The following is a 72089-nucleotide window of genomic DNA, read 5'->3' on the forward strand; positions in this document are numbered from 1 at the left end:
GGAGGATTCCAGAAATCCAGGGCGAACATTCACTGATCATACCCAGAGTGAATGTGTGTAGTTTTTAAAAAGACCAATCCCACAAGGCTCCTGGTCCTGATGCTATTCCTGGCCGGGTTTTGAAAGTATGTGCAGACCAGCTGGCAGATGTCTTCTCAGACATATTCAATCTTATTCTAGCTCAGTCTATCATTCCTTCCTGCCTTAAGAAAACCACCATTGTCCCTGTTCCTAAGAAACCCAGAGTCAGTTGCCTGAATGACTACCACCCCTTTGCACTTATATTTGTTATCATGAAGTGCTTCGAGCAGTTGGTCAAAGCACACATCACCACCTCACTGACTGACACCCTACACCCAATGGAATTTGCATATAGCCAGAACAGGTCAACAGAGGATGCTATTGCCACTGCCCTCCCTATAGTCCTCTCACACCTGGATAAGAAAGGAACATATGTGAGAATCCTGTTTGTTGATTACAGCTCAACAATACCCATTCAATAGTGCCCTCAAAGCTTGTCATCAAGCTCCAGTACCTGGAATTGAACACCTTCCTTTGTAATTGGATCCTGGACTTCTTGACGGAACGTCCACAGGTGGTGTGGATGGGCACCAACATATCCTCTACCCTAACTTCTAAACACTGGAGCCCCCTAAGGCTGTGTGCTTAGCCCACTCCTCTACTCCTTATTTACCCGTGATTGTGTCGGCAGGCATAACTCAAACTTCATCATTAAGATTGGTGAAGAGTCTGCGTATAGGGAAGAGGTTGAAACCCTGACAGCATGGTGCCAGGAGAACAACCTCTTTCTGGAAATCAGTAAGACTAAGGAGATGATCGTGGATTATAGGAAACACCAGGGAGGAGCTTACATACCTATTTATATAAATGGGACTGCAGTACAAAGGGTCAGCAGCACGGCAGCACCTATTCTTTCTCCACAGGCTAAAGAAGTTCAGCATGCCGTCACATATCCAGGCCAGCTTCTACAGGTGCACTACTGAGAGTATCCTGACTGGTTGCATCACTGCCTGGTATGGGAACTGCTCTGCCCAGGTTTGAAAAGTACTGCAGAGGGTGGTGAAGTCAGAACAGCTCATTACTGGCGGTGAGCTACCAAACATCCAGGATATCTACTTAGCTAGATGTCTTAGGAAGGCCAGATCCATTATCAAGGACTCCAGTCATGTCAGTCATAAACTGTTTTCTCTCCTACCGTCTGGTAAATGGTATTGAAGCATTCAGTCAAGCTCCAACAGATTACAGAATAGCTTATACCTCCAGGCAATAAGACTGCTAAATAGCCGAGCTACAGTTCCTTCAGAAAATCACCCTAATAGCTACATGGACAAACAGTTTTCATTGTATTCGGAATACTGCACTACTTGGACATAATGTATTGCATACACCCCGGACACATAGCAGATCTATTTATATTGAGCTTTGTCTGAGTTTATCTTATTTAATTTCTATTGCACTACTATTATGTAACCTTAATTTTGTGATTTTTATCCCCACCCTCTCATAGAAAAGATATTTCATTGCCAGCAATTACTGCTGCATGCTGTAATGTTGTGCATTTGATAAATACAGTAAACTTTGATTGATTGATTGATTGACATCTGAAAACAAAATTATCCTGAAACTAGGATCACACTTTCCCCCTTCTCTCAATGACAGACTATTTCCTTCTAATCCTCTTTATTCATTTGCAGATTTAAACATCATACCTCTCTGCACCTCTCTCAACTTCACACCACCTGAATGTCCACTCTGCTCCTGTTCTGCTCCTGCCTTCTCTCCACTCCTGGCTTTTGTTTTCCCATTCTCTATCAGCTGTTGATTTCCCTCTCTTTCTCACATCTGAAAAAGGCTCCACAGCCAAAACATTATGTTTCTTTTCTTCTCTTTTGAGCATGGAATAAACCTTTACTTGTTCCATTACAGCCTATGCATGCTGACGCAGCTACAGTACCTACTTGAACTACAGTACATCTTATCAACTTATCCCATATGTACATCATTAAGTTGGTATCGACCAGCACTACTCCCTCTAAGCTGCGCAGCCACGCACCTTTTTTTAAACTACCGCGCAGCAGTTTTGGAGTGCCGCACAAATTTATTTGTGCTGAAAATATTTTGACTGTAACTGTGAATGTTAGCATTTTCCCGTTAATGTTGATCTTCATGTGTATCTACGGTTGTGGCTCTAGTCTTATTTATTTACTGTCTTTGACATAAGTTAGCGTACTATATTATGTTTTCATCATTTCCTGTTTATAATGTGTATCATCGTTGTGAGACGTTGCGTAGAGACACTTGTACAGATGCAGCCATTCAAAATGCATGGTTAAACCCTGTACTGTGTGAAATTATCTACCGTCTAGCACGTTATACCGCAGTACATGATTGGCTGACCTAAATGACCGACAGGCGGCACTCGTGGTGCATTGGTTGTTAGTGAAACCATCGGTCCATTTAATCTCTTTACTGTGCATGTTTAAATCCACTTAATATTGAAAATGTATATGGAATTTTACAATTAAAGGGAAATGTTAGTAGCTGAGCATAAAAAGAAGAGAAGCATAATGTGTCTGAAGGTCATAAACAATATTAATTTAGGAACTTAAACATGTTATGTAAACTGTATATGGCTGGTATTGGTAGTTTAAAGTCTTGCATTCGGTTCCATACTGTGGTTATTTAATAAAAGTTTTTACATGTTTCTTTTGACTATAAGTTTATATACTTCATAAAAAGTTATAATGTTTTAACCTTTTCTATGAATATTTGCGCTCGTTATCGCAGTAAAATATGCATACTTTTTAGAATTGGACTAATAGGGAATAAAATATGGAATTGGGTATCTAAAGATATTAATAAAGATATAATTATATTCATATAGCTCAAATTATTACAGTAGTACACTTTCTATGTAAACATCTGCATCAATTTGACTCATTCACCTGTGATTACTTGGAAACTTTTTGCCTGCCCTGTTCAGTTATAGCTTAAGTGGTTAAGTGGTGTGTTGGTGTAATGGCTTAGGTGTATGACTTGCATGCTGGAGGTTGGGGGTTTGAACCCAGTTCTCGAGTTTTCTTTTAACAAATAAACTTTTATTTGAAAAACTAAAATAATAGATATTATCGACACTATATTGAATGTGTTGGTATTTCTAAATATCACAACACGTTCAAAGTTAAGTAATTTATTAATAACTATTAATAATTTCAAACTGCTTGTATTTTAAAATTGTATTTTGTTTGGGGTGATTTGTCACTGTTTTCACAATCTTCAATTCATTAAAAGTCTATTTTTGAGACGAGGTGTTCCAGACGTCTGTTTAATTGCACTCATTATCGCAGTAAAAAACCTCATACTTTTTAGAATTAGCTACTGTAAATAGGAAATATAATATGGAATCGTTTATCTAAAGAAATTCATAATTATATTAATTTAAGGATCTAAATATATCTATTTATATAGCTGGTAGTATTACTGTAATCCACTTTCTTTGTAAACACGTTTTATTTTAATTTGACTCATTCATGCATGATTACTTTAGAAACATTTTTAAGCTGTTCGTCTCAGCTGTGTTTCCTAGCAGCCCCTTGGTGCAGCAGGATTGTCAACAGAGGTTCTGTCTAGATGATCAGGTTTCAATACCTGCTTACAGCACAAGTTTTTCTTCTAACAAATACTTTTAAAAAAGTAAATATTGTGTACACTATATTAACATGTTTTTTGTATATATATACAGTATATTATAACATATTCAATGTGACACAGATGACACAATGACACAGAGCCTACAACCTACATGTTTAAAGATTGCGATCTTATCTATATTATCTTTTATATATGCAGCTATGTAAGAAACAAAGTAATTCTCTGATCACTACATTACAGTGATCATTACCACTACAAGGACAATAGAAGTTTTTTTAAAAAGAAACGAATGTCAAAATGTTTCCAAAACGTCTACTTGTGATACTTTAGCTGCTTAGTAACAGCAAGTGGTGTTCTTATTACGTATTCTTAGAAAAGGATAAAACATTATAACTTTTTATGAAGTACACAACATAAGCTTAATAATGTTAGAACAAGCATGTTAAAACCAGAACTCACAAAATTACCAAGTTAAAGATTTTGATGCATAAAATATTTATGCATAATTAAATTATTAATGATGAAGGTGGAAGGTTGTGCACTTTTGTCCAACTGAGCAATCTTGCTTTTATAACATATACCGACTTTTTAATGTTTAATGATTAACATGCTGTAATACACAGTTTAAAATTATTAAAAGTTTAAAGAGCATACAACTTAAATTCTTAACTGGAAAAAGATTGTCACTCAGCAGTGACCGAGATTCGAAACCAGGCGTTTTCTGGCAACAGCTCAAATGCTGTACATGAAAGGTTAAGCTTTATTAGCTCCACCTGGCGGTTTTACAAGGTGCTTCCAGATACTATTATCATATTTCAATTAACATTCAGTACGAAGTATATTGAGCCACGCTCATCGTGTTTTAATGCAGAGTACTTTGCGACTTTTGAATGGCTAGATCTATATAATATTTGAACTGTATTGAACCAGCACCTTTCACCTCAAGCGCAGATTGTGAATGCAGATTCAGTCTAATGAACATTATAAAAACAAAAGTCTCAAAACTGTCTGGAAGAGTTTGAAATGCTCATGAGAATTAAATCGTACCAAAACAATGGACAGAATATTAATCTCGACAAGGTGTACACACGATGGTTGTTATTGAAATACAGATGCCAGAAATGATAACTGAACAATATGTTTTTTTACAGCACGATTTAAGCAGGTGGTAGGATAGAAGTGAAGTGAGGTGTAGACTTCTATAATTTTCAGTGACATACTGACTTGATATCATTTATAGTGATTAGTGAACTGTTGAACTTGACTTTAGAAGTTAAAGACTTGCATTATAGTTGTAATTTTGTGAATAAAAAAAGTCCATGGTAAAACTGTTTGCATTAGCATGCACAATACTAAGTACGTAATTAAGCAGTTTATTGCAATTCACATCAATCAACTGTTGAACAAACATCAAAAGAAATATCAGAAAATAAATATTTGCACATTTAAATGGAATCTTCAAGAACTTTATAAAAGTTTTTTTTAATCATTCGGGAGGTGCAGTTCATGCATAATTAATGACATTACTGAACAGCAAACAATCAATCAAAATTTCAGATAACATGGCCAAACAAATAGGAGTCGTTAAATAACACAATTTTGCTATAAATTATCAGTCAACTCAATTGGTTGTACTTGAAAATGTCTCTTTAAACTACATATTGTAGGTACTTTCTTCAGTTTAGCTGGCAAACAACTGCAAGCTTTCACAAAATCAGCAACAGGAATACATGTCATTATGCCCCTTGGGCCTTGCCTTTGGTCTTTTCAGTCAATCACTGAGTTCTCACATGGGACCGTTTGAAGCCCTGTGCATCCTGCACTTCAGCTTTTTTATAGCTCTCAGGTTATTAAGTCATACGCTCAGCAGGAAAAAAAAATTAGAGGGAACATAGTCAACCAGTATAGGAAACCTGACTGAAGCAGAAAGTGGCATTTACCATGTTAGTATGAATGTTATCGTATGATATCATACAGTGTGTTAGTGTGAAGCCACTGTAGTGTATCTTTGGTATTGTGCTTTGGGTCACTGTTTGCTTAGCTTACAGATGCAGCAATTCAAAATGGGTGGGGTATTTCGCGGTATACCCTGGTGGGTGTGTCGCATCAAAACGCAGTTTCACGCAGTATCACGTGGTATATCGCGTCATTTGACGTCATGCCAGAAAGTATCCGGAATCACCTTGTAAAACTGCCAGGAGGAGCCAATAAAGCTTAACCTCTCATGGACAGCATTTGAGCTTTTAAATTTAAACTGTGTATTACAGCATGTTAATCATCAGTCATTAAAAAGTTGGTATATTTTATGAAAGCAAGATTGCTCAGTTGGACAAAAGTACACAACCTACCTTTATCAGAAATATTTATGCATCAAAGCCTTTACCGAAGATATTACTAATAGTATTAATAATGAATGACTTTGGACAAGCTGTAAACTCAAAGTATTACGCTGGTCCACATTCTTTCTAACCGTCATTTTAAACGAAAATACTTTTAGTTTTTTCTTTGACAAACACCACAGCATTTCGTGGATCTAACTAACGAGGACAGGACATTAGCTAGCCAATACGATAAAGGAATGACTTTTTTTGCTAATTTCTTTAGCACATTTGTACAAGCACTTGGAATCTGTCCAAGCCCTACTTTGTCAGGCATTTTCTTTTACTGCAACGGACATTTTAACAGAGCGTTTCATAATTTCTAACTACGAAAATTATTTAAACTGCGACACTTATCATTCAACCAGAGCTCAAAATATCACAAGGGTCCTCAAGAGCACATCAGAGACTGTATTAAAAGATACTTGTATCAGATACATGAGAATCCAGGCTTTTTTATCAACGCTTTCTTTTCCGTATACCAGATATTATGGAACCACTTCAGAAGGGTGTCAGCCAGTCAGATTCCAGGAATCGGTACTTTAAAGAAAAAATACACACCGGTATTCCATTTCTCCCTAAACATTTTAAGCATCGAAGTCTTTAACTAACAAACATGTGAAATAGCGTGTAAAAAAGTGGTAGTTTTAAGCTTTTCTGCTAATATAATATGGAATCATGTATCTAAAGAAATTAATAACGATATGATTATATTCGTGTACTGCAACAGGGCTGTGTAGGGCTGTTTCGCCTCTCTCTTCATGTGACTTCCCTAGTAGCCCGCTGGTCTACGTGCGTGATTACTAACCTACATGTTGTGTGTTCAAATCCAGCCAGCGCCGCGACTTTTCTTTTAACAAACATTTCTTTGAAAAAATAGAATAGCAATATTATGGACAATTAATTGACTTTTATATTTCTAAATATCAAAACATGATCGAATTTAAGTCATTTTTGATAACAATGAATAGTCACCTTCTTCCCTTCTGACAACGGTCCCTGCTTCTGCTTCCTGCTTCTATTGTGTGTGTGTGGGGGGGGGATCCCTTTAGATCTCCCTTCAGATTTAAAAGGTTATTAATCATATCTTCCGTGTCGCATCTTCCCAGTGTAGCTGATCTTTTGCTGCCTGGGTAAACTATCACAAAGCTTTCGAGAACTTTCTATTATCTATTATCAACAAATTGTAAATACGACGTTTACATTGGCATTATTAATTTTTCACTTGAGTGTATGGAGGATTGTCAGATGTCACTGAGAGTAGACCCCACCTCCTAGGCTGCACAAACGATCTTTTACATTTTTATAGAGAAATGGAGGCTATACAGTATGCGTTACAATATAAACATTTATATTGATTTAAATCGCGTTTTGATTTAAATTGCAAACGCGTGTTTAATTATATGTGTTTTCTGAATCATAATCAGACAAATCCAACATAAATTGATACAGTATCTTTGTCTTCTAAGTATCTTAATAAACTTTCAGCATAGCTTTCTCCCCGTTTAGATTTATTTTTCTTGGGATTTTGGGATCAAACGTGGAAAGATTAGATTGTAATCGTTTTTATTTTTTAAATACGTTTTAGAAAAGTGTAATCTACACTAAAAAGCTGTACACCATCTGCTATATAGATACATATTGTAATACTTTTGGGTTTGGATAGGACAGACACAAGAACTCAGACTTGCGGAGTTAAAGGAAGTGAAAGCCTTTATTCTTCTTCTCCGTCACCACCTGCTAGCCCGGCTCTCCCGCACCCCCACCCGCCAACAGCGCAAGCCAACACACCGCCCGCGCACCCGAGAGAGAGAGAGAGAGAAAGAAAAGAGAGAGAGAGTATCTTTCTCTCTTTTAGTATCCTAAACAGACAATACACACTAGCTGAATATTTGACCAAGATAAGAAACAACAAACAGAAACAGACCCTGAAGTACAGGCTCAGTGACCACAGCCTAACCATAGAAACTGGGTGACACAGGCAGACCTGGCTGCCCAGAGAGGACAGGCTGTGCTCCCACTGCCAGCGGGGAGAAATATAGACAGAGGTGCACTTCCTACTGCACTGTGACAAATACTCTGGGATTAGAGAAACATTCTTCCCTAAATTCAGAAATCTAGTCCCAGAGTTCCCACACCTGCCAGAATCACAACGGGTCCCAATCCTACTGGGAGAGGGAGGAGGGAACTCAGTTGAACTGGCAGCCCAGTATGTGATCTCCTGTCACAGCCTGAGGAACAGTGAGTCTGTCTCCCAATAATGCTCCAGCCGCCTACAGTATATGTCAATATTTTATAATATGTCTTTGTTGTAAATGTCTGTAATATGTCTGTAGATTTTATTTTACTTTTATTTTTTTGTTTTGTTTAATGTAAATATCATTACTTTCATTTGCTTTGGCAACACTGATTGTACCCATCGGTCATGCTAATAAAGCACCTTGAATTGAATTGAATTGAGTAAGACCCAGGGATGCAGAAGCAGGGAACTATTTACAAGGAAACCGGATACCTCCCCAGACTGTACGCCCGCTTCACTGTGGGACAGCCGCACTGGTCAGTGGCCTTCCTAAACCGCGCCCTGACCACTTTCACTCCTGTCCTGCTCTTCCCCGCGCACCCCAGCTGGGCGCTTTTTCGGCCTCTGCCCGGTGCGTATGTATATTTTGATATTTAGATGAATGGAAAGGGGCACTTTAATGTTCTGTACGGCTTATATTAAAGCCAATACTTTAATATTCTTTTCTGTATGTTTAACAATAGTGGGTACTGGCCTAATTCGGCCCTGCACCCGTTGTTAGGTGTTAATGTATTGTTGTTAAGTGTGAATTTGTACCTGTTTCCCTGAGGTCTGGCTTTTTTTCTGGAAAACCATAACTCTGGTCTTGTCCAGATTGACTGTCAGCGCCCAGATCTGACAGTGCTGCTCCAGCAGTGCCAGGTTCTGCCTCAGCCTCTGTTCTGTGGGCGACAGCAGGACCAGGTCGTCTGCAAAGAGCAGGAACTCGATTTCTGTAATTAATGCAGATCAGTAAATCAAGGAACAAAACAATTATTGTGCCCAGCTCCTCAATGGGCTTTGACGTGCTAATGCGTTGGTTTCACAGTCCAGGTGTGGCAAGCCTCTAATGTCTCCCGACTTTGAAGAGAGAGGTGAAACAGCCCTACACAGCCCTGTCGCAGTACACGAATATAATTATATCTTATTAATTTCTTCAGCCTGGATTCTCATGTATCTGATACAAGTATCTTTTAATACAGTCTTTGCTGTGCTCTTGAGGACCCTTGTGATATTTTGAGCTCTGGTTGAATGATAAGTGTCGCAGTTTAAATCATTTTCGTAGTTAGAAATTATGAAACGCTCTGTTAAAAGCAAGGGAGTTTTTATGTCCGTTACAGTAAAAGAAAATGCCTGACAAAGTAGGGCTTGGACAGATTCCAAGTGCATTTTTGCAATTTACGTTGCATTGTGCATTGTGCTGCTGTAATACAGTATAAAATAATTAAAAGTCTAAACAGTATCAGCTTTATTTATGGGTTGCGATTTAAAAAAAGTCAAAAACCGCACTCAAAATGCAATTTAGAGCTTTCTGGCAAGAGGAGACAAATTAATAATGTAACATGCCACTGTTTGTGCATGAATAAGGTTATACTGCTATTTCCTTAGATACGCGATTCAAAAAAAATGTTTTTTTGAATCCCCGGCGGAACCGGGCATCCATAAGAATCAAGTAATAGGTTTATTCCATGCTGAAAAAAAGAAGAAAGAAAACACATTCCATAAGAATCAGCGCTTTTATATAGCTCCTTTAAAGGTGGCTTCTTAAAACGCTTTACAGGATAAAAACAACAATAACAACAACAATATTGTATTTCATTGCACTTTGACAGATCGTCCTTAAATCAATTGTTGACTCTTCTCTCTTTACTACTTGTATGGAGTGACTGAGCTCCGCTCTGTACCACACAATGATCCCCCCAGAGTCTCTGCCCCGAGTGATTTGGGGTTTTTTGACAGAGGTCAAAAAACTCTCTCTCTCGCTCGCCCACCCCCACCCCCCCTCTCTCGCTTGCCCTCCCCCCTGTGTATTGTCTGTTTAGGGCAAGCGAAGAGGTGGGGGGGGTGAGCGAGCGAGAGAGAGAGTTTTTTGCCCTCTGTCAAAAAACCCCAAATCACACCTTGCTAATACATTTGTGGTCTTTTCAAAGTACAAGGCTCGCCAGATAATGTGAATCGAAACCTGTTTTTCTAGCTTTTAAAGTCGTGCGATGTGTAAGCAGGAACACATCATTATATCTTACACATGAAAAACACATAATATGGCTCCCAAACAAACGCAAACGTGTTTTTAATAAAATGCTTTTATTCACTCATAATCTGACAATTTCAGGAAGACTAAGGAAGGACTAACGGAATTGTCATCTGTTGTTGAAGCTCTGTGAGCTCGGTGACTTTGAGACCACTTGTTATCCCAAGTTGTTTGAATCGCCACAATTCAAATAGAGAAAAAAGCTGACTGACAAGATTTAAGATGTGGCTGTCAATGTTGGATTAAAAAAAACACGCTGCCCGACGTTAGTTGCATTGCTTGAAAAATAATTTTATTTCGAGAGACTGGATAAGTAATTCAAGTGTTTTTTTAACTTCCTGAAAAACAAGTAATAATTTAACAATATGTGCAAAAGTTTTATGATATGTCGCTGTTGTGAATGTTTGTGGAGTGTATCTTATTTGCGTGTCCTGGCTGTGCTCTCTCGCTCACCCTCCCCCCCTCTCTCTCTCAATTCAATTCAATTCAAGGTGCTTTATTAGCATGACAGATGGGTGCAATCAGTGTTGGGTATTTACTTTGTACTCTGTGGTCCTTTTAACTGTTTTTACATCTACTGTATTGCTTTGAGATGCCACTTTTAAAGGTGATATATAAAATCAAGGCTTTAACTTGCTTTAACTCCGCAAGTCTGAGTTCTTGTGTCCGTCCTATCCGAACCCGAAAGTATTACAATATGTATCTTTATAGCAGGTGGTGTACAGCTTTTTAGTATAGATTACACTTTTCTAAAATGTATTTAAAAAATAAAAATGATTACAATCTAATCTTTCCACGTTTGATCCCAAGATCCCAAGAAAAATAAATCTAAACAGGGAGAAAGCTATGCTGAAAGTTTATTAAGATACTTAGAAGACAAAGATATCAATTTATGTTGCATTTGTCCGATTGTGAATCAAAAAACACATATATTTAAATCCGCGTTTGCGATTTAAATCAAAACAGGATTTAAATCAATATAAATGTTTATATTGTAATGCCTAGGTGACTATTCATTGTTATTAAAATGACTTAAATTCGATCATGTTGTGATATTTAGAAATATACATTTGTTTGGTGCGAGTGAGGTTTTATTTAATCTCTGACTCAGGGAAACGTTTCATTTTTTCAAAGAAATGTTTGTTAAAAAAAATTCATGGCTCCAGCGGGATTCAATCACAGACCGTGTGACATGGGAGTCAGGAACCTAACCCACAGCGCCACCGGCAAGGTCACATACAGAGTGCTGAAAAAGCACTACAGAAACATTATCAACAGACAATGTACAGCATGTAGTATTCTTGTGTTGCGGTACATGAATATTATTATATCGTTATGAATTTCTTTAGATACGTGATTCCATATTATATTCCCTTTTAATCAAATTCTAAAAGTATGCTTGTTGACTCCGGTATCACGTTAGTTAAAGACTTCAATGCTTAAAATGTTTTGGGAGAAATGGAATACTGGTGTGTATGTTTTCTTTATAGTACCGAGACCAGCCACATACTGTATGTTTAAGTTAATATCGTTTATGGCCTTTACACGTGTTACAGTATGCGCCTATTCTTTTTATGCTCAGGTACTAAGATTTCCCTTCAGTGGTAAAATTCCATATAAATATTTAATACTTAAACGGGCACAGTTAAGACATTACATATACATATACATACTGTATACAGTACAGTTTGCATACGGTAATATGTTTATGTTCATAATTCAATCTCTTTTATGAGCATGTGAAAGGCATGGTGAATCGATTCTCAAAAATTACTGTACTTTGCATGATTGGAAACAAATGCGTGATTGTGAAATGCTGTGCTGTTACTTTTACAAAGACAGTCAATGAAAAAAAGAATGTGGACCAGGGCCATACTTTGAGTTTACAGCTTGTCCAAGGTCATTCATTATTAATACTATTAGTAATATCTTCATTAAAGACTTTGATGGCGACAGCTCAAACATGAGAGGTTGAGCTTTATTAGCTCCACCTTGCGGAAATTCCGGATACTATTATTTTACTTGCGGTATTATAGGAGAATTTACGGTAACTCGCGGTAGACTGCGTAAAGCGCACTGCAAAATAATGCGGTTTTGCCCGCGCATTTTGAATGGCTGCATCTGTACTTGGATAATAGTTCAGGTCACAGTATCCTTCTGTAAGTGTAGGATGTCATTACACCTATTGTAAACAGACATCTATAATATTCTAGTAAAATAATTGCAGGTATATAAATGCCAGGCCTTTCTGGTCCTGCTTTGCTGTGCTATAATAGTTTAATATAGGAATAAACTATTAGGCCTAAAACCTGGCTAGTCCCCCTCCCATTTAATGGACTATTGAATGAGATAATGGGTAACAATGTACAGATCCTTCTTAAGACTAACTTTCAAATACAGTAATTGTCCTGCCTGGATATTATAAGAATTGAAGTAACATTCATATAGTACTGTTGTTCATACTTTAACAATGTGTTACTAAAGGACAAATTCATAAATCTGTTTAACCTTACAAGTTGTTTTTAAATGTGTTTATTTAAATTCATTCACACCCATTTAAAGAGCAGTTCTGTTCATAATGTGAAGTTCTGTGAAGAGTACTCCAGTTCTATCCCTCTCACAGTCTGCCTTATCAATTTTGCCTTCTTAGTAATACTATGGAACAAACTCCTGTTTATTGCTCTGCAGAAAGATCTTGTATCCAAGATGCCATGTGCTTCCTCTTAAAATTATACAAATACAGTTTAAACAACCATGCAACTGTGTTTCCTCAGTGGAGGTCCTTTTATAGTTTCTGTTCCCCAGCTTCTTCATGTAACAATTTTCAATCTTAAAGTTTTATTTTTTCCATCTTAATTTTTTTTTTCCATTTGCCCTTTGGGACGGTTCCCTCTAACTCTCATGTTCTGTCTCTCTGGATTAATAAGAGCTATAGATACAGCTTTGCACTCAGCAACCTCCTGGATTACTGTCAAGAGATGCCTATAAAAGCTCCTGAGCTAAGAAGAACATTTTCTTGTCCAGCAAGTGTTTGTGTTCAGTGCTGGAAGAGCAGAGAGAACAGGCTCCGACTCCTGTAATGAGGTAGGTAAAGAACTTGGGAAAATATCAATACATCTAAATAATTGTAATGCATCCCCTTAAGTTTTTATGTTTGGAGAAATTATTTTATAATACCACAAAAATTGTGGTTGATGAGTTTTGTAAATAAACCTTTCCTTTAGTTACTTAAAACACACAGAGCAGACTTGTTCAAACTCAGAGCGTACTGTACAGTAATGGGACAATGAAAACTTCATGTATCGTTCAAACAAATAAACATAAGTTGCTGAAATATAAGAATTACATTAAAAAGTCCCAAGCTTTGGCAGTCTGTATCTTAATTTCTGTTTGTCCTAGAGAGTCCTAAGGATAAACTGCATGTCATTTACAATTGCAGACATTTTATTGTTTTTCTTTATTTTCTCAGTGTGCTTAAGATCAGCATATCAGAATTATGTCAGATCATGCATAACCTTAAAAAACATTTCAGGAACAACATGAGTTAAAATGCTTTTGGAAATGTTGTACAGATTCAGTCATTCAAAATGAGTGAGGTACTCTGTGTTAAAACGTGGTGGACGTGGCTCAATATAACGCATCATACTGCGTGTTTTTTTAAATAGGATAAAAGTATCTGGAAGCATCTTGTAAAACCACCAGGTGGAGCTAATAAAGCTTAACATCTCATGTACAGCATTTAAGCTGTCACCAGAAAACACCCGGTTTCGAATCCTGGTCACTGATGAGGGACAACCTTTTTCAATTAAGAATTTAAATTGTATACTCTTTAGACTTTTGATAATTATATACTGTTTATTACAGCATGTTAATCATTAAACATTAAAAAGTCAGTATTGTCACACCCAGTACACCTAGAGGGCACCCTGTTCCTAGTTCCCTGTGATTATTCATGTCTTTCTGGTGTGTCTTGTTGTGTAGCCTATTTACTTCCTGCTTCTGCTCTGCTACTCGCTCAGCATTGAGGTTCGGATGTACTGAGACCCGCCTAGCACCAGGTCGCTCCTCACCATGGCCTGAGGGCGTAGATTTCTATACAGCATTTCCTGAACAGCTGACCCCGGGCTAACCCCCGTCTCGCCACTATGCATAGGGTCTTTATCGCTCTCCTGCCATTCCAGTTTGTCCTTTCCGACATCTGTGACAGGTAGATTTTATAAAAGCAAGATTGTTCAGTTGGACAAAAGTACAAAACCTTCCACCTTCATCATAAATATTTTAATTATGCAGAAATATTTTATGCATTAATATCTTTAACTTGGTAACTTACAGTGGTTTCTGGTTTTAACATGCTTGTTCTAACATTAAGCTTGTATTCTGTACTTCATAAAAAGTTATAACATTTTATTCTTTTATAAGAAAATGTAGTAAGAACACCACTTGCTGTTATTGTAAAAAGATAAACGTTGTAGTGATTTAACATCAGTTGAGTTATATTAATATGGAATTGTGTAGCTAAGCAACTTAAGTATCACAAGTGGATGTTTTGGAAACATTTTGACATTCGTTTCTTTTTTTTGTAAATGTCCTTGTAGTAGTAATGAGCACTGTAATGTAGCGAGCTGCATCCAAGCCATTCAAAACGCGATCAGAGCATTACTTTCGATTTGTTTCTCATATAGCCGAATGCTTAAAAATAATCCACTATTATAGCTTATTCTCTAAAATTCTATAATGATTCCCTGAGGCATATCGTTCAAATGTCAGAATTATAAAAAATAAACCTTTGTTGAGCTTGCATGAAAAACAAAAGGCACCTTTTGAGAAGTCGGGTATGGCTTGCAAAGTAGCTTATTTTGACAAACAGCTAATTTTGCTTGAAGAATTTAAAATCTGTCTGTACTGTAGCTTTATTTAATTGAGCAGAATGTCACCTCGCTCTTACAAGCAGCTCTGTTAAGCAGAGTTAGAGTTAACACACCACACCCTTTTGAATGAGTTTTAATCAACTTTGTCTGCCCAGGGGCAGAGTGATGGACAATGAAAAAAATGACCGTGAGCACTTTTCCTTCCCCCCTGGTGCGAGGTCATAATGCTGAAAACTTTTGTTGTGTGAACAATGTGTGAACATTGAGTGATCACTGAGGCATACAGTGAGACTAACATAGTGACATAACTGCGATGGATAGTTTTAGTAAATATGTTGACAAATATCTGAATTTTTGCTTTCACAAGGTAAGATAAAATTGTATCTAGCTGTGAATCAGATACATAACTTTGCCCCCGTGAAACTGTGGGAAAGAGGTTTAGTGGGCAACGTTACTCACAGTGTAGTGACCATAGTCATAATTTTAAATTATATTTTACATTCATTTTTTATTTTATACGTCTGTATTTTACTTATGTTTTTATAGTCAGATTTAATGTATGTCTGAACACAGTCTTGCAAATGAAAGTTTTTACAAGATGTGGAAGTGCAAATTGAATTACAGTGCGAATTGTAATACTTATTATTGATTACTAATTGTTTTTGCATCTGACTTTATTTAGATGTATATAAAATACTGAACTGTGACATAACATTCAGAAATACAATTGAAAATAGTCTGTGATATTTGTATAGATGAAACTTTTCTAAAATTTATTTTAAAAAAATGAAAAACGATTAAAGTGTATAATCTTTCCATGTGTAATGTTATTACAAAGTACAATAAGCCTCTGCTTTGTTTAACAATGGTTTCAAATATAAAACTAACTGGTGAGAAGGCTATGTTTAATGAGAATTAAAAGATTTAAAGTTAAAATAAATAATTTACATTCCATTATTAAGTTTTAAAGGCAGACACGCTCAGTGTCATAAACACTGCAAGCTGCAGAATGGTTTCCTTATGGTACTGCCTCTTCTCTGACTGAGCTCAGTGGGCGGTGCGCTGTTTTCTCAGCCACCTGCTAATTTGCTTCACACCAAGGAAAGACAGGAAAATGTGTCTGTCTGTGTCTGTGTATCTGTAAGAAATGTGTGCTGCATTTACAAAATTAAAGAGTTTAAAATGTTTAATTAAAAGCTAAAAAAAATCTTACAGCTTACACAAAGATTCAAAGCTGATCACATGGAAGAAAAATCACCCATTTTTCGCTGATTTCATGTTTTTAACTAAATGGATTTTAAAATCATGCAGTCTATTTTAGGCACACACGTTATTGTTTCTTATTTTTGATTTTCTTTAAAATCAAAAGAATCAGTTGCCCATTGTGCCACACAATATTATGTTTCATTTTTATGTTTTTGAGAGATTCAGAAGGCTTTAACTGATGCATAAAAAATATAGCATAATGCCTTCTTGCGTTATGAAGTCACTTGCACCTGGGATCAGCTTTATTCAAACTAAGATTTCTAAAAATGCAACCAGGTACTAAATATTGTGAAATTTTTCACAAATCGCGAACTTTAAATCTGTAGGCTTCAGGCTCTGTGTCATTCACCTTTTTATTTCATTATTAATATAACTTTACATTCAATATGTTACAATATATAAAAAACAAAAAAATATATATATAGTGTACATAATATTGACTCTTTTAATTTTTTAAAAGTCTTTGCTAGAAGAACAACTTGTGCCTGAAGTGGAAATTGAACTCAGATCACCTAGACCAGTGGTTCTCAAATTTTTTGGGCCATGTATCACCCCTGATCAAACCAAAGAATCCAAGTACCACCTAAAATCATCTTTTCATAGGAACTACACACTCTCACACACATATAATAAAAATAGCACAGAGCACTTAGTTAATTTGGATTGTACCGCCTTGTATCTGTTTTCCAATGCTTGCTAACACTAGCAGTGCTGTCTGTGTCAGGTTCAGCAGCAGAGCTAGTGTCGGTGGCCGATACAGTTATCATACGTCCTGATTTTCCCTACCATGTCCTCTAATTTGATCCTTATATCTCCATCGGGGAGGAATTTTCAAATAACCAAAAATGTCCGGGATTTCGACTCCATTATTTTCACCATGAAGAATAATTAACAAAGGTTTTAAAGATAGTTAGAATGGTGTATTAGCCTGATACCTTTGCCTCCTGGCAAATAAAGGTATACTTGACTTGAAAGCTCATGTTGACTCAGACAAACACAAAAAGGCAATTTGAGGAGAGTTCGTCAACCAAATTAACAGATTATTTTGTAAAATCTGGCAGCAAAACATAGGATACTGTTATTGCAGAGAAGGGGACACGTGCATTTCACACAGTTAAACCTCATCTCAGTTACTATACCAATGAACATAAAATGGGGGATATTTTGAAAACCTTCTCCATCCCGATCCCCTTCCCAGATAAGGCAATAGGAAAGTTCCTCAGGATGTCCTCTTTTTTATGTTTAAATATGGTAAAACCCTAGTGGCTGATGTACAGATGCAGCCATTCAAAGTGCGCGTTACAGACACGTACCGCAGGTGGCGTCGCGCATTGTGACGCAAGATGATGCGCGGCACCGCAGTACGTGATTGGTTGACCAACAGGGGCACTCGTGGTCCGTTGGTCTGTCGTAGAAAGACTTACAGTAAACGTCTTTGCTGTGCCCGTTGTAGATATTCAATTTTACCACTGAAGGGAAATCTTAGTAGCTGAGCATAAAAAGAATAGGAGCATACTGTAACGCGTGTGAAGGCCATAAACGATATTAATTTTGGAACATAAACATACAGAACTGTATATGGCTGGTCTTGGTACTTTAAAGAAAAAATACACAAAAGTATTCCATTTCTCCCTAAACATTTTAAGCATCGAAGTCTTTAACTAAAGAGATACCGGAGTCAACAAGCATACTTTTAGAATTTGATTAATAGGGAATATAATATGGAATCGTGTATCTAAAGAATTTAATAACGATATGATTATATTCGTGTACTGCGACAGGGCTGTGTAGGGCTGTTTCGCCTCCCTCTTCATGCGACTTCCCCTGTAGCCTACTGGTCTACGTGCCCGCTTACCAACTCGCGGGTTGTGTGTTCAAATCCAGCTGGTGCTGGACTTTTCTTTTAACAAACATTTCTTCGAAAAAATAGAATAGCGATATTATGGACAATCAATTGACTTTTATATTTCAAAATATCACAACATGATCGATTCTAAGTCATTTTTGATAACAATGAATAGTCACCTTCTTCCCTTCTGACAACGGTCCCTGCTTCTGCTTCCTGCTTCTATTGTGTGTGTGTGTGTGTGTGTGTGTGTGTGTGTGTGTGTGTGTGTGTGTGTGTGTGTGTGTGTGTGTGTGTAATAGAGTAAATTTTTATAGAGAAATGGAGGCTGGACAGTATGCGATACAATATAAACATTTATATTGATTTAAATCGTGTTTTGATTTAAATCGCAAATGCGTGTTTAATTATATGTGTTTTTTTAATCATAATCAGGCTAATGCAACATAAATTGATACAGTATCTCTGTCTTATTTTTAGTAAATAAAGTGCATTTTTGCACACTATATGTGCAAACGTTTTATGATATGTCACTGTTGTGAATGTCTGTGGACATGTGCTGGCTGGACAGGAGGCTCCACTGTACACAGAGAGCTTAGAAGACAAAGATATCAATTTATTTTAGTCAAAAATTTATATATCACCTTTAAAAGTGTAATCTCAAAGCAAAGTAAATACCCAACACTGATTGAACCCATCTGCCATGCTAATAAAACACCTTGAATTGAATTGAATTGAGGGAGAGAGGGGGGGATGGCGCGCGGCAAATAAGATACACTCCACAGTCATTCACAACAGCAACATATGAAACGTTTGCACATATGGTTAAGTTATTACTTGGTTTTCAAAGTGCAATGAAATACAATAATGTTGTTGTTGCTGTTCTTGTTGTTTTTATCCTGTAAAGCGATTTGAGAAGCCACCTTTAAAGGCGATATATACTGTAAAAGCGCTGATTCTTATGGAATGTGTTCCGCCGGGGATTCAAATTTTTTTTTTTTAATCGCGTATCTAAGGAAATCTCAGTATAACTTTGTTCATGAACAAACAGTGGCATGTTACATTATTATTATTTTTTTTTATTTCGAGAGACTGGATAAGTAGTTCAAGTGTTTTTTTTAACTTCCTGAAAAACAACTAATAATTTAACTATATGTGCAAACGTTTTATGATATGTCGCTGTTGTGAATGTCTGTGGACATGTGCTGGCTGGACAGGAGGCTCCACTGTACACAGAGAGCTTAGAAGACAAAGATATCAATTTATTTTAGTCAAAAATTTATATATCACCTTTAAAAGTGGAATCTCAAAGCAAAGTAAATACCCAACATTGATTGAACCCATCTGCCATGCTAATAAAACAACTTGAATTGAATTGAATTGAATTGAGGGAGAGAGGGGGGGAGGGCGCGCGGCAAATAAGATACACTCCACAGGCATCCACAACAGCAACATATGAAATGTTTGCACATATAGTTAAGTTATTACTTGGTTTTCAAAGTCGGGAGACATTAGAGGCTTGCCACACCCGGACTGTTAAACCAACGCATTAGCACGTCAAAGCCCATTGAGGACCCGGGCGCAATAATTGTTTTGTCCCTTGATTTACTGATCTGCATTAATTATGGAAATCGAGTTCCTGCTCTGTGTAGACGACCTGGTCCCGCTGTCGCCCACAGAACAGAGGCTGCGCCAGAACCTGGCACTGCTGGAGCAGCACTGTCAGACCTGGGCGCCGACAGTCAATCTGGACAAGACCAGAGTTATGGTTTTCCAGAAAAAAAGCCAGACCTCAGGGAAACAGGTACAAATTCACACTTAACAACACATTAACACCTAACAACGGGAGCAGGGACGAATTAGGCCAGTACCCACTATTGTTAAACATACAGAAAAGGATATTAAAGTATTGAATATTAGTATTGGCTTTAGTATTAGCCATACAGAACATTAAAGTGCCCCTTTTCCATTCAGCGGGTGCCTGAGCCGCTGTGTCCTATTTTCTGACAGTCGCCGTTGTGAACAAACATTTCTTTGAAAAAATGAGACATTTCCCTTGGTCAGAGATATAAATATATAATATATAAATAAATTAAATTTAACTAACATGTGAAATAGCATGTGAAAAAGTGGTAGTTTAAGCTTTTCTGCTAATATAATATGGAATCGCGTATCTAAAGAATTTAATAACGATATGATTATATTCGTGTACTACGACAGGGCTGTGTAGGGCTGTTTCGCCTCTCTCTTCATGCGACTGTACCAGGAAGAGGATTTCTTTCTATTCGAAACGTGTATTTTAAAAGTTTAAGAAGTAAAAACCTTACAGCGTACACAGATTTCTAAACTGATCAGGATCGTTATCTTTGTCTTATGCATAATAATGTTCACCGCTCTGTCCAGCAAATTAATAATAAACTTTATTTTATATAGCGTTTTAAACGAATAAGTAATTAGATTGCTCATAAACCTAATCACTTGCTTTTTCTTTTTATTTAGGCTCAGATTTCAACTATAGATCGTATTATTAATAACCATAATAAAAACCAACCAACAAAAACAACCATATAAACATAATACCAACCAAAAACATAGATAACGACCACAATACAAAATCAAATATATCAAACCATTATACTCTCGCAAATTCCTCCAATTATCATAATCCCGCCCCTTATGCAAAACCAAACCCTCCTCCCATCCCAGTTTATCCTCTTTATCATAAACAAAATCCACCTCAATTTTCAACATAAAGCATTACTTCTTACTGGGTTTTTGAGAGGGGGGGAGGTGTCTTTCGCTGGAAATCTCGCCTGCTTCTACTTTACGAGTACAACCCCCTCTCTGCAGGAGTGCTGGCTGTGACGAATTAAACCGGTTTCACAGGTATTTTCAAAGTAGGAAGTACAGTGTTAACTGGTAGCTGGGCTCCTCAATGGAATCGCTTTAACATGCTAATGTGTTGGTGTAACAGTCCGGGAGTGGCAAGCTTCTAATGTCAACTCGACTCGATTGGACGACAATGAACGTATTTTAGCCCTAAATGAATTAATAGCAAACATGGTTTATATAAAATACATTTTTCCAAGAAAGTTTATAATAATGCGATCTATAGTTGAAATCTGAGCCTAAATATAAAGGAAAAGCATTTTCAGAGAGCAATCACGCTGTGTTTATGTAGAAAAAGTGATTAGGTTTATGAGCAATCTAATTACCTATTCGCCTAAAACGCTATATAAAATAAAGTTTATTTAGAGATGAATGATCAGTGTCGCAGTTTAAATAATTTTCGTAGGAGGGCTTGGACAGATTCCAAGTGCATTTTTGCAATTTACGTTGCATTGTCCAATGTGCTGTTGAAATACAGTTTAGAATACAGTTAGTCTAAGCTTTATCAGCTTTATTTATGGGTTGCAATTTAGAAAAAGTCAAAAACCGCACTCAAAATGCAATTTAGAGCTTTCTGGCAAGAGGAGACACCCAAATTATAATGTAACATGCCACTGTTTGTGCATGAACAAAGTTATACTGCAATTTTCCTTTGATACGCGATTAAAAAAAATAAATTTTTTGAATCCCCGGCGGAACACACTCCATAAGAATCACCGCTTTTATACAGTATATCGCCTTTAAACACATATATTTAAACACGATTCAAATCAATATAAATGTTTATTTTGTAACGCATAGGTGACTATTCATTGTTATTAAAAAGACTTAAATTCGATCATGTTGTGATATTTAGAAATATAAATTTGTTTGGTGCGAGTGAGGTTTTATTTAATCTCTGACCAAGGGAAACGTTTCATTTTTTCAAAGAAATGTTTGTTAAAAAATAAAGTCATAGTTCCATGGGATTCAATCACAGACCATGTGACATGGGAGTCAGGAAACTAACACACAGCGCCACCAGATTTGATAACGCTATAAAAACGCTGTAAAATAATGTGACTAGGCACAGAACAAGTTTACAGCACAGTACAATAATAAATGCTGACCATGACTTTAGAAGCATAAATTACCTTACACTCAATTTAAACACAAGCTGTCTTTAGCCCTCTAAGCTGGTTCATACAGAAATGTAGAGATCCAGGCTCAGAACACACAGCTTCATTAGCGAATACATATGCAGGACAACTAGAGAAGACGTTTTACAGAGGATGGATTTTTAGAAACATCCCATCAGTGACATCACTGAAGTCAACTCCTACTGTAGGTAACTGTCGTGTGGATAGTTTCACAAGAATCAGACAAAGGTTTAAGCATCGCTTGTTCTAGATAAAACTGCAAAAAAAAAAACAACAACCCACAATGTACTTCTTTGCGGCTCTGTTTGCCCAAATCATATATTCACAACGTGAAATTTAGAAAATAATATTACGTAACCAAAATCCGCAATATGGAAACAGAACCTGTGTAATTGTTGACAGATGATGTACTCGTAACATTTTTTCAAGACGAACTACAACTTTTAAAAAATGACTTGTATGTACTTGATATCTCTAATCAATCCACGGGTCCCAGCACAAAACGAAACTAAAACGTATACCGTTTCTCGCTTCTTATTAGTTGCTCAAAAGTAATTTGACCGTATGAAATGCATAATATAAACCTAGAAACATATACGTGAGCAGTACTTAAGCACTGTAGTATCGGTGTTAAGACATACCTCTCAAATACTGTAAATCAAGTTAAAAATATCTCAAGACCGATTCTGGTCATAATGAAACCATGTTTCGTGTATGTTTTCTTTAAAGTACCGAGACCAGCCATATACTGTATGTTTATGTTCCAAAATTAATATCGTTTATGGCCTTCACACGCGTTGCAGTATGCTCCTATTCTTTTTATGCTCAGCTACTAAGATTTCCCTTCAGTGGTAAAATTAGATATGAATATTCAATACTTAAATGGGCACAGTTAAGACATTAAATATACATATACATACTGTACAGTATACAGTACAGTTTTCATACGGTAATATGTTTATGTTCCTAAATCAATCTCTTTTATGAGCATGTGAAAGGCATGGTGAATCGATTCTCAAAAATTACTGTACTTTGCATGATTGGAAACAAATGCGTGATTGCGAAATGCTGTGGTGGTACTTTTACAAAGACGGTCAATGAAAAAAAGAATGTTGACCAGGGCAATACTTTGAGTTTACACTTACAGCTTGTCCAAGGTCATTCATTATTAATACTATTAGTAATATCTTCGTTAAAGACTTTGATGGCCACAGCTCAAACATGAGAGGTTGAGCTTTATTAGCTCCACCTTGCGGAAATTCCGGATACTATTATTTTGCTTGTCGTATTATAGGAGAATTTACGGTAACTAGCGGTATTTACCGGTAACTCGCGGTATTTACCGGTAACTTGCTGTAGACTGCGTACAGCGTACTGGAAAATAATGCGGTATCGCCCGTGCATTTTGAATGGCTGCATCTGTATAATCCTCCTTGTTCTCAACAGGTGTGTGTGATCTAACGGAGCTGGCGTCAGTACTCTTGGTGTTTATTCCATCCGGTCATGACATAATACTTGATTTTTGCGAGGTATTCATTTTCGATTACTTGTTCTGTTGGTGAATGTGGTGCTAGTCTGTGTCTCTGAAAGCTCAAGGGGAGTCTGAACACTCAAGTATTAGTGTGCCCTATATCGACGTACTGTAGCTAAGTACATAGGTTCATATTTGACACATACAGATGCAGCCATTCAAAATGCACGGTACAAACCCGTACCGCACGCAACTACCCACAAGCCACCGCAGTCTACCGCAGTAAGTGATTGGCTGGCCAAAATGACCGACAGGGGCACTCGTGGTGCATTGGTCGGTCGTGAAAAGATTAAAACATTGAATCTCTTCACTGTGCACATTTTAATCCGCTTAGTATTGAATATTTATATGAAATTTTACCACTAAAGGGAAATTTTAGTAGCTGAGCATAAAAAGAAGAGGAGCATAACGCATCTGAAGGTCATAAACGATATTAATTTAGGAACATAAACATATTACTATATGTAAACTGTACTATATATGGCTGGTCTTGGTAGTTTAAAGAAAAATACACACCAGTCTTCCATTTCTCCCTAAACATTTTAAGCATCAAAGTTTTATGAAACAGTCCCCAAATATGCGATTGCTGTATAGAATGAATTTTAATTTTATAAAATTATTTAACACGAAAATTAAGCTGTTTACGTTCCTCCGCCTGAGAATATAGTAACTCGTTGCTACGCAACGCAGAAACACAGCCACAGGTAACTAGCAAAGAGAGGACATTAGCTAGCCAATATGATAAAGGAATAAATTTTTTTATTTCTTTTGCACATTTATTTGAACATTTCCATGGATTGTACAAGCACTTGGAAACTGTCCAATCCCTAGTTCGTCTGCATTTTCTTTTACGCTCCCACTGGCGCCGGTCTGTGTCTTCTAGGATATAATGCCGGCGATTTGTATTAAAATTGGGTTTCCAATAACGCCGCAGCAAACTCTTGTTTTTATATCCACTATAACGGACAATCTCCCTTTTAACCAAGCGTTTCTTAATTTTCTAAAATGAAAATGCGACAGGATACAGGGGTGTCCCTATACCAGAGATTACGGTATGGCTTCAGAATGGTGATTGGCTGACACCATCTGACACCCCTCTGATTGGAGAAAAAAAAACTTGCTGATCTGTTCTACATAGCAGGAAGACCACAGCATATGCTGCTTCTATTCGATACGCGTATTTTAAAAGTTTAATTAGGAAGTAAAAACCTTACAGCGTACACAGATTTCTAAACTGATCAGGAGGAAGAAAAATCACCCGTGTTTCGTGCATAAAAAGTGGTTATTAACTATCGAAACCTGTTTTTATTTCGCCTTGCAATCTACCTGAATGCCGAACTACAGTATCTGAGAAGAGCCACAATTGAACTAGTGTTGATAATAAGAGAGAGAGTCCCCGTTACCCCCATTTTGATTTAAATTGCAAACGTGTGTTTAATTAAATGTATTTTTTGATTCACAATCAGACAAATGCAACATAAATTGTTATCTTTGTTTTCTTAGTATCTTAATAAACTTTCAGCATAGCTTTCTCCCTGTTTAAATTTATTTTTCTTGGGATTTTGGGATCAAACGTGGAAAGATTAGATTGTAATCGTTTTTATTTTTTAAATACATTTTAGAAAGGTGTAATCTATACTAAAAAGCTGTATTTATTTAATACCACTCGATACGTATATTAATGGAGTTTAGTTGATACTGTTTAAACTTTTAATTATTTTAAACTGTATTACAGCATTGTACACGTGCTTAAAAGAGAAGAGAGAAAACGCAAGCCTTCTTCAGGTGTGAGGGTCTTCTGCTCAGAATGAAACGCTAAAATGTAATGTAGGCTCTGAATGGGTTCAATTATGATTTGGGCTTGATTGAGGTCGCTGCCTTTCATCTAAAATCCTGCTTGAATCCTTCTAAACTAAAAATTAAACACAAGAAGAGAAGAGGCTCTGGTGAAATTTCTCTTTTTTTAATTTCTTTTTTTCTTGGAAAAACATCTTACCCACTGCAATCTGGGCACAGAAGGATTAAAAGAAGTCAGACAGGCAGGGGCGAGAGTGAATTCTAAATAAAGAGGTATCCAGGTAACAGTGAAACGGGCGGATAGTCTGGGGAGTTCGCCCGTTTTCCATGTAAATAGTTCCCTGGTTCCGCACCCCTTGGTGTTTATCTAGCTCTCTCTCGGGCTGGCAGGCTTGTCTTGTGTCTCTCTCTCGTCTGGGCACGGGAGTGCTGTTGGAAGGTGTTGACGGAAACACCTGATCATCAGCTCGAAAGATTTCAGTGCTTTGTGTATATTCTAAAGGCAGTGGGGGCAGGGTGTGTGGGAACAGGTTTGGTTGAAATTTGATTGGGGATCTATGTTCTTCACACATGAAACATTTTCTCTGAAAGCATTTTCTTCCCAGTTTAGCCGATCTTGTTACAGCATGGTACAGTTTACTATTATTGATCATATTAATTTTAAGTGCTTAATGCCATTTTAGACCACGCATGAATATGTCCATATCTTCTCAAGGGAATCACTGCGAATTGTAATACTAATTAAATGACCACAGGCACTTTCCACCCCCTCTGACAGCAGGAACATTCCTATTCTTAGCTCAGCAACTTATTACAATATAGGGTGTTCAAACTGCTTTTTTTTACACAGTGACACAGTGTCGTGTTGTGAATCTGTTTTTCCGTGTTTACAAAGAAAGTGAAATACAGTGATACTATCTGCTATATAGATACTGTACATATTTTTAGATATTTAGACCCTTAAATTAATATCATTATTAATAATAATGATAATCGGCCAGTGAAAGCTCTGTTGCCCTTCACATGAATGCCTGAAACATTTTACTGAACCCAGGATTTTACACTATATTCCCCATTATAAAATGGATAATTCCGGTCCTAAAGTCTGATTGCCTAACATACATTCGAAGAAGTCCTATATTTTCTAATATAGGCACATCCCGGAATTTTGACTTCACTGTGTGATGAAGAAATTTTAAAGACTACTTCTTAGTGTAGATAAAAAAGCTTGGATTCCCATGGACAGTATCTTATACACATATCTTTTTCTGTTGTCTTTGTTGATCTCTTGGGGATCCTTGTGATATTTTGAGCTCTCATTGAATAATAAAAGTGTCGCAGTTTAAATCATTTTCGTTCTTAGAAATTATGAAGCGCTCTGTTAAAAGCAAGGGAGGTTTTATATCTGTTATAGTAAAAGAAAATGCCAGACGAACTAGGGATTGAACAGTTTTTCAGTGCTTGTACAATCGATGGAAATGTTCAAATAAATGTGCTAAAGAAATAAACAAAAAAGTAATTTATTCCTTTATCATATTGGCTAGCTAATGTCCCGTCCTTGTTAGTTAGATCAACGAAATGCTGTGGTGTTACTTTTTGTCGATTAAAAAATAAAGTCTTTTCATTTAAAATGACGGTTACAAATAATGTGGACCAGCGTAATACTTTGAGTTTAAAGCTTGTCCAAGGTCATTCATTATTAATACTATTAGTAATATCTTCGGTATAGGCTTTGATGCATAAAATATTTCTGCATTATTAAAATATTTATGATAAAGGTAGGTTGTGTACTTTTGCCCAACTGAGCAATCTTGCTTTCATAAAACATACCAACATTTTAATGACTGATGATTAACATGCTGTAATACACAGTTTAAATTTAAAAGCTCAAATGCTGTACATGAGAGGTTAAGCTTTATTGGCTCATCCTGGCGGTTTTACAAGGTGATTCCGGATACTTTCCGATATGACGTCATATGACGCGTTACACTGTTATGATGCGACACGCCCACCGCATGGTACCGTGGTGTACCTCACTCGTTTTGAATGGCTGCATCTGTAAACTAATTTTATTAAAATAGAAAATATGAAAACCCGTCTAAAGCTTTCTGAATCCGATTAAGTAAATTACAGATGAAAAATTGACATAGTTTTTAATTAATCAATTTTTAATTTCCAATTTTTCAGTGTATACAACAGTTTGAGAACCACAGGCCTGGACATAACCCCTATTGGCAAACCCGCAGTACCAATGGGCTGCTTAGAAACACAGCTGAGAATGAGTCAAATTACAAATAAAACATGTTTACAAAGAAAGTGGATTACAGTAATACTACCAGCTATATAAATACATATATTTAGCTCCTTAAATTAATATAGTTATTAACTTCTTTAGATAAGTGATTCCATATTATATTCCCTATTTAGCAGATTCTAAAATGTATGAGGTTTTTTACTGCGATAACGAGTGCAAGCATTCATAGAAAAGGTTAAAATATAGAATACAGAGGGAGTTTCAGAAATTAAACAGAGGTCTGGAAAACCCTGTCTCAAAAATAGACGTTTAATAAATTGAAATTTGTGAAAGCAGTGACAAATCACCTCAAAGAAAATACAATTTTAAAATACAAACAGTTTGAAATTATTCGTTATTGTTAGTTTATTAGTTATTAATAAATCACTTAACTATGAACATGTTGTGATATTTAGAAATACCAACAAATTCAATATAGTGTCGATAATATTGACAATTTTAGTTTTTCAAAGAAATTATTTGTTAAAAAAAAACTCATGGCGAGAGCTGGGTTCAAACCCCCAACCTCCAGCATGCAAGTCACACACTAAAGCCATTAGACCACTGCTCTGCTTGACAGCTTAAGCTAAAACTGAAAAGGGCAGGAAAAAAGTTTCTAAGTAATCGCCGGTGAATGAGTCAAATTGATGCAGATGTTTATAAAGAAATTGTATTACTGTAATAATTTGATCTATATGAATATATTTATATCGTTATTAATTTCTTTAGATATGCAATTCCATATTGTATTGACAATAAAATTCTATAAAGTATGCTTTTTTTACTGCGATAATGAGCGCAAGTATTCATAGAAAAGGTTAAAACATTATAACTTTGACGTATATAACCTTTACTCAGAAGGACCACGTAAAAACTTTTCCAAAAGAACCACAGTATGTAACTGAATTAAAGACTTTTTTTTTTAGTTTTTTTTAACTACCAATATCAGCCATATATAGTTTACATAATATGATTATATACCTAAATTAATATCTTTTATTACCTTCAGACATGTTATGCACCTCTTCTTTTTATGCTCAGCTACTTACGTTTCCCTTTAGTTGTAAAATTCCATATTAATATTCAATATTAAGAGGATTTAAAAACGCACAGTAAAGAAGCAATCATTTCATTAACAACCAAAGTACGAGTGCTGCCTGTCGGTCATTTTGGCCAGTCACACATATCCTGCGATATAAAACACTAAACTGTAGATAATTTCGCACGGTACAGGGTTTTACCGTGCATTTTGAATGGCTGCATCTGCATATATAGTGTTTTGGTCTCTTGATGTAGCTTAAAACTGACATCTTTCTGGCAAAATGGATGCCTTTTTTTCAGAACAAAAGACTATATCAAACTAAAAATCTTTTGTGAAATACTGTTGTAGAAAGGAGTCAGCTTTTCAGTTTCAGTTTCTGTCCTCTTAACAATGAATGTTAAATCATAATTAAATATTTTTTGCAATTCAAACATCTATGTTTTGAAACAATGTTTGACCTGAATTCAGTGATTGTTTTCAAACTGCTAAGTAACATCACTGTGTTGTTGAGATATTGCCCAATACTCTTAAAACAATACAGTATGTTTCTGATTAATACCACTTTAGATTAATGTTTAGTTAGAAACTGAGTACCAATGGTTAAATTGGGTAAGATGCACCAGTAGGTTTTTTGAGGACATTTACTTCCAGATGTAGCAATGGCTTGCCATAAATGAGTGAGCCCCATTTATTGTGCCAGGTATACAGGAACGAAAGATGACATTTATTCTATGGAGAGACAACAAGTTTAAGGAAATTGGTCCCATGTCTGTCCTCCCGGCAATAGAAGTTAGAACAGAAGTTAGAATAGAACCATTTTGCAAGTGGTAAAGACAAAATGATCGGATAGTGATAGTAATACCTCTGAGTGGAAAACTGGACTTTTGGGATGGAGCAGGTCCTCCAAAAGAGGACCAATGGCACACAAAAGCCTAGAGAGGTTCAGCAAGCTAAGAACTGTGATAGACCACCCAAGTGCACAGTGAGAAATTAATGATATGCTGCCTCTAGGTTGCATATGCTGGAGACTACTTTAAAATGAAGATGTACACAATCTGGAGGTGTCCCATAGGTACTTGATTGTATTAGTATCAAGCAGTACAGGAGAAAAATCCTTCTGTGCAAAAATCCTTCGGTGGCATTTACCAGATAAGTATGAATGTTAGTATTATTGAAGGTTTTTTGTCATTGGAATGCGGTGAAAATCTCTGCAAGACATTATAAATATGGTATCGCTCTTATGATATCTCATTCTACAAATGTATGTATCCAATAGATATCTCAGGAACAAATGTCTAACATTGTTTAAAATATAACAATGAGAATGTCAAATGGAAAAATAAAGAGGCAAAATTGTGTGCCAGAAAGACAGCGCATAACTCCTTTTAATTTTTAAATCTCATACCTTGAACAAATAAAGCTTCAGTATCACTGTCTTTATAAGAGCATTAATATTTTATATATATATATTAATTTTATAGTTTAAAATTCCTTAATGGTTCATTATCTAAACTAGTAATGCATTGGATGTACACTTGTTTTTTGGCATCCTGTTCCCAGCCAGAGCTGCTGAGACTTTGACCAATGGGAGGAACCAATGTCACCCTGCACTCTGACTTCATCATCGTGGGATTGCCAGGCCTGCAGGAGTACAATTCTGCTCTCTTTATCTTCTTCCTCATTCTCCTCCTGGCCACTTTCCTGGGTAATCTACTCATCGTGGTATTAATTTCCCTAGATCACCGGCTCCATACACCCATGTACTTCTTCCTCTGGAACTTGGCTGTCTTAGATGTACTGATAACAATTACTGTCATACCCAAGTTGTTGGTAGTTCTTTTAGGTCATAAAAGGAACATATCCTTCTCTGATTGTTTTGCACAAATGTATTTTTTTACCACATTTGCAGTTGTAGAAGTATTCCTTGTTGCAGTCATGGCTTATGATCGCTATGTTGCTATAGTGAAACCTCTGCATTACAATAACATCATGAGCAGCAAGGTCTGTATTACAATGATGTCCTCAGCCTGGGTGCTGGGCTTCCTTGTGCCCTTAGCACCTGTATTACTGGCAAGCACTTTGCCATATTGTGGATCAAACCTTATCCAGCACATTGTCTGTGACTATACCACTGTAATGTCATTAGCCTGTGGTGATGTTACAGCACAGGTGAACTTTGCTTTGTGCCTTGCAATGGTTGTAATTTACATTCCTGTTCTGTTTGTCCTGTGGTCCTACTACAGAATTATATGTTCAGTGATAAAGATGAAAACATTGGAGAGCCGTAAGAAGGCCTTCTCAATGTGCTCTTCACATGTGATTCTTGTCTTCCTGTATTATATGTCCAGTGCTGTGGTGTATATTGGGCTGAGAGTGGAAAGTATCCCCACTGATGGACGCATCTTCATAGGTGCAGTGCACTATTTCCTCACTCCTTTTATCAACCCGATCATTTACAGCTTAAGGAATGAGAAAATCAAGGCAGCTGCTCACAGATACCTGAAGTTACACACTTCTTTCCAGCACACTGGAAAGAATATTTTCAACACAAGACTATAAGTATAATTTTTAATTTATAATTCAAAGGAAGAAACAGAAGCTATTTTGCTGACAACCATATTTTAATATTTCAAAGTAATTTGAAAGTAGAATGCATCTCCAGGGTTAAGAAAAAATATAATGTGTACTTTGAACTGCACATTTAAATGAATGTAGCAGCAAGGCTTATTGATGAGCTTAGAAAGAAGGCTTGTTCTGAAACTCCAGTGAGGCCTATTTCTGTGATCTTAGCCACAGAATGACCTAGTGGTATTTGTGTGTGGGAAAGAAAGGGAGATTACTTTATATTCTGGATAAAAACCTCTCCCAGGACAGTTCATACTCATAATCCTTAAGATGTCCACTGCTGGTGCCTGGATGTCTGGGAGATATCCATAAAAATCTGGACATAATCTTAAGAGTCAAAGGCCATGTTCAATCATCCAACAGGATGACCAACCAATCAGTGAAATGAGGCCCCATCTCTCTTTCTCATCTCTGAGGTGCAGCCACAAAAAAGCTATTCTTGCAGTTCTGATTTAAGGTATTTTCTCTCAGATAAGGAGCAGCTCCCAAATGGGGATGCACCCAGCCATGCTTGGCTATCATGATCAATGGCCATTCCTGGCTCCAATCTGTTGGTGAGATTCCTGGGAACATCTAGATTGCAGTCCTAGATGTCAGAGATCATTTTTACTAATCTCTCACCTTGACCAACCAATCAAAAACCTGCATGGCGTGGTAACCCCACGTGAGTCTGAAATGCTCGCTTAACTTTCGACCAATCATCACCTGTCTTGATTCTGGTTTAAAAGACACTGCACAGCTCAGAAACTTTGCTTTACTGGCCAATTTTCACACCCTCAGAGACAATCATGTGACGGCCAGCGTTGTCTGTCTGTAACCTTGCTTCAGAAAGCGTCGACATGGGGAATGCCCATATGTAAATCGCTAGCTAACACCAACGTGGACACATCACATGATCTCTGGAATATATGTTTGGACTCTTGTCGACAATCTGAATAAGTTTTATTCAGCAGTAGCACTATGCCAGAAGCAAACCAAGTTTCTTCCCCCTAAAAAGTGACTTGCTTGGACCAGCGGTCACCCTCTGTGCATAGAGACTCTCTACTAGTCAGCTGGACTACTAGTAGGTCCCTGAGAGACACACTGTCGGGTGCATTGCCACAGCAGATATCTCTCCTCCTAATTCGTCTGACAACGAGCTGCACCCTGACTGGTTGGCAGGGAGCCAGAGGGCGTTGGGATGACATCTGTTGAACTCTGCAGCAATTGGACACAGCCGCTAGCTGGTCTTTGGTGTCTGTGCCGGGAAATACGAATCCATATCTGGATAAGTAAACCCAGTGTTCTACATTGCATCTCGAGAACTCAGTTGTTATTTCAACACAAGTTGATATCAGTTCAATTCATATGAGTAATGTTTTTACTTTTGAGTAGTTAATGTAGACTGATTAACAATAGTATAGCCGAACAATATATTCTTTGTAAGTACTAATATTTCAATTTGTTTGATGATCTGAAACATTTCAGTGTGACAAACATGCAAAAAAATAAGAAATCAGGAAGGGGCAAACACTTTTTCACACCACTGTACATATTTTTAGATATTTAGACCCTTAAATTAATATCATTATTAATAATAATGATAATCGGCCAGTGAAAGCTCTGTTGCCCTTCACATGAATGCACAGTGCACAGTGTCCCTGTGCACAGACCTGGTCCCAGTTCAGCTCAATGTTAACCCGAACACACTATTGGAAAGAAGTTACTGTCAATGTGAGGCTACTGCAGAATCCTTGTCTCTCTCTTACCCCTGATTTCTAGCGCTGCCTCATTACTGGAGTGGCATTGAGGCAGACATTCATGTTTTTTTCCTGAATGTTTTTATGTCTATAATGTTTTCTGTATCAATAAATGTATTCTATGTGCTGTGAATCTTTGGGAAGACGCCTTGTTGTTCTGTCGATTGATTCTTAATACCAAGTTGAACTCACTAACTAAATAGAATACTATCTGCAGTTAAATCCTCTTTCTCTCTAAATTTCTCTCTTTATTTTCTAAATGAGGCCCCATCTCTCTTTCTCAACTCTGAGGTGCAGCCACAAAAAAGCTATTCTTGCAGTTCTGATTTAAGGTATTTTCTCTCAGATAAGGAGCAGCTCCCAAATGGGGATGCACCCAGCCATGCTTGGCTATCATGATCAATGGCCATTCCTGGCTCCAATCTGTCGGTGAGATTCCTGGGAACATCTAGATTGCAGTCCTAGATGTCAGAGATCATTTTTACTAATCTCTCACCTTGACCAACCAATCAAAAACCTGCATGGCGTGGTAACCCCACGTGAGTCTGAAATGCTCGCTTAACTTTCGACCAATCATCACCTGTCTTGATTCTGGTTTAAAAGATGCTGCACAGCTCAGAAACTTTGCTTTACTGGCCAATTTTCACACCCTCAGAGACAATCATGTGACGGCCAGTGTTGTCTGTCTGTAACCTTGCTTCAGCAAGCGTCGACATGGGGAATGCCCATATATAAATCGCTAGCCAACACCAATGTGGACACATCACATGATCTCTGGAATATATGTTTGGACTCTTGTCGACAATCTGAATAAGTTTTATTCAGCAGTAGCACTATGCCAGAAGCAAACCAAGTTTCTTCCCCCTAAAAAGTGACTTGCTTGGACCAGCGGTCACCCTCTGTGCATAGAGACTCTCTACTAGTCAGCTGGACTACTAGTAGGTCCCTGAGAGACACACTGTCGGGTGCATTGCCACAGCAGATATCTCTCCTCCTAATTCGTCTGACAACGAGCTGCACCCTGACTGGTTGGCAGGGAGCCAGAGGGCGTTGGGATGACATCTGTTGAACTCTGCAGCGATTGGACACAGCTGCTAGCTGGTCTTTGGTGTCTGTGCCGGGAAATACGAATCCATATCTGGATAAGTAAACCCAGTGTTCTACATTGCATCTCGAGAACTCAGTTGTTATTTCAACACAAGTTGATATCAGTTCAATTCATATGAGTAATGTTTTTACTTTTGAGTAGTTAATGTAGACTGATTAACAATAGTATAGCCGAACAATATATTCTTTGTAAGTATTGTAGCGGCGAGGCTTATTAAAGTACAGAAATGAAGTTTTCTGCTCCCTTGCCAGTCCCTCTCTCCTTCATCTCAGTGGTGCCCGATAAAGAGAAGCCATTCAATTTGGTTCACAATTAAGGTGTTTTTCTAGTTGATAGAGTGTCCTGATAAGGAGCAGCTCCCAAAAGCTGGGACACATCAACCACCTTAACAAATGTCATTTCTGGTTCCTAAAAGTCTGAGATTCCAAGGGAAAGTGTTATTCAAAGTTGGTTTACAACTCTAAGGTCAGAGTGCATGGTTACTCATCATCAGCCAATCAGAACTGGTAGGGCAGGTTAACCCCACGTGGGTCTCTGATGCCCATGAAACTTTCAACCAATGAGTGACCTGCATGTCCTCCAGGTAAAAACAGGCAACAAAGAGCGCCTGTAGGACAGTTTCCAAGGGCAGAACAGTTCTCGCAGGGCGCAGGACATTCAACATCAGGGCTCCTCCTGAACATCTTCAGACTCAGCCCGGACCACCACGTAACGGCCAGTGTGGCCGAGTGCAGGACTTTCCTTTCCTTTCTAAGAGTCGAGAGCGGACGTTGCCAGCGCATAACCAAAGGATCCACCTGAGGTTAGCATCAGCAGCAAGCCTCGTGAGCAGGTCGGAACTGTGGATAGCTGAATCAGTATTCAGAACTAGCGCTTCATCGGGAACGAACCGGTCTTCTTCCTGACCTGCTGGGACCCACAGTCACTTTTCTCCTGTGCACAAACTTTGCTAGTTTCAGCCAACACTAACTAGCCAGTCTACAGTGAGCATCAGCAGCGCAGCGCAGCAGGGATCTCTCTCACTTCTCTCCAGCTGCAACCGCACTGCTTGGCACCGAGCCAGAGAGTGCTGATTGGACAGCAACAAGCCTGCCACTGTTTCTTTTTGCCTGCAGGGGATCTGAATCCCCACAGATGGATGAGTATTTAACATTCTGCATTACAGTTCGAGAATTCAATTGTTATATCAACCAGTTGATATTAATTTAATTCCTATGAATGATGTACTTGTTTTGAGTATCTAGTGTACAAGTTGTAACCAAGTTCATTTACGAAACGGACTAAATGAATGATATACTGAACATACGTCCCTCTTGGTATTTGTAACTCTTCATGACTGAATATATCCCTTTTGTATTCTGCTAACCCTCGCGATAAGATCTGTTATGTTTATATGCACATTTTATGTATTAGTAAATGTATTTTCATGTATTAGTACCCATGTGTGTGCATTGTATGAGTTATCCCGCAAGGTTGGATTCTAATACCATCAAAAGAATCATTTTGTGACTTACTGCTACAATTAATAATTGTCCCAGTTAAGCACAAACCCCTACATTTACTGGTGCCTCGTGAGAGGATGCTACAGTATCTATATGTGTTTTGCATCTCTTCGTGATTATATAACTTGCACTTTGATAACCCTTACAGTAAGATCTGCCACCTGTATCCAGGCAGACTGTAGTCATAAATGTTCACAATTTATGTATTAATAAATGTATCTCATTTATTGAATCCATGTGTGGGTGCGTCGCTGATCAATTGATTTTCTAATAGCCATAACGAATCACCTCATGATTACTTCTACAATTAATAAATTATCCCAGTAAATTCACAAAAGCCCTACACCAGGAGAGTCAGATTTTAACCAAGGAATTCTTTACATAGGAAATCAGACTTCCCTAATAACCCTGAAAACATCACAAGGTTCAAATACTCGGCTTTGATCTACCCTTCCTTAGTGATCTGAAACAAGGGACTCTCACCTTGGATATCTCTCTTGTGGTCCTGTCTTGTCCTTCATATTCTTATACAGTGTCTTTCTGGACTGTGGAATAACATTTACACAGAATTTAATTAAGTAAACCAAGGTAAACATTATGATTGTTTTGATCACTAAATCTGGACCCCCTAGATCATAGCAAATATCCCCTTTGATTTTAAGCTGTAAATATTTACACTGCCAGGTGTTACACATTTTATCTAGATTCTTAGAGTCACTTGCATAGTCACTTAAAGTATATCTGAAACATTTTTGATATATTCAAACTGCCATGTTTGTTTTACAATGTACAGATGCAGCCATTCAAAACGAGCAGGCGATACCGCATTATTTTGCGGTGTGCTTGACGCAGCCTACCGCGAGTTACCGTAAATTCTCGTATAGTACTTCATATAAACCACGTGGTACCTCAAGTAAAATAATAGTATCCGGAATTTCCGCAAGGTGGAGCTAATAAAGCTCAACCTCTCATGTTTGAGCTGTCGCCATCAACGTCTTTAACGAAGATATTACTAATAGTATTAATAATGAATGACCTTGGACAAGCTGTAAACTCAAAGTATTGCCCTGGTCCACATTCTTTTTTTTCATTGACTGTCTTTGTAAAAGTAACACCACAGTATTTCGCAATCACGCATTTGTTTCCAATCATGCAAAGTACAGTAATTTTTGAGAATCTCCGATTCACCATGCCTTTCACATGCTCATAAAAGAGATTGATTTAGGAACATAAACATATTACTGTATGCAAACTGTACTGTATACAGTATGTATATGTATATTTAATGTCTTTACTGTGCCCGTTTAAGTATTGAATATTTATATGAAATTTTACCACTGAAGGGAAATCTTAGCAGCTGAGCATGAAAAGAATAGGAGCATACTGTAACGCGTGTGAAGGCCATAAACGATAATAATTTTGGAACATAAACATACAGTATATGGCTGATCTCGGTACTTTAAAGAAAAAATACACACCAGTATTCCATTTCTCCCTAAACATTTTAAGCATCGAAGTCTTTAACTAACGTGATACCGGAGTCAACAAGCATACCTTTAGAATTTAATTAAAAGGGAATATAATATGGAATCGCGTATCTAAAGAAATTAATAAAGATATAATTATATTCATGTACCACAACACAAGAATAGTACATGCTGTACAATGTCTGTTGATACTGTTTCTGTAGGGATTTTTCAACACTCATCATGTGACCTTGCCGGTGGCGCTGTGGGTTGGGTTCCCGACTTATACATCACACGTTGGGTGTTTGAATCCAGCCGCAGCCATGACTTTTTTTTTTAACAAACATTTCTTTGAAAAAATAAAACTTTTCCCTGGGTCAGAGATTAAATAAAACTTCACTCGCACCAAACAAATTTATATTTCTAAATATCACAACATGATCGAATTTAAGTCATTTTAATATCAATGAATAGTCACCTATGCGTTACAATATAAACATTTATATTGATTTAAATTGCATTTTGATTTAAATTGCAAACGCATGTTTAAATATATGTGGTTTTTGATTCACAATCAGACAAATGCAACATAAATCGATATCTTTGTCTTCTAAGTATCTTAATAAACTTTCACCATAGCTTTCTCCCTGTTTAGATTTATTTTTCTTGGGATCTTGGGATCAAACGTGGAAAGATTAGATTGTAATCATTTTTATTTTTTAAATACATTTTAGAAAAGTGTAATCTATACTAAAAAGCTGTACACCACCTGCTATAAAGATACATATTGTAATACTTTCGGGTTCGGATAGGACGGACACAAGAACTCAGACTTGCGGAGTTAAAGCAAGTTAAAGCCTTGATTTTATATATCACCTTTAAAAGTGGCATCTCAAAGCAATACAGTAGATGTAAAAACAGTTAAAAGGACCACAGATTACAAAGTAAATACCCAACACTGATTGTACCCATCTGTCATGCTAATAAAGCACCTTAAATTGAATTGAATTGAATTGAATTGAATTGAATTGAATTGAGAGAGGGGGGGGGGGAGGGCGAGCGAGAGAGCACAGCCAGGACAGGCAAATAAGATACACTCCACAGACATTCACAACAGCGACATATCATAAAACTTTTGCACATATTGTTAAATTATTACTTGTTTTTCAGGAAGTTAAAAAAAACACTTGAATTACTTATCCAGTCTCTCGAAATAAAATTATTTTTCAAGCAATGCAACTAACGTCGGGCAACGTGTTTTTTTTAATCCAACATTGACAGCCACATCTTAAATCTTGTCAGCTCTTTTTTCTCTATTTGAATTGTGGCAATTAAAACAACTTGGGATAACAAGTGGTCTCAAAGTCACCGAGCTCACAGAGCTTCAACAACAGATGACAACTTCCTTAGTCCTTCCTTAGTCCTTCCTGAAATTGTCAGATTATGAGTGAATAAAAGCATTTTATTAAAAACACGTTTGCGTTTGTTTGGGAGCTATATTATGTATTTTTCATATGTAAGATATAATGATGTGTTCCTGCTTACACATCGCACGACTTTAAAAGCTAGAAAAACAGGTTTCGATTCACATTATCTGGCGAGCTTTGTTTTTTCAAAGGACAGCACATACTTTGAAAAGACCGCAAATGTATTAGCAAGAGTTAATTGCACTATGGACCGCACAAAGAAATTTAAAATAGTCTTCTTTAGGTGTTAGGGCAGGAGTGGATCGCAGCAGGCATAATCAGCAAATAAATAAGAAAACAAAGAACAGAAAAATCTGATCACTCTCTCTCTGCTGAATGAATAAAAGCATTTTATTAAAAACGCGTTTGCGTTTGTCTGGGTATTTACTTTGTAATCTGTGGTCCTTTTAACTGTTTTTACTTCTACTATATTGCCTTCACACGCGTTACAGTATGCTCCTATTCTTTTTATGCTCAGCTGCTAAGATTTCCCTTCAGTGGTAAAATTCCATATAAATATTCAATACTAAAACGGGCACAGTAAAGACATTTAAATCTTTCTACAACCGACCAATGCACCACGAGTGCCCCTGTCGGTCAACCAATCACCGACAGGGGCATTGGTATTTTGGGTCACGATGCGCGAGGCCGTAGCCAATTATCCGCGGTACGTGTCTGTGCCGCGTCCTTTTAATAGCTGCATCTGTATAGTGTTTCAAGAATATCCTTTATTGTTAAATATTATTACATTATGCAGTAGTGCAGTTTTACGATAGTATCGTACACTATCTTTGATAGACAAAGATGGTGGATATCGGAACTGAATCTTTTAGGAGGAACAGCATTCCCCTACACTTATGTTTAAAGTAACTTATCTCAATTCAACAGAGAAGACTACCTTGTCAATTAATTGTGATTAATTGTGACCTTGTGATTACTGCTACAATTAATAAATTGTTCCAGTAAATTCACTACCTACTGTATCTCTTGTAAATAGAGGTGATCACACATACCTACTACAAAATGAGTCTTTTCGCAGTGCATGGTCAAATGACCAAACACAGCACAATAAAATAATTCTAATACACTGGACTCAAGAATGAGTATTTCTAATTTGTTTCCATCAATAAAACAACTGAAGAATGTGTGTGAGATCATCTCATGGATTTATAAATTTGCTTAATTTCTAATAATAAGATTAGCTAGAGAGATGTCTCATTCCGAATAGATATAAATGGCAAACAAATGTTCAGTCTGATCAGAAAGAATAGTATTGTTTTTTTTTCCTTTCTCTTTTTAAAATCATAGAATGAAGAGGTCTTTCTAACAAATAGGTATAAAAGCTAGTTTTCACATCTTTTACAGTATGTTCAGTTTGTGCAAAAGCAGTTTGTGTCAGTTTCATGATGTGGAGACTGAGAGCTGCAGCAGTGAGCTTAATCGCTGTGTAGGACATCTCAAACACTGGGGATCGTAAACCCTTAATGTTAAAATGGAGAGAGATTTCTACTGTAACAAAGCACATTCTAGTGTCGACCAGAAAGACAAAGGAAATTAAGGGCAAAACTGGGAGTTTGAATATTTTCATTTGTATTTCTGTGCTGGTTTCCTGTCTCTTGGATAATACATGGAAATCAATGTCAAGTCAGAGCATCCTGCTGTGAGAGTAGGATCTCATTGCACCTATTGTACATATTGTACATAAGAGCTAGATTTCCCTTCTCCTGATTTGACTAAATCTAGAACTGGCCTATTACGCCTAAGACCTGTCTAGTCCCTCTCATTTATTTAATGAGACTTTATTCAATGAGATATGGACATCTTCTTTGGAGTAACCTTCTGTCTTTCAAATAATGTTCCTGTCTGGATGTCAAAAGAATTGAAGGTACCTTAGTTAGTACTGTGGTTCATCATAAATTAACAAAGTGATAATTAAAGAACAAATTGATGCATTTGTTTTATTCTAATGTTGTTTGGAAATGTTAGTGTTTTATTTTAATTAATATTTTTCTCCCATTTGTAGAGCAGTTACTCTTATAATGTGAGATTCTGTTCAAGACTTAATTCTAGTACTATCCTTCTCTCAGTTCACCTTGTCAGTTTTGCCTTCTTAGTCACCCTATGGGACAAACTCCTGTTTATTGTTCTGCAGATAGCTCATGTATCCAAGATGTCATTCTGCTTTGGCCAAACGTTTATAAATACAGTTGAAACAAACATACAACTATATTTTGCCAACATTCATTTTTTTGTGATTTATGTTCCTCTGTTCCTTTATATAACAAGGACTGAATCTTCTGCTTAGGTAGTTTTGTTAATTTACTAGTATAATTTTAGTTGTAATATTAAATTACACGGGTTTACCTTCACTATTAGGGAGATCATTAGCTAGTCTGTGGCTAAAGAGAAGCCATAATGAGGAATCCACAGCAATACTTAATTCTGTGGTTTATTCGTAAGCATAACTACTATACTTATATTTTGTATAAAATTAGATGTTTATAAAGTGTGTATTTTTTTTCCATTTGCCCTTTGGGCCTGTTCCCTCTAGTTCTCACTTTCTGTCTCTCTGGATTAATAAGTGCCACAGTTACAGTTCTGCAATCCTTGGCCTCTGGGGTCATGGTGTAGACCTGCCCATATAAGCAGCTGATATGAGAGAAAGATTTTCTTGTCCAGCAGGTGTTTATGTGTTCAGTACTGGAAGAGCACAGAGGACAGACTCAGACTGCAGGTACATAAAAAAGCAGGGAAAATATAAATAAATCTGCTTGTTTGTAATGCATATTTTATGCTTGGAGAAATTATCGTATATACTATTAAAGAATTGCTGTTGTTTTTGATTGTTTTTAATGAGAGTAAGTAAAGTTTTCCTGGTGCTAACATTTTTTACCTGCTCTGTTCAAAATTTATATGTTTACTTGCATGAAAATACCATTCACTAAAATATAATAATTACATACATCTAAAAACGTCCCAGGCTTTGGAGGTCTGTATCTTATTTTCTTTTTCTCCTAAAAAGCCCTAGGGATTTCAACTGCGTGTCATTTATAATTGCACTGTTCAGGTTTTTTATGTTCTCAGTGTGTTTAAGCTTAAATACGCATATCAGAATTATGCCAATTGACTCATAACCTTACTCTGCATTTCAGAAACAACATGAGTCCAAATGTGTTTGGAAATCCTGTATATACAGGGGATTGGTTTCTTAATGTAGCTTACGTCAGACATCTCCATAGTAAAATTGAATCCTTTTAAAAAAAGACTTAACCAACTATAAAAAATAACTAAAAGAAACTACACATATACTGCCTATATAATGCCTCACTAGTAGCTTTTCAGTTTCAAATTCTGCCTTCTTAACCTGTTTTTCTTAATGCATGTAAGAAAAAAATTAATCATTTTAGCAATTGATGCTGATACTGTTTTGAATACCAAAATTAATCTGAAGTGTGACAGTGCACACAAACCATCTATTTATTTTCCCAATAAAAATACAAATAAATAAAAAAAATTATAAAAATAAAATAAAAATATTTTACCTTATTAGTGTCTTGTGTGAAAAGAATGCCACTAGAGGTAATAAGAATTTATTTAATTGGCCTAATTCCACAGGATTAATTTTCAGTGCATTTTAGCAGCCAGATGCGTATAGGCTGGGGCTTGTGTGTAAGCTTCTACAGTTCAGGGAGGGTGAGTTAGTGGCATCTTGAGCTGTAGAGAGTTTAGTTTTATTCAACTCTTGTGCTTTCATCAGGATCCAGATGGCAGTGCTAAAATAGATTTAAGTTTGAAGAGTTAGAGATAATAACTTGCAAAGATTTGGTTATGAATTGCATTTAGTGACGGAAGATTGATCCAGAGTGATTTCAGTTCAGTATTTAGTGTGCCAAGTGTCCTGGAAGGAAAACAACAAGTGAAATTTTGTGTGAGTTGAAGAGAAAATTTTTGGACAGTCCTATTTGGACTCTGAAAGGGGACCACTGGTACATCATAGGTGCCTGGGGGGCGGGGGGCAGTCCACCCAAACCTGCACTCATAAATTGCTAATGTGCTATCTCTGGGTTGCATAGTGTCATCCAGGGGTTGGAATTCACCACACATACACAGGGCCTAATAATAAGTTCTTACAATTGATGCTTCTGTGTCTTTTAAAATGAACACAAAATACACAAACCAGATATTTTGTTTAATTCATTTAGCTTTTTAGATTAGAGATACTTGAATAGTTAATACCGACCTACATGTCTTATCATCTTGCCCCATAGGTACATCATTAAGTTGGTATCAACCAGTATAGGAAACGTAACTGAAGCAGAAAGCCTTTACCATGTAAGTATGAACATGATCATATTTAAAGTATAATGGATCAGGTTATCCAAGGCGTTTTTATCCATATATTCTAGGCCTGTTAAAAGTATTCATTCCATCCCAATGTGCTAATTTAATTACAATTAATGTATATACATTTTCTTAATGTGAATATTTTAATGGAAGTTTGAAAACTCATTATGAACACCTTTATTGGTGAATGAAACTTAAATTTAAGAAAAAAACAACTATAAAGACAAATCCAACTAACATATTGTTAACATGAATATTCTACCCCTTTGCTCTATTCTTGATCAAATTACATTTGGCAGCAATACTTATGCAATCAACATTTGAGTTTTTTGTTGCCAATTAATTTGTTTAACTTAAAAATTATTTAATTTGGGCAATCACAGGTTATTACAAAAGGGGTATATCTTTAAAATAATGGGTATTGTGAGTGTACAGACCTATTAGGACCAGAAACCTCTATTGTGGGTTAATGAGTTGCTGCTCTAAGTTACATGAAAATTCATTGAGAGGTTCAGTTTAGAAGGATTTTAGGGGTGTGAGAGACTTTTTTTTAATTGTATGGTGGCTGGTAATCAGTTTACCTGATCAGCTAAGATATTTAAAGACTTCAATAAGAAATTCATGTAGGAGATAAAAAAAAAGTTTAGGCTTTTGTTTTGGTGTTTGGTTGTGGTGCCTTATTTATCACCTGCACTGTACATTGCACTGATGTTTTTTTAACCTAATTGTTGTTTTGTGTATTGCTCCTTCTTTACTTGCTTATTTCTTAAGATGCCTTTATGGCATGCCCAAACGGTTGTCACTGTACAGATATACACAATTTGTATTTCTTCAAACTGGGACTTGTTGGAATGGGACGAAGATTTTTCTAGGGCCTTGTAAATATGTATTGGATACTTACTGAAGGCAGAACGAAGCCTTATCTCAGTATCTCACATGAACAAATGTCCAACATTGTTTAAAATATAACAATGAGAATGTTTCTAATTGAAAACTAAAGAAGCAAAAATGTACATAGGAAAGATAGTCTGTTACTCCTTTTAAGTTTTGATTCTCACAATGCAAAGAATACAGTGCAAGTATCACTCTCATTACACAAAAGGTTTAGATGGAATGCTTCTGCAGTTCGCATGAGTACTTCAAAAACATGTTTTGAATAGTCTATTGGATATCTATGGACATAACAGTCATAGTTTAACATGGGGAGTATAAAATATTGTTTTAAGTAACCATTAAATTCAAATCTGAAATATTTATTTTATTACTTCTATAGAATGTTTTCCTTAAATTTCCTTTAAGGTTCATTATCTAAACTTATAATAATCCACTAGTTGTATACTTTTTCTTTGGCATCCAGCTCCTGTCTGGAGCTACTGAGACTATGAACAATGGAAGGAACCAATGTCACCCTGTTTTATGAGTTCATCATCGTGGGATTTCCAGGTCTGCAGGAGCACAGTTTTGCTTTCTTCATCTTCTTCCTCATCCTCCTCCTGGCCACATTTTTGGGTAATATGCTCATCATGGTATTAATTGCCCTAGATCACCGGCTCCACACACCCATGTACTTACTCCTCTGGAACTTGGCTGTCTTAGATGTACTGATAACTGTCACTGTCATACCCAGGTTGTTAGCAGTTCTTTCGGGTCATGACAAGACAATATCCTTCTCTGGTTGTTTTACACAAATGTATTTTTTTATCTCATTTAATAGTATTGAAGTGTTCCTTGTTGCAGTGATGGGTTTTGACCGTTATGTCGCTATTGTGAAACCTCTTCATTACAGCACCTTAATCAGCAGTAAGGTTTGTGTTACAATGGTAGCCTCAGTCTGGCTTCTGGGCTTCCTTGTGCCTTTAACACCTGTTGTACTGGCAAGCACTTTGCAGTACTGTGGATCAAATCTTATCCTGCACATTGTCTGTGACTACCGCACCGTAATGTCATTAGCCTGTGGTGATGTCACAGCACAAGTGAACTTTGCTTTATCCATTGCAATGTTATTTTACATTCCTGTACTGTTTGTTCTTTGGTCCTACTACAAAATTGTATGTTCAGTGATAAAGATGAAAACTGTGGAGAGTCGTAAGAAGGCCTTTTCAATGTGCTCTTCACACATGACTGTGGTCTTTCTGTACTATGTATCTGCTTCTGTAGTGTATATTGGATTAAGAGTAGAAAGTATCCCTCCTGATGGACAAATCTTCATTGGTGCAGTGTATTATTTCCTCACCCCTTTGGTCAACCCCATCATTTACACCTTAAGGAATGAAAATATCAAGGCAGCAGCTCACAAATATTTGAGGCTACAGTCCCCTTTCTAGCATAATGCAAACAATAGTGTAAACACAAGACTAGAAACCACATTATCATTTTAATTTCAATGTACAAAGCAAAAGGTAAGATATCCTCCACATGATAATCATGTGATACAATTTCATGGTAGTGGTTATAATAATATTATTTTGTGGAGTTGAGGTCCATGTTTAATAGATCACTTCCTATTTAATTATTTAATTAATCGATTTTTTATCAAATGGCATTATTATTATTGTATAATTGGTATGTCCAAATACTAGTTCTGTAACTAAATACCTTTCAGTAACTTGTTCTCTATTTTTCAAAATTATATGTTAGCGTGATTATGTTTTTTAAAATGAAACTTTAAAACAAAGCTTTTTAATTTTTCATTTAACATTTATGGGTTTTAGCAGCAAGACAACATGAAAATATGTTGATTCCAAGGTAGACTGGGATCTAAAATGGATTAAACCACAAATTACACTGAATCCAAAATCAGCAACATGCTTGCACCATCTGGAATTAAATTGCTTAAAAGGAAGTAAAAAGGATAGTATAATTTAAAATCTACAGTATAAGTATATGTTAATCAATGCAGTAATAAATGTAGTGGTTTAGGAAAAAGGCACATCATTATGATCATTTTCTGTTTAAATACATAACTTGTGGTAATTTGTCAGATAAGGAATTATTAATATAATCAAAATGACATGTTTCTTATACAACACTTTATAATGCCACAGCCATCCCTTATTGTTTAATACACTTACATCAAAGTACGGGCTTCTATTAGTACAATGGGCATTTGTGGAAAAAGACATTGGGCCCAAGCACCTTAATCCTTTGGGAGGAGCAGCATTCCCCTGAGATTCTGTTTAAAGTTAATTAATTAATGAAATTGGGAAGTCACTATAATTCAGATAAATGGAGATTATCCTCACAGTGCATGGTCAAGAAATCACCAATCAGTGCTCTATAACAAAATAATACAAGTAAACAGGTGTCAGGGATAAGTATTAATACTCTGTTTCCGTCAATCACAAGACAAGCAACAAATGTACTGTACATGAGCTCATTTTGTATGTTTTTGGTACTAGAATGCCCTACTTCACAATGCTTCTAGTCTGAGCAAGCATTACTGAGTGTGAGCAGTTTCATTATTGCAGTTGTTGGGAAGTCTTTTTTAGTGAATCAAAAACCAAAAGGGTGTGATTAGATAATTGATTTGACTAATCATTTTTAAAACAAAGTCTTGTGAGTACATGCACAGGTATATTTATGAATTTGTTCAATCTCCAATTATGACATACCCTATTGTAATGATTTATTTTGAGAGATGGCTCATTCTGGATTAAACAAAACAAAATATCAGTCTGATCAGAAAGATTGGGGTTGTTTTGTCCTTTCACTCTACAAATTAAAAAAAGATAAATATGTATGCTCATGTTTTATGCTCTTAAACGTACATTAATTTATTTGCAAATAAAACATTTTATTATTATAGGTTATACTTGTCTAAAAGAATTGGTAGCACTTTACAATAAGGTTGTGATATACAGTAAAGGGTTTATAAATGCTCTATTAATAATGAACTGACAAGGATTCATAGTTTATTGAAAATTTAAAAAAGTATTAATTAAGGATTAACAAAGATGTTCTTAGGCCTTTATTAACTGTGATTTTCATAATTTGTAAATGTTTTCTTAAAATGAATCTAACACAAACTCATACTTTATAGAGCGTGAAAAATAGATCAACAGATGTCAGTTGTTTTGCTAAACATGAATTCTCTGCTCAGTGTAAGAGAAATACATGCTGTAGTGCTTTATAGAACTCCCTTTGAAGAGATCCACAGTTTACTCATCTACAAGATAACAATTGAAGGTATACTAGATATTTATGGGAAACACTGATGTGTTAAAGAGAGTGTGTATTCAGTTCCAGGCTGTTGACTCCTTTCATCGAGGACAGTGGTAGAATTGCAGTATGTTCCTTTATGAATGTGCTGTTACAACATTCTGCCATTTATAACCATCAACCACATTCAGACTAAGCCTTATGAACAACCTTCCTACAGATGCAGCCATTCAAAACGGTTGGGGTATTTTGCGGTCGCATCAAAACGCAGTATCACACAGTATTACGTGGTGTAACGCGTCATTTGATTTCATACTGGAAAGTATCCGGAATCACCTTGTAAAGCCGCCAGGAGGAGCCAATAAAGCTTAACCTCTGATGTACAGCATTTGAGCTTTTAAATTTAAACTGTGTATTACAGCATGTTAATCATCAGTCATTAAAAAGTTGGTATATTTTATGAAAGCAAGATTGCTCAGTTGGGCAAAAGTACACAACCTACCTTTATCATAAATATTTTAATTATAAAGAAATGTTTTATGCATCAAAGCCTTTCCCGAAGATATTACTAATAGTATTAATAATGAATGACCTTGGACAAGCTGTAAACTCAAAGTATTACGCTGGCCCACATTATTTGTAACCGTCATTTTAAATTAAAAGACTTTATTTTTTAATCGACAAAAAGTAACACCACAGCATTTCGTTGATCTAACTAACGAGGACAGGACATTAGCTAGCCAATATGATAAAGGAATAAATGACTTTTTTTGTTCATTTCTTTAGCACATTTGTACAAGCACTTGGAATCTGTCCAAGCCCTACTTTGTCAGGCATTTTCTTTTACTATAACGGGCATAAAAACTCCCTTGCTTTTAACAGAGCGTTTCATAATTTCTAACAACGGAAATTATTTAAATTGCGACACTTATCATTCAACCAGAGCTCAAAATATCACAAGGATCCTCAAGAGCACAACAAAGACTGTATTAAAAGATACTTGTATCAGATACATGAGAATCCAAGCTTTTTGTCTATGCTTTCTTATCTACGCTAAGAAGTAGTTTTTAAAATTTATCACCTAGTAAAAAGTCAAATTTCTGGGGCGTCCGTATACCAGAGATTATGGTACCGCTTCAGAAGGGTGTCAGCCAGTCAGATTCCAGGACCGGAATTATCTGTTTTATAATTGAGAATATGTAATCACGTATCTAAATAAATTAATAATGATATTAATTTAAGGATCTAAACATCTAAATCTATGTATCTATATAGCTGGTAATATTACTGTATTTCACTTTCTTTGTAAACATGTTTTGTTAACACCCGAATCCCAGGTGGATTCTGTTTTTTGGTCTGTTATGGTCTATAGCTCAAATCCTGCTTAGCTAAAAATTAGACACAAGAAGAGTATTATTGGACAATGTTATGAGGCTCTGGCGGAATTTCTCTGTAAACTGAAGAGTTATAGAGGAGACAGGTTGTATATCGCTTCTTTTGACACTTGTAAAAAAACATTTCAATGTTAATGCGACATGGAAGATAATGTGGTGTATTGGTCATTAGTGAAAAGATGTAATCATTTAATCTCTTTACTGTGCACATTTTAATCCGCTTAGTATTGAATATTTATATGGAATTTTACCACTAAAGGGAAATTTTAGTAGCTAAGCATTAAACGCACAGGAGCATAACGAAGGTCATAAACGATATTAATTTAGGAACATAAACATATTATGTAAACTGTATGTTGCTGTTATTGGTATTTTAAAGAAAAAATACACACCAATACTCAATTTCTCCCTAAACATTTTAAGCACCAAAGTCTTACATGTGGTTGACCTTCCCACCATATTACTGTAATATCTGTATTGCTGTTTCAGTGCATGTAATATGACTTGCCTCAGTGGCGTCACAGCTTAAGTGATTGATTAACAGTACTGTATAAGGGTGAGGTCCGGTGTTCAAATCCAGCAGTCGCTATGAGTTTTCTTTTAACAGAAACACTTCTTTGAAAAACTAAAATAGCAAATATTATGAACACTGCAGTATATTGACATTTTTTATATTTCAAAATAACATGTTCATACTGTATGTACAGTACACAGCGGTACCGCAGGTTGAACTGTAGGGTGACAAATCCACCTGAGCCCAAAAGCCCAACATATTAATGTGCATTTGCCTGGCGCTGTGCGGTTTTCATCACTCTCTGCGGGAGTGCTGGCTGTGACTAATTAAACAGGTTTCACAGCTATTTTTGTCTTTCCAGCGAAAGACACCTCCCCCCCCTCCAAAACCCCTTTTTTTTGCTTACAGTAGTAGTACTTAAGTACAGTACAGTAGTACTTCTCACGTTAAAAAAAGCTATGTGTTAGCATAAACTATCAGTAATCAATAATATTAAATTTAGCACTGTAATATATTTTGCTAATAATAAATTCTATTCTACTCTGAGAATGTAGAGGGGAGGAAGAATGCCCATGGTCTTTTCACTGATTAACTTTTGTCAAGCTGTCAACAAAAACCACATGTCAAAAAAAAGTTTTTTTTTTTTAAAAGTCAATTGTGTGTCCATAATATTGCTATTTTGATATTACTAATTGCTATTGCTACTGAGTCTCTGTGTCTATACTACATGTGAACAAACCGGTTTCACAGGTATTTTCAACCCCCAGCCACTGTTGTTTCATCGGTTGTTATCCTGTAAAGCGCTTTGAGAAGCATACTGTCCAGCTTGTCAGGTGCATTCTCTTGTAAAATAATAAGTAGAGCATTGGGGTTATTAGTGCTCCACTTACAGCAACCCAATATAAATACATTTTGTCTCCACCACCACCACTTGTACGAATCATAGCCCTGCCAAATGATGCAAATTCCGCTGCAATGGTTGTTTGCAGGAATTATTCAGTATGACATCTCCATGTTCAAGTAAACACTGCTCTGTGTGCAAATGCAATTAAAAAAAAGTTTTTTTTTAAGAAGCCACCTTTAAAGGCGCTATATAAAATAAAGTTTATTATTATTATTGATATTGATGATATTCTTCCTCCCAGGACTTGTAAAATTGTTGTTGTTATGGTTGTTATCCCGTAAAGCACTTTGAGAAGCATACTGTCCAGCATATTGTATTTCATTGCACTTTGACAGATCGTCTTATAATCACTTGTCGTTAGAATATCCCCCAAGAGGATCTTCCCCCAAGAGGATATAGAGGATATCCCCCAAGAGGTATCCAGGTAACAGTGAAACGGGCGTACAGTCTGGGGAGATCGCCCATTTTCCATATAAATAGTTCCCTGGTTCCGCACCCCTTGGTATTTCTCTCTCTCGGGCCCGCGCTCTTGGCGGGCTTGTCTTGTGTCTCTCTCTCGTCTGGGCGCGGGAGTGCTGCTGGCGGGTGGTAACGGAGAACAAATAAAGCGCAGTTTTTAACTCCACAAGTTTCTCAACGAACCCAAATTCATTACATTGGTGTCAGAAGCGGGAGGATGGACAGTGAACAGCCAATGATGGGGCCGATGATGGGGACTCCGGATGCTGTCGGGAAACGGGAGCAGGGCGGCCTAAAGGGGGGAAGGCCGCCCTTGAGTGACGCTACCCCCGCTCCGGAAAGGCAGAAAGAACGCTTCACCCCGCCTGCTGTGGGAAGAGTTGGCCACTGCCGGGGCTTATTCCTTCCCTGCCTCACCGAGGGTAGACCCTGCCAGGCCCTCGTCGACACCGGTTCGACCATCACCCTGCTGCAGCCTGGTGCCTTGCCGGGCACCGAGGCAGCCGGACCCCCAGGGCGCTCACCGTGCACTTTTGGGCTGCGAGGGTGAAACACCCCTTCTACCTTGCCCCAGTCTGCGAGGACTGTATCCTGGGGTTGGACTGGTTGCAGCGCCCCTCTCTGTGTACAGTAGAGCCTCCTGTCCTGGCTGGTGGAGCTCATACAGCTGTGTCTGGAGAGAATCCAGGGTATCAGCTTCAGCCACACGGAAGGGTAGCTTGTTCCCCCCTCCCGCCCCTCTCTGTGTATAGTAGAGCCTCCTGTCCAGCCAGTACAGGAGGCTCTACTGTACACAGAGAGGGGCGGGAGGGGGGAACAAGCTGCCCAGCCGTGTGGAATGCTACAGAACCCTAAACAGACAGTACACACTAGCCGAATATTTCACCAAGATATCCAGACACAGCTGTATGAGCTCCACCAGTAAAACTCAAAGTATTACGCTGGTCCACATTATTTGTAACCGTCATTTTAAATGAAAAGACTTTATTTTTTCATCGACAAAAAGTAACACCACAGCATTTTGTTGATCTAACTGAGAAGGATGGGACATTAGCTAGCCAATATGATAAAGGAATAACTTACTTATTTGTTAATTTCTTTAGCACATTTATTTGAACATTTCCATCGATTGTACAAGCACTGAAAAACTGTTCAATCCCTAGTTTGTCGGGTATTTTCTTTTACTATAACAGATATAAAAACTCCCTTGCTTTTAACAGAGCGTTTCATAATTTCTAAGAACAAAAATGATTTAAACTGCAACACTTTTATCATTCAACGAGAGCTCAACATATCACAAGGATCCTCAAGAGATCAACAAAGACAACAGAAAAAGATATGTGTATAAGATACTGTCCATGGGAATCCAAGCTTTTTTATCTACGCTAAGAAGTAGTCTTTAAAATTTCTTCATTACACAGTGAAGTCAAACTTCCGGGATGTGCCTATATTAGAAAATATAGGACTTCTTTGAATGTATGTCAGGCAATCAGACTTCCGGACCGGAATTATCTGTTTTATAATGGGGAATATAGTGTAAAATCCTGGGTTTGGTAAAATGTTTCAGGCATTCATGTGAAGGACAACAGAGCTTTCACTGGCCGATTATCATTATTATCATTATTATTAATAATGATATTAATTTAAGGGTCTAAATATCTAAACATATGTATCTATATAGCAGGTAGTATCACTGTATTCCACTTTCTTTGTAAACATGGAAAAACAGATTCACAACGCGACGTTGTGTCACTGTGTAAAAAAAAAAACGGTTTGAACACCCTATATTGTAATAAGCTGCTGAGCTAAGAATAGGAATGTTCCTGCTGTCAGAGGGGGTGGAAAGTGCCTGCGGTCATTTAATTAGTATTACAATTCGCACTGATTCCCTTGAGAAGATATGGACATAAGAATATTCGTGCGTGGTCACAAAATGGCATTAAGCACTTAAAGTTAATATGGTTAATAATAGTAAACTGTAACATGCTGTAACAAGATCGGCTAAACTGGGAAGAAAATGCTTTCAGAGAAAATGTTTCATGTGTGAAGAACATAGATCCCCAATCAATCTTTCGAGCTAATGATCAGGTGTTTCCGTCAACACCCTTCAGCAGCACTCCTGTGCCCAGATGAGAGAGAGACACAAGACAAGCCTGCCAGCCCGAGAGAGAGCGAGATAAACACCAAGGGGTGCGGAACCAGGGAACTATTTACATGGAAAACGGGCAATCTCCCCAGACTGTCTGCCCATTTCACTGTTACCTTGATACCTCTTTAATTAGAACTCACTCTCCCCCCTGCCTGTCTGACTTCTTTTAATCCTTCTGTGCCCAGATTGCAGCGGGTAAGATGTTTTTCCAAGAAAAAAAGAGAAATTAAAAAAAGAGAAATTTCACCAGAGCCTCTTCTCTTCTTGTATCTAATTTTTAGTTTGGAAGGATTCAAGCAGAATTTTAGATGAAAGGCAGCGACCTTAATCAAGCCCAAATCATAATTGAACCCATTCAGAGCCTACATTACATTTTAGCGTTTCATTCTGAGCAGAAGACCCTCACACCTGAAGAAGGCTTGCGTTTTCTCTCTTCTCTTTTAAGCATGTGTACAATGCTGTAATACAATTTAAAATAATTAAAAGTTTAAACAGTATCAACTAAACTCCATTAATATAAGTATCGAGAGGTATTAAATAAATACAGCTTTTTAGTATAGATTACACCTTTCTAAAATGTATTTAAAAAATAAAAACGATTACAATCTAATCTTTCCACGTTTGATCCCAAAATCCCAAGAAAAATAAATCTAAATGGGGAGAAAGCTATGCTGAAAGTTTATTAAGATACTTAGAAGACAAAGATAACAATTTATGTTGCATTTGTCTGATTGTGAATCAAAAATACATTTGATTAAACGTGCGTTTGCGATTTAAATCAATTTAAATGTTTATATTGTAACGCATACTGTACAGCCTCCATTTCTCTATAAAAATGTAAAAGATCGTTTGTGCAGCCTAAGAGGTGGGGTCTACTCTCAGTGACATCTGACAATCCTCCATACACTCAAGTGAAAAATTAATAATGCCAATGTAAACGTCATATTTACAATTTGTTGATAATAGATAATAGAAAGTTCTCGAAAGCTTTGTGATAGTTTACCCAGGCAGCAAAAGATCAGCTACACTGGGAAGATGGGACACGGAAGATATGATTAATAACCTTTTAAATCTGAAGGGAGATCTGAAGTGATCCCCCCCACACACACACACGATAGTAGCAGGAAGCAGAAGCAGGGACCATTATCAGAAGGAAAGAAGGTGACTATTCATTGTTATTAAAAATGACTTAAATTCGATCATGTTGTGATATTTAGAAATATAAAAAGTAAATTAATTGTCCATAATATTGCTATTCTATTTTTTCAAAGAACTGTTTGTTAAAAGAAAAGTCGTGGAGCCGGCTAGATTTGAACACACCCAACTTGTGGTTCAGAAGTCAGGCACGTAGACCACAGTACCACCCGCAAGGTCACATGAGGAGTGGTGAAACAGCCCTACACATACAGTATCAACAGACATTGTACAGCGTGTACTATTGTGTTGCAGTATATGAATATAATTATATCGTTATTAATTTCTTTAGATACGCGATTCTATATTATATTCGCAGAAAAGCTGAAAACTTCCACTTTTTATACACATTATTTCACGTTAGTTAAAGACTTCGATGCTTAAAATGTTTAGGGAGAAATGGAATACTGGTGTACCGAGACCAGCCATATACTGTAATACTGTATGTTTATGTTCCAAAATTAATATCGTTTATGGCCGTCACAGGCGTTATGCTCCATTCTTTTTATGCTCAGCTACTAAGATTTCCCTTTAGTGGTAAAATTCCATATAAATATTCAATACTAAAACGGGCACATTAAAGACATTTAAATCTTTCTACGACCGACCAACGCACCACTAGTGCCCCTGTCGGTCAACCAATCACGTACCGTGTGGTATGACGCGCAATGACCCACAGTACATGTCTGTGCCGCGCACTTTGAATGGCTGCATCTGTATTTATCAACCCCACATGGAGTAGATATATATTATTAACAGGCATTTGTATTTATACTTTCTTTGCAGCACCTCATGTAAAGCGTGAACCTATTCATGCTTATTATAGCAAAATCATGTTGCAATAAAACTATTAATAGACATTAATAAAGTTCTTGTTCCCAGTGCGTTCAACTTTTTCAGTACCCCATGTAAAGTGTGAACCTTTCTATCCTTATTTATGCTAAATCATTTTACAATAAGCTATTAATAGACATTAATAAAGCTCTTGTTCACAGCGTGTTCATCTTTTTGCAGTACCCCATGTAAAGAGTGAACCTATTCATGCTTATTAATGCAAAATCATGTTGCAGTAAACTATTAATAGACATTAATAAAGCCTTTGTAAACCTCACATTAAATGTGCCAATAAAACAGATCACATTTTCAAAACATGATTTTTAAAATTATAATAATTGTAACAACTGTATTAGTTACAAAAATATTTTGCAAATGCAAAAACAAAAAAATCTTGGAAAGTATCTTTACTGTATCTTAATGAAAAATATTTGCATTTTACACAGAAATTAAATGTACAGTTATTTTTGTACAGATCTAAGAAGTGGCATCAAATGATAAATACTTTGAGAAACAATAACATGATGTATTAAAAGTGTAAAAGACTCATTTAAATGCAGTGAAACAACTTTAACTCTTGACCTAGTTCAACACTTAACAGCAAGTATTCTTATTCGGAGGGAGCAACTTGCTTCCATTTTCATTTTTTTCTAATTTTGGATTTTATTTCACTATCTATTGCTGCTGAACAGAGCTTTACAACATCCAGCAACTTTGTCCTTCCAGTATAAGACTGTAAAACCTCATTGTCTTTCTCAGGTGCACTAATTGTTTGCTCTGCAATGGCAGCTGTTGAAACAATTGTGTCCCTGTCCACATTCATCCTCTGAAATGCTTTCTTCATGGTCCCCTTTCTTCTGAATAATCTCAGCACCTTCTTGTATCGTAGCACAACACTGGAAGGAGCATTTACTACAACAGAAAGTTGGAAGGGGATGTATTCACTGAGTAGGGTAGAGAAATCTTACACAGAGAAAAACATTCATTCATAAAGGAATTCTATCCAGGTTTTTGTCATGACTGGTTCTCAGAGGCAACACTGTTACTGCAACCAATAATTTTTCCTTCGTTCCATAACGTTCACTCATATTCAAAATGATCCTGAAATCACTTATCTTTAAATAATGTTGACTGTTTTAATTGAAGACGGTGTTACAGGCATTGACAGAATAATCCTGTAACAGGTGCTGCAGAAACCAAAAAGTCCGTCTATAGGTCCTAGTTGAGGTTTTTAAACTATTACTAATAACACGGCTCCTGGTGTTTTGTAATCCACCAAAAATGGAAAACACACAACTATAGTAAACACAGTAAAATATAATGCATAGAAATGCATACATTAGCCAGCAAAGCTCCCATCTGTTTTAGTGTCTATTTGGTTCTGTTTGGAGGTTGGGAGCCCAAGATATCTTCAGATAGTTGTGGTGTCCAACATAAGGGGCCAACTGAAATATTGGCATTTCAGTGTAAAGATAATAAGCTGCCACCTCCAAATGCTGGTCAATCTTTCAATCATCCTTGCCCCGGGAAATGACATTTACACTACACAATTAGTAAAAAATAAATATTTAAAGTCATGTACAAAACAAACTCATTTTTACATGCGGAATACAGCAGCCGCATTAATACTCTCTTACTACCTCTTTGACCTTCACTCTTCTTCCTTTTCTTCCTAATTATCTTTTTCTTGTGAGAAGAATCAGAAGAGGATTCAGATGATAGCGAAGAACTTGATGCGTCTTCATCTTCTGATAAAGATGACTCAGTTGGAAGAGCTGACATTCTTTTTCTTGCTGTGAAAAGCAACAAATGTTATTTAAAGATATTAAAAATATTATACAAAAGACAAATACTGATTGAAATTCAAATTAAACCTATTTTTTGTTGCATTAATTGAAACAGACTTTACAATGCAATCACGCATCATTTACTTATGTCTTACAATTGTAGTAAATAGGTATTTTCGGTAAAGTCCTGTCCTCATCAGCTTCTGGCATGGTACAGTAATAATAACCTTACCTACATGACAGAAAAAGGTGTTACTTACATTCCATCAACAGTTCTCTTAGAAAACCACGTTCAGCAATCAGTTTTCTTCTTGCCACTACAGTTTAAGCTTTAGATTTTCATGTTGTACTTTATCTTTCAGCTGCCAATAGTGTTGTGGGAGAGTCACAACCCTTTCCCCTTAAATATATGAGAGAAAGTGATTAAGTGAGCATGTTTTCTGAATGCGCAACACCAAAAATAATGAAGTTCATACTGTATACATTCCAGATAAGTATGCTGTTAACCTTTATCAATGGTCTATCAACATGCTTTTAGCTACACCATACAGTATATTTTACTTTGTCTTTTTAAGTTATAATGTTTTTAATTTCATTGGGGGTGGGGGGGTCTTGGGGGAAATTCCAATTTCACGCATAGGGTAGATTGAAACCAATGAGATTTAGGGGAGAAAATAGAATGTATTTCCAATACACTTAAAACACATGCTCATCCTAATTAAATAATCAGCTTTCTTGAATTAAACAGCTGTAAAGAATGATTCTCGGGGTCTAGTTTGTCACTTTAACAACAATTGCCATTAGAAGTCCCAAATAGGAATCTGGCTATATCTCTAGCAATGTTTTATAACTTCACATATGTCCAAAAATGGTTTTACTTTCTGCCTGCTGAGCCGGGAGTCGACTTAGGTGTATTTTCCATCCCCCTTTCTGGCAAACTGATGCTTCAGGGTTTTGATCTCAGTTTTTTCTTGTGTCATGCCTCCATTTTCAGAGAAATGTTCTTGAACCTTGACATTTACCCAGTCAATGAGCGCTGTAATTATTCCCCTGATGCACGTGAATAACGGTTCCATTTGTCAATTACTAAAAAAGTTATTAAGACTACATAAGTGAAAATTAGAACCTTTTTCACAATTATTATCTATACATCCTATATTAATGAACATTGCAGGTGTCCTTCAATTGAAACATGGATGGAGAACGATATACATCTCGTTATTATATTGATATGTACAAGAAATTGCCAAGTAAACGAAAACAATAACACTTCCCAATGTTATTAAATTTGTTTTAGATGCTTTTTTTGTGTTTTTAAAATGGTGGTGTTTTATTTATGGTTTATTTATGGTTTTTTTTCTTTTAGTCAATATGGCATCTTGCAGATGAAATTACTTAAAAAGATAAGTGGCAGCCCAACAAAAAACTTTAAATTTGATATAGTGGCTTCAACGAAGACATATTTTAAAAAGCAAAATTAAGGGCCAAATTTCCCAACACAATAGGCATTTGAAGGACAGGAGGATGAAAACTGATGTACAGTGTATACCTGGTAAGTGCAGTAGTACCCTTACTCTTTGTCGTGTTTTCACTGTTATATTTATTTAATAGCATTGAAAAATAATGTATTGCTTTATATATTTCAATTTTATGTTCTGTAGGGTTAAGGTGTTTATTTATCCTCCCTATTTGCTGTCAAGAGTTTGTCAACATTCACAGAGCTGCGGAAGAACCCATGTGAAATCAGAGATATGGATCTTTGTTCATAAACTCAAAACTTTCACTGCTTCAGTGGATGACATTTTTAAACAGGTAAATTTCACAGAAACTGATGAAATGATCACAGCAAATGGTGTCACAGATTTTGTAAGCTGTCTTTTATCCAGTAACATTTAATTATTTTGCCATCCTTTTAAAAGTCACATAAATTGAGAGGAAGAACAATCAAAGTGTTAAATATTTTGCAATTAAATCTGAAACCAGTTCCATTAAACTAAAGAAAAAATGGCTTAAATCAACAAATATTTTGATTTCCCTCACTCACTCTTGAATTAGGTTTGCCCAGGGATTGCGTCTTTGTCAAATAGACATGATTCAGGATGGCATAGCCATGAGCCACGAGCCCCTTGTCAAAAATGGCCAAGAAGGTCCGGGGTGTCTGTGTGAAAGCTATCCGGAGGTACCGCAGAGGTACATGGGTGGCAGAAGGCAGTTTGTAGTAATTGATAAGAGCAATTTCAGACACAAAAGAAAGGTACATTCTGTATGTGATATTTATGGCATTCCGTAATTGTTTCATTTTCTTTTAGCTTTCCCTTTGCATTCTGATGATAGCAAAATATATTTGCAGATAATCGGAACACTATTAAGACAACACTAAAAAGTTCTTAAATGTCTAACAATAATACAACATATTTTGTGAGAGCAGTTCTTCTTATATTATAAGTACTGTATTTGATAATGTTTAAAGTAACCTGTTTCCTTTTTCTCTTTTTTTGGCAGTATTGAAGGGGGAGGTTTTCTGCAACATAGCAAAGGGAAAAAAATAGTTTTTGGAATGCTGGAGGTGAAGACTAAAAAAAAGAAGCCAGTCGTGCGTCTAGTGGAGAAAAAGTCATGAAGACATCTGATACACCTCATTGTTCATTACGTTCAACCACAAAATAGCAATCACAGATAAGTGGTGAATATAAAGGGGAGTACGAGACAGTCTTGGTTACAACCATTTTACTGTCAATCACAGAAGAACCTTTGTGAATCCTTGCACAGGTGCTCATATACAACATATTGAGAGAGCATGACGTACATACAAAAAACATGTGTGGAGACTGAGTGGAAATTGGACAGAGATGCTGTTATAGGAGCACTTGGATTTGATAGAGTGGACACATTGGCTTGTAAATAAACATCGAAATGGACCCCTGGGTAGATTATTTCATGACTTGAGGAAACAATACCATAGTTGTTAACTATCCCTACAAATATGTCGCTCATTATGCGAAGCATTAAGCAATGATATGTATATACTTTATTTTATTTATGTTGTTTCCTTCATTTACTTTTCAACATGGAATAAACCTTTGCCTGTTCCTATCTGATTTTATGTATTTACTATTTTCTTTACAGTAGTCATTACTTGTGTAGGCATCCTCTCACGAGGCACCAATAATTGTAAGGATTTGTGCATTTACTGGGACAATTGTTAATTGTAGCAGTAAGTCACAAAATAATTCTTTGATGGCTATTAGAAGACCAACCTTGTGGGATAACTCAAACAATGCACACACGGATACTAATACACGAGAATACATTTATTAACATAAAATGTGCATATACAGTAAACATAACAGATCTTATAGTGAGAGTTAGCAGAATACAAAAGACATATATTCGATCACGAAGAGTTACAAACCAAAAGGGACATACATTCAGTATACCATTCATTTATACCGTTTCGTTAATGAACTTGGATTGCAACTTCTACACTAGATACTCAAAAGCAAGTACATCACTCATAGGAATTAAATTGATATCAACTGGGGTTGAGGTAACAATTGAATTCTTGAGCTGTAATGCAGAATGTTGAATACTAATCCAATCTGTGTGGATTCAGATCTCCCGCGGACACAAAGAAACAGTGGCAGGCTTGTTGCTGTGTCCAATCGGCGTTCTCTGACCCGGTGCCAAGCAGTGGCCGGTGCGGCTGGCGGTGTGGGAGAAGGAGGGAGAGATTCCTGCTGCGACACGCTGCTGATGCTCTCTGAAGACCGTTCTGGCTTTACAAGCGAGTTTCTGCACAGGAGAAAAGTGACTGCGGGTCCAAGCAGGTCACACTCTTTAGACAGGAGAAAGACCGGTCCGTTCCAGATATAGCGCCTGATATTCAGCTGTCCACAGTTCCGACTGTAGTTCACTTGTTAATCAGGTGAGCATTCGCGGCGGGTTCACGAGGCTTGCTGTTGGGCTAACCTTGGGTGGATAACCTAACGCTGGCGACCTCCGTTCTCGACACTTAGAACAAAGGAAAGTCCTGGCACTTGGACACACTGGCCGTTACATGATTGTCCAAGCTGTCTGAGGATGTCCAGGAGGAGCCTTGAGTCTGAGAATGTCCAGGAGGCACCGGAGTCTGAGAATGTCCAGGAGGCGCCCTGAGGGAGCCCTGTGCTGCCTGTTTTACCTGGAGGAGCTACGGTCATTCATTGGTTGAAAGTTCCGTGGGCATCCGAGACCCACGTTGGGTTAACCTGCCCTACTAGTTCCTGATTGGCTGAGGATGAGTAACAATGCACTCTGACCTTAGGGTTGTAAACTTTGGGATGAGGCTCTCCCTTGGAATCTCCCAGATAGGAAGGCACCAGAGATGACCATTTATTAGGGTGGCTGATGTGTCTCAGTTTTCGGAGTTGTTCCTTATCAGGAAACTCTATCAGCTAGAAAAACATCTTAAATGTGAACCAAATGGAATGGCCTCTCTGTATCAAGCACCACTTGATAGGAGGGAGAGAGAGACTGGCAAGGGAACAGCAAACTTAATTCCTGTATTTTAATAAGCCTTGCCGCTACATACAGATGCAGCCATTCAAAACGGGTGGGGTATTTCGTGGTATACCGCGGTGGGCGTGTCGCATCAAAACGCGGTATCACGCGGTGCATTGTGTCATTTGACATCATGCCGGAAAGTATCCGGAATCACCTTGTAAAACCACCAGGAGGAGCCAATAAAGCTTAACCTCTCATGTACAGCATTTGAGCTTTTAAATTTAAACTGTGTATTACAGCATGTTAATCATCAGTCATTAAAAAGTTGGTTTATTTTATGAAAGCAAGATTGCTCAGTTGGACAAAAGTACAGAACCTACCTTTATCATAAATATTTTAATTATGCAGAAATATTTTATGCATCAAAGCCTTTACCGAAGATATTACTAATAGTATTAATAATGAATGACTTTGGACAAGCTGTAAACTCAAAGTATTACGCTGGTCCACTTCCTTTCTAACCATCATTTTAAACAAAAATACTTTTGTTTTTTTCTTTGACAAACACCACAGCATTACGTTGATCTAACTAATGAGGACAAGACATTAGCTAGCCAATACGATAAAGGAATGACTTTTTTTGCTAATTTCTTTAGCACATTTGTACAAGCACTTGGAATCTGTCCAAGCCCTACTTTGTCAGGCATTTTCTTTTACTGTAACGGACATAAAAACTCCCTTTTAACAGAGCGTTTCATAATTTCTAACTACGAAAATTATTTAAACTGCGACACTTATCATTCAACCAGAGCTCAAAATATCACAAGAATCCTCAAGAGCACAGCAAAGACTGTATTAAAAGATACTTGTATCAGATACATGAGAATCCAAGCTTTTTTATCTACGCTTTTATTTCCGTATACCAGATATTATGGAACCACTTCAGAAGGGTGTCAACCAGCCAGATTCCAGGAATCGGTACTTTAAAGAAAAAATACACACCAGTATTCCATTTCTCCCTAAACATTTTAAGCATTGAAGTCTTTAACTAACATGTGAAATAGCGTGTAAAAAAGTGGTAGTTTTAAGCTTTTCTGCTAATATAATATGGAATCGCGTATCTAAAGACATTAATAACGATATAATTATATTCGTGTACTGTGACAGGGCTGTTTCACCTCTCTCTTCATGTGACTTCCCCAGTAGCCCACTGGTCTACGTGCCTGTCTACTAACCTACATATTGTGTGTTCAAATCCAGCTTGCGCTGCGACTTTTCTTTTAACAAACATTTCTTTGAAAAAATAGAATAGCAATATTATGGACAATTAATTGACTTTTATATTTCTAAATATCAAAACATGATCGAATTTAAGTCATTTTTGATAACAATGAATAGTCACCTTCTTCCCTTCTGACAACGGTCCCTGCTTCTGCTTCCTGCTTCTATCGTGTGTGTATGTGGGGGGGGATCCCTTTAGATCTCCCTTCAGATTTAAAAGGTTATTAATCATATCTTCGGTGTCACATCTTACCCGTGCAGCTGATCTTTTGCTGCCTGGGTAAACTATCACAAAACTTTAGAGAACTTAACATTTCTATTATTAACAAATTGTAAATACGACGTTTACATTGGCATTATTAATTTTTCACTTGGGTATATGGAGGATTGTCAGCTGTCACTGACAGTAGACCCCCCTCTTAGGCTGCGCACACGATCTTTTAAATTTTCATAGAGAAATGGAGGCTGTACAGTATACGTTACAATATAAACATTTATATTGATTTAAATCGCAAACGCATGTTTAATTATATGTGTTTTTTTAATCATAATCAGACAAATGCAACATAAATTGATATCTTTGTCTTCTAAGTATCTTAATAAACTTTCAGCATAGCTTCTCCCCATTTCCATTTATTTTTCTTGGGATTTTGGATCAAACATGGAAAGATTAGATTGTAATCGTTATTATTTTTTAAATACATTTTAGAAAAGTGTAATCTATACTAAAAAGCTGTACACCACCTGCTATATAGATACATATTGTAATACTTTCGGGTTTGGATAGGACGGACACAAGAACTCAGACTTGTGGAGTTAAAGCAAGTTAAAGCCTTTATTTTTCTTCTCCGTCACCACCTGCAAGCCCGGCTCTCCCGTGCCCCCGCCCACCAACAGCGCGAGCCAACACACCACCCACACGCCCGAGAGAGAGAGAGAAAAGAGGGAGAGAGTAAGACCCAGGGGTGCAGAAGCAGGGAACTATTTACAAGGAAAACGGATACCTCCCCAGACTGTACGCCCGCTTCACTGTGGGACAGCTGCACTGGTCAGCGGCCTTCCTAAACCCCGCCCTGACCACTTTCACTCCTGTCCTGCCTCAGCCAATTAGGAACTGCCTCCTCTTCGGCCTCTGCCCGGGGCAAATGCGCTGCAATACAGTATGTTTAGATATTAAGATATTTAGACCCGGCGCGGCACCGAGAGAGCGTCTGCATTTATAACTTAGTTTTTAAAATTAGTCAAGCAATATGAAGCATCTCTTTTTAATTTAAGTCCCTTAATTATCATTAAGCACAACTTTCTCACCACTTAGTTTACTCTTTGATACCATCCTTAGACAAAGCAGAAACTTGTTGTATTTTCTGATGACATACAAGTGGAAAGATTACAGATTTTAATCGTCTTTAATTTTGTTACGTTATACATTTTAGAAACGTTTCATCTATACAAACACCACAAAACTACTCTCGATTGTATTTCTGAATGTTATGTTACACTTACAGTAGTTCACTGGTTTAAATACATCTAATTAAGAAAGTTAGGTGTAAGCATAAACTATTAGTAATCAATAATATTGAATTTAGCACTGTAATAAGTTATTGCACTTTCCCCCGCATCTTGTAAAAATATATTTTCATTGTTCAAATATACATTAAATCTGACTATCATATAAGTTAAATACAAAACCAAAGAAAAAACAGGGTAAAATATAATTCAAAATATTTTGCTACCAATGTTAACTGTTTATAAATAATAAGATGTATTAACTAAGGAGTAGGATGGCACAGTTGTTAGTATGCTTTTTGTTTTGTTTCTTTTTCATAAATACAACAGTAGTACTTGATGTCTCAGTGGCTTTCAAAATTAAATTATGCATGCAAACCTGTGAACTGGCCTGTGATACTGGCCATGTAATACCCTGCATTGTGGAATAATAATTTATTTTAAAGGATAGAGAAAGCACAGAAAACAGGCAGTTAGATTGATCAGATTAGTATGAAAAGCCATTTAGCAGAGAGGGAACGAGAAGAGTGACAAACTAGTATACTTTAGATCTTTTTTTCTGAACCAGGGAAAATCTGATCATGTTTCTCTATAACAATAATAAAAAACTTTATTTTATATATCACCTTTAAAAGTGGCATCTCAAAGCAATACAGTAGATGTAAAAACAGTTAAAAGGACCACAGATTACAAAGTAAATACCCAGACAAACGCAAACGCGTTTTTAATAAAATGCTTTTATTCATTCAGCAGAGAGAGAGAGAGACATCCAGCAGAGAGAGACACACACACCGGTTTCCATTGACAAAAAGTAATAGTTTTTTTTACATTCCTCTTGTCTAACAGGAATGTTTTGTTAGTGGTTCAGGTGGGTAGCTGCGTCAGCATGCGTAGGCTGCAAAGGAACAAGTAATAGGTTTATTCCATGCTGAAAAAAAGAAGAAAGAGAACACAACGTTTCGGCCGTGGAGCCTCTCTCACACCTGAAGAAGGCTCCACGGCCGAAACGTTGTGTTCTCTTTCTTCTTTTTTTCAGCATGGAATAAACCTATTACTTGTTTTGTTAGTGGACAGACTGTTAGACTAGAGGAAAAGAGCGCCTCCTTCTTCAAAGCATTTCGTTGATCTAATCACACATTCTTTTCCAGTCGCACAAAGTAAGTGTTGAGAATCTCTGATTCACCATGATACTAATGGTTTCCCGGAGATTGCAAGGCAAGGCATTTTTGCCTCTGGACACATCAAAATTTACAGATGTGGTCCACCCCCAGTAAGTTTCAAAAGTCACAAGATTTCGAAACACGAGGGCAGCGTAGCAGTCGGCTCTCGCTTTCCCATCTATACCGATGCACTGCAAGTACAACCCCCCCTCTTTCTCTTGAGTGATGGGCAACAGTTGGATATCTGTGAGAATTATTCGTCCCACTGGCGTCTGTGAATTCCGCTCTGTAAACGGTGCTTCCTGAGGGGAGATAGATGGCGGGGACAGCATCAACCAATTCCTGCGCGGCAGTCGGCTCTCGCTTTCCCATCTATACTGATGCACTGCAAGTACAACCCCCCCTCTTTCTCTTGAGTGATGGGCAACAGTTGGATATCTGTGAGAATTATTCGTCCCACTGGCGTCTGTGAATTCTGCTCTGTAAACGGTGCTTCCTGAGGGGAGATAGATGGCGGGGACAGCATCAACCAATTCCTGCGCGGTGGTGAGCGGAGAGGCCGGGATGGAGTGTCCTGAGGCGGTGTGTGCTCTGCGGGGGGCAGAGCTTCCAGCAGGCATTGCAACCTGTGCGGCGAGGAGAGGCACTTATCGAGAGACAGCTGCTTAACTGTTTGAGTGCCGGAACATACTGTCTCCTTCTTCTGCATCTTCAGGAGTGTCTCTAACCTCCCAATCCTCCCCAGTAATGCGTCGTACTGCTCCCGCTGCTGCTGAAAAGTCTCCATACAGGTGCTGCTTCTACAGGTTGGCACCCTGGCCAGTGGCCGAGAGCAGAGACCCACAGCCTGTGGCAAAATAACAAAATTAATGTAATAAAGTCACACAGTAGTATTCATCAGTTGCGGAACAGAGGTCAAAATAAACTTTTCTTTTTATCCGTCTTACTGCTTTCTTTTTTACTGTCCTGGTGGTAGATTTCGAAGATCGTTTCGCCCGTGCTGTGTTTTCTTGAAGAACAGGCTACGAAGAAATATTTATAATTTAATGTAAAATTCAAAACGGCAATAATACCTTGTAATATGCGCTATAATCGCGTATTTCAGATGAAGCCTGCTGTATTTGCTTACCCTTCGCTCTTTGGAAGCTGGGGTGGCAGAAGCACCTCGTCTCTTCCCGTAAAAGGTCTTGGTCTCCTTACTGTACTTTGGTCGCTGTAGTGCAGGCTCACAGTTTTTTTTTTTGATGGGAACTCACCCAATCCCTTGGTGTATTTATGCTATATTCTCATGTACGGCTAGAATGTGTTCATTGTCTTCCAATGAAAGGCAGGTTCCTTTTGCCGAAGTCGGGAGACATTAGAGGCTTCCCACACCCGGACTGTTAAACCAGCGCATTAGCACGTCAAAGCCCATTGAGGAGCCGGGCGCAATAATTGTTTTGTTCCTTGATTTTCTGATCTGCATTAATTACAGAAATCAAGTTCTTGCTCTATGCAGACGACCTGGTCCTGCTGTCGCCCACAGAACAGAGGCTGCGGCAGAACCTGGCACTGCTGGAGCAGCACTGTCAGACCTGGGCGCTGACAGTCAATCTGGACAAGACCAGAGTTATGGTTTTCCAGAAAAAAAGCCAGACCTCAGGGAAACAGGTACAAATTCACACTTAACAACAACACATTAACACCTAACAACGGGTGCAGGGTAGAATTAGGCCAGTACCCACTATTGTTAAACATACAGAAAAGAATATTAAAGTATTGGCTTTAATATTAGCCGTACAGAACATTAAAGTGCCCCTTTCCATTCAGCGGGTGTCTGAGCCACTGTGTCCTATCTTCTGACAGTCGGTGTTGTGAATGTCTGTAGAGTGTATCTTACTTTTAGCACTATATTTTTATATTATATTCCCTATTAATCAAACTCTAAGAGTATGTATCGGCTTGTCCCCCCCTCCTGCCCCTCTCTGTGTACAGTAGAGCCTCCTGTCCTGGATGGTGGAGCCCATACAGCTGTGTCTGGAGAGAATCCAGGGATTCAGGTTCAACCACACAACTGTGCAGCTTGTTCCCCCCTTCCGCCCCTCTCTGTGTACAGCAGAGCCTGCTGTCCAGCCAGTGGGGGGGAACAAGCTGTCCAGCCATGTGGAATGCTACAGAACCCTAAACAGACAATACACACTAGCCGAATATTTGACGGAGATATCCAGACACAGCTGGATGAGCTCCACCAGCCAGGACAGGCAAATAAGATACACTCCACAGACATTCACAACAGCAACATATCATAAAACTTTTGCACATATTGTTAAATTATTACTTGGTTTTTCAGGAAGTTAAAAAAACACTTGAATGAGTTATTCACTCTCTCGAAATAAAATTATTTTTCAAGCAATGCAACTAACGTCGATTTTTAATCCAACATTTACAGCCACATCTTAATTCTTGTCAGTCAGCTCTTTTTTCTCTATTTGAATTGTGGCGATTCAAACAACTTGGGATAACAAGTGGTCTCAAAGTCACCGAGCTCGCAGAGCTTCAACAACAATGACAACTTCCTTAGTCCTTCCTTAGTCTTCCTGAAATTGTCAGATTATGAGTGAATAAAAGCATTTTATTAAAAACACGTTTGCGTTTGTTTGGGAGCTATATTATGTATTTTTCATATGTAAGATATAATGATGTGTTCCTGCTTACACATCGCACGACTTTAAAAGCTAGAAAAACAGGTTTTGATTCACATTATCTGGCGAGCCTTGTTTTGTCGAAGGACAGCACATACTTTGAAAAGACCGCAAATGTATTAGCAAGGGTTAATTGCACTATGGACCGCACAAAGAAATTTAAAATAGTCTTCTTTAGGTGTGAGGGCAGGAGTGGATCGCAGCAGGAATAATCAGCAAATAACAAGAAAACAAAGAACAGGGCAGGTGAGACGAGTATCCAGAGAGCGAGTGATCAGAAAAAGGAAACAATTGTTACGCCCAGGTTTTCGACGCAATTTTTTTTTACTTGCTAATGCATCAGACACATTTCTTGCGTATTGTGTTTTAAATAAAATAGGAGTGTCTTTCCCTGGTATTAGCTCATCGGTATGGTGTAAGTTTTATCTGTACTATACTGTATACAGGTACAGACTTCAAGCTGCATCACTGTATCGCTTTGGTAAGGAGACGGACTATGGCCAAATTCACGAAGACTCTCTCACACCAAATAATGAAGATGAAAAGAAACGGGAAGTCAACACGAGACATTGTACAGCATTTGGCTTCGATGGACATCTTCGGACACCCACACGCCCGAGAGAGAGAGAGAAAAGAGGGAGAGAGTAAGACCCAGGGGTGCAGAAGCAGGGAACTATTTACAAGGAAAACGGATACCTCCCCAGACTGTACGCCCACTTCACTGTGGGACAGCTGCACTGGTCAGCGGCCTTCCTAAACCCCGCCCTGACCACTTTCACTCCTGTCCTGCCTCAGCCAATCAGGAACTGCCTCCTCTTCGGCCTCTGCCCGGGGCAAATGCGCTGCAATACAGTATGTTTAGATATTAAGATATTTAGACCCGGCGCGGCACCGAGAGAGCGTCTGCATTTATAACTTAGTTTTTAAAATTAGTCAAGCAATATGAAGCATCTCTTTTTAATTTAAGTCCCTTAATTATCATTAAGCACAACTTTCTCACCACTTAGTTTACTCTTTGATACCATCCTTAGACAAAGCAGAAACTTGTTGTATTTTCTGATGACATACAAGTGGAAAGATTACAGATTTTAATCGTCTTTAATTTTGTTACGTTATACATTTTAGAAACGTTTCATCTATACAAACACCACAAAACTACTCTCGATTGTATTTCTGAATGTTATGTTACACTTACAGTAGTTCACTGGTTTAAATACATCTAATTAAGAAAGTTAGGTGTAAGCATAAACTATTAGTAATCAATAATATTGAATTTAGCACTGTAATAGGTTATTGCACTTTCCCCCGCATCTTGTAAAAATATATTTTCATTGTTCAAATATACATTAAATCTGACTATCATATAAGTTAAATACAAAACCAAAGAAAAAACAGGGTAAAATATAATTCAAAATATTTTGCTACCAATGTTAACTGTTTATAAATAATAAGATGTATTAACTAAGTAGTAGGATGGCACAGTTGTTAGTATGCTTTTTGTTTTGTTTCTTTTTCATAAATACAACAGTAGTACTTGATGTCTCAGTGGCTTTCAAAATTAAATTATGCATGCAAACCTGTGAACTGGCCTGTGATACTGGCCATGTAATACCCTGCATTGTGGAATAATAATTTATTTTAAAGGATAGAGAAAGCACAGAAAACAGGCAGTTAGATTGATCAGATTAGTATGAAAAGCCATTTAGCAGAGAGGGAACGAGAAGAGTGACAAACTAGTATACTTTAGATCTTTTTTTCTGAACCAGGGAAAATCTGATCATGTTTCTCTATAACAATAATAAAAAACTTTATTTTATATATCACCTTTAAAAGTGGCATCTCAAAGCAATACAGTAGATGTAAAAACAGTTAAAAGGACCACAGATTACAAAGTAAATACCCAGACAAACGCAAACGCGTTTTTAATAAAATGCTTTTATTCATTCAGCAGAGAGAGAGAGAGACATCCAGCAGAGAGAGACACACACACCGGTTTCCATTGACAAAAAGTAATAGTTTTTTTTACATTCCTCTTGTCTAACAGGAATGTTTTGTTAGTGGTTCAGGTGGGTAGCTGCGTCAGCATGCGTAGGCTGCAAAGGAACAAGTAATAGGTTTATTCCATGCTGAAAAAAAGAAGAAAGAGAACACAACGTTTCGGCCGTGGAGCCTCTCTCACACCTGAAGAAGGCTCCACGGCCGAAACGTTGTGTTCTCTTTCTTCTTTTTTTCAGCATGGAATAAACCTATTACTTGTTTTGTTAGTGGACAGACTGTTAGACTAGAGGAAAAGAGCGCCTCCTTCTTCAAAGCATTTCGTTGATCTAATCACACATTCTTTTCCAGTCGCACAAAGTAAGTGTTGAGAATCTCTGATTCACCATGATACTAATGGTTTCCCGGAGATTGCAAGGCAAGGCATTTTTGCCTCTGGACACATCAAAATTTACAGATGTGGTCCACCCCCAGTAAGTTTCAAAAGTCACAAGATTTCGAAACACGAGGGCAGCGTAGCAGTCGGCTCTCGCTTTCCCATCTATACCGATGCACTGCAAGTACAACCCCCCCTCTTTCTCTTGAGTGATGGGCAACAGTTGGATATCTGTGAGAATTATTCGTCCCACTGGCGTCTGTGAATTCCGCTCTGTAAACGGTGCTTCCTGAGGGGAGATAGATGGCGGGGACAGCATCAACCAATTCCTGCGCGGCAGTCGGCTCTCGCTTTCCCATCTATACTGATGCACTGCAAGTACAACCCCCCCTCTTTCTCTTGAGTGATGGGCAACAGTTGGATATCTGTGAGAATTATTCGTCCCACTGGCGTCTGTGAATTCTGCTCTGTAAACGGTGCTTCCTGAGGGGAGATAGATGGCGGGGACAGCATCAACCAATTCCTGCGCGGTGGTGAGCGGAGAGGCCGGGATGGAGTGTCCTGAGGCGGTGTGTGCTCTGCGGGGGGCAGAGCTTCCAGCAGGCATTGCAACCTGTGCGGCGAGGAGAGGCACTTATCGAGAGACAGCTGCTTAACTGTTTGAGTGCCGGAACATACTGTCTCCTTCTTCTGCATCTTCAGGAGTGTCTCTAACCTCCCAATCCTCCCCAGTAATGCGTCGTACTGCTCCCGCTGCTGCTGAAAAGTCTCCATACAGGTGCTGCTTCTACAGGTTGGCACCCTGGCCAGTGGCCGAGAGCAGAGACCCACAGCCTGTGGCAAAATAACAAAATTAATGTAATAAAGTCACACAGTAGTATTCATCAGTTGCGGAACAGAGGTCAAAATAAACTTTTCTTTTTATCCGTCTTACTGCTTTCTTTTTTACTGTCCTGGTGGTAGATTTCGAAGATCGTTTCGCCCGTGCTGTGTTTTCTTGAAGAACAGGCTACGAAGAAATATTTATAATTTAATGTAAAATTCAAAACGGCAATAATACCTTGTAATATGCGCTATAATCGCGTATTTCAGATGAAGCCTGCTGTATTTGCTTACCCTTCGCTCTTTGGAAGCTGGGGTGGCAGAAGCACCTCGTCTCTTCCCGTAAAAGGTCTTGGTCTCCTTACTGTACTTTGGTCGCTGTAGTGCAGGCTCACAGTTTTTTTTTTTGATGGGAACTCACCCAATCCCTTGGTGTATTTATGCTATATTCTCATGTACGGCTAGAATGTGTTCATTGTCTTCCAATGAAAGGCAGGTTCCTTTTGCCGAAGTCGGGAGACATTAGAGGCTTCCCACACCCGGACTGTTAAACCAGCGCATTAGCACGTCAAAGCCCATTGAGGAGCCGGGCGCAATAATTGTTTTGTTCCTTGATTTTCTGATCTGCATTAATTACAGAAATCAAGTTCTTGCTCTATGCAGACGACCTGGTCCTGCTGTCGCCCACAGAACAGAGGCTGCGGCAGAACCTGGCACTGCTGGAGCAGCACTGTCAGACCTGGGCGCTGACAGTCAATCTGGACAAGACCAGAGTTATGGTTTTCCAGAAAAAAAGCCAGACCTCAGGGAAACAGGTACAAATTCACACTTAACAACAACACATTAACACCTAACAACGGGTGCAGGGTAGAATTAGGCCAGTACCCACTATTGTTAAACATACAGAAAAGAATATTAAAGTATTGGCTTTAATATTAGCCGTACAGAACATTAAAGTGCCCCTTTCCATTCAGCGGGTGTCTGAGCCACTGTGTCCTATCTTCTGACAGTCGGTGTTGTGAATGTCTGTAGAGTGTATCTTACTTTTAGCACTATATTTTTATATTATATTCCCTATTAATCAAACTCTAAGAGTATGTATCGGCTTGTCC

The 72089-nt window shown here is 37.4% G+C and overlaps 1 protein-coding gene and 1 pseudogene across 1 annotated transcript; both read left to right on the forward strand.

The window, feature by feature from the left end:
• The first annotated feature begins 30615 nt into the window (after nt 1–30615).
• On the forward strand, nt 30616–31590 carry LOC148836405 (olfactory receptor 2AT4-like). Its single transcript, XM_088914171.1, has one exon. It carries the CDS (start codon nt 30616–30618, stop codon nt 31588–31590), a length of 975 nt encoding a protein of 324 aa, XP_088770297.1.
• A 13079-nt stretch (nt 31591–44669) lies between these two features.
• On the forward strand, nt 44670–59643 carry LOC148836406 (uncharacterized; annotated as a pseudogene).
• The last annotated feature ends 12446 nt before the right edge of the window (nt 59644–72089 follow it).

The sequence above is a fragment of the Atractosteus spatula genome, chromosome 4, assembly GCF_055471065.1.
Source record: "Atractosteus spatula isolate fAtrSpa1 chromosome 4, fAtrSpa1.hap1, whole genome shotgun sequence".
NCBI classification, from domain to species: Eukaryota; Metazoa; Chordata; class Actinopteri; order Semionotiformes; family Lepisosteidae; genus Atractosteus; species Atractosteus spatula.

Bases quoted from the DNA above. Each gene is read 5' to 3' on its own strand.
- LOC148836405 (XM_088914171.1), top strand. From the start codon at position 30,616: ATGGGAGGAACCAATGTCACCCTGCACTCTGACTTCATCATCGTGGGA.